The 69,691-nt window shown below is 50.4% G+C and overlaps 1 protein-coding gene across 6 annotated transcripts; it reads right to left on the bottom strand.

Moving 5' to 3' along the window:
- Positions 1 to 8,983: 8,983 nt before the first annotated feature.
- On the bottom strand, positions 8,984 to 60,616 carry LOC142905952 (fructosamine-3-kinase-like). 6 transcript variants are annotated; one of them, XR_012929978.1, is made up of 6 exons: positions 60,345 to 60,610; positions 26,277 to 26,399; positions 25,265 to 25,422; positions 22,607 to 22,795; positions 19,703 to 19,829; positions 8,984 to 10,033 (listed from the first exon to the last, which is right to left on the bottom strand). XR_012929978.1 is itself a non-coding variant. In XM_076053177.1 (4 exons), exons 1-4 carry the CDS (start codon positions 29,557 to 29,559, stop codon positions 22,777 to 22,779), a joined length of 375 nt encoding a protein of 124 aa, XP_075909292.1. In that variant the 5' UTR covers positions 29,560 to 29,622; the 3' UTR covers positions 21,648 to 22,776. The 6 variants fall into 6 exon arrangements, 1 of the variants encoding a protein (XP_075909292.1); XR_012929981.1 differs by lacking the exon at positions 8,984 to 10,033 and adding an exon at positions 11,915 to 14,201 and having other exon boundaries at positions 60,345 to 60,611; XR_012929979.1 differs by lacking the exons at positions 8,984 to 10,033; positions 19,703 to 19,829 and adding an exon at positions 23,009 to 23,099 and having other exon boundaries at positions 21,648 to 22,795; positions 60,345 to 60,616.
- Positions 60,617 to 69,691: the final 9,075 nt, after the last annotated feature.

Genomic DNA, 69,691 nt, shown 5'->3' with positions numbered 1-69,691 from the left:
TGTGTTTCCCCTCTCTCGTGAATTTACCTCTTCTGTGCCTGGTGGTGGCTGCTTGTGTTGCAACCGAAACGTACGCTATTGTTATTTTATTATTTCTTATTTATACGTGACTTTACCGAAAAAAAAACAAAGATTGAGGGGGGGGGTCAAAAATCGGCCAAAATCGCGTGACATCATTTATGGACGGCCCCTTTTCACAGATGTCTAGTTGGGGATTGGTCAAAAAGTTACAACAATACAAAAACACGATAGGAGTGCAGAGTACAGGAAAGGTAAGCAATTCACTTCAAAAATATATACAGTAGAACCTCGGAGATCGAACGCACCAGAACTCGAACAAATCGGTGTTCGAACGATATTTAGTATTTCCCAACATTTTTTGCCCCGGAAACCGAACGAAATTCGGAGGTCGAACGGCCAATCGCGACTTGAAAGAACCTGTACGGCTGAGAAGCGTATGGCCAGCAGCGTGCATGACGCTTGCCCAGACAAACAGGACTCCCCTTCCAAACAATGACACCTCCTCCTCACCACCTTCCACTCAAGCCATCAACTCTCCTTACTACAGGTAAAGTGAAGTTCAATGTTCATTTATTTAATTTATTCCATATACTCATTCATTTATTTATTGTTTCTTGTTTTTTTGGTATGATTTTATGCATGTAATTACTGTAAACTGCGTGTAAAAAACTGCTTTATAATGAGAGATTTCTTGTGTCTGGAACCAATTAATGTCATTTACATAAATTCTGATGGGGAAAATTAATTCGGTGTTCGAACAAATCGGTGTTGGAATGGCCTTCTGGAACGAATTAAGTTCGATCTCCGGGGTACCACTGTACAAATGAAACTCAACTAGGTTCATGCTACCAGCTAAAGCCTACTGAGCTATTAGATTGTTTTCAGAAGCAAGATAGCCACAAATGATAGAGGGGGCCGTCGGGATGAGAGGGGATGTCGGCAGGAGGTGTGAATGAAAGGGAGCAGGGGATGAGGAGGAGAGAGCAGCGGATGAGGAGGAGAGAGCAACGGATGAGGAGGAGAGAGCAACGGATGAGGAGACAGCAACGGATGAGGAGGAGAGAGCAACGGATGAGGAGGAGAGAGCAGCGGATGAGAGAACAGCGGATGAGGAGAGAGCAACGGATGAGGAGGAGAGAGCAACGGATGAGGAGAGAGCAACGGATGAGGAGAGAGCAACGGATGAGGAGAGAGCAGCGGATGTGGAGGAGAGAGCAACGGATGAGGAGGAGTGAGCAGCGGATGAGGAGGAGAGAGCAACGGATGAGGAGCAAAGAGCAGCGGATGATGAGGAGAGAGCAACGGATGAGGAGGAGAGTGTTGTGTGTGAAGGAGGGATTGCCTGTCTCCGTGTGTTGGTGTGGAGTGTTCGCTCCCAATAGAAAATCAACTTGTGTCTACCTTCTGTGTCTATGTTGTGTCCCCGTGTGCCTACATTGTGTCTATGTGTCCGTGTCTCCCTTCTGTCCAAGTGTCTCCCTCACGGTTTGTATAAATGTTTGTCCCTATGAAAGCAACGACCGATCTGACGAAGACTCGGCCACAAGTACAGTCGGCGTGTGTAGTGTACAGGGCCGTCTCACTCACCCGCTGCACAATGTCACAGCCGTCTTTATCTCTCCCCAGTGCCGTCTCACACTCACCTCGGAGATGTTTCCATGGTTCGACCGTCGCGGCAGCAACTCGGCGAGAAGGTTCTTCACTGAAGCTGGGAGAGCGAGTCGAGTGAGAGGGTCTCAGAGAGAGGTGAGTCTCGGGGTGAGTCTCGGAGCGCACCTACTGTACCGAGCGCCTCCACTGTAACATTACGATCTGGCGGCAGTTGGTCGTGACGTCACGCGACGGTGGGCGTGGCCTGTGTCTGTAGGGGGGAGGGGCGCGCGGGATAGGGGGAGGGGCGCGGGGGATTGGGGGGAGGGGCGTGAGGGGGATGGGGGGGCGTGCGGGGCGGGGCTCTCCAACGGGCGATGCACCAAGCGCCCCCAACAGCGAGTTTGTGTTGTTGTTCCATAACAATAACACGTGTTTGTGTTGTTGTTCCATAACAATAACACGTGTTTGTGTTGTTGTTGTTCCATAACAATAACACGTGTTTGTGTTGTTGTTGTTCCATAACAATAACACGTGTTTGTGTTGTTGTTCCAAAACAATAACACGTGTTTGTGTTGTTGTTGTTCCATAACAATGACACGTGTTTATGTTGTTGTTTCATAACATTGACACGTGTTTGTGTTGTTCCATAACAATAACACGTGTTTGTGTTGTTGTTCCATAACAATAACACGTGTTTGTGTTGTTGTTCCATAACAATAACACGTGTTTGTGTTATTGTTCCAGAACAATAACACGTGTTTGTGTTGTTGTTCCATAACAATAACAGCGTGTTTGTGTTGTTCCATAACAATAACACGTGTTTGTGTTGTTCCATAACAATAACACGTGTTTGTGTTGTTGTTGTTCCATAAAAATAACACGTGTTCGTGTTGTTGTTGTTGTTGTTCCATAACAATAACACGTGTTTGTGTTGTTGTTCCATAACAATAACACGTGTTTGTGTTGTTGTTGTTCCATAACAATGACACGTGTTTGTGTTGTTGTTCCATAACAATAACACGTGTTTGTGTTGTTGTTGTTCCATAACAATGACACGTGTTTGTGTTGTTGTTCCATAACAATAACACGTGTTTGTGTTGTTGTTCCATAACAATAACACGTGTTCGTGTTGTTGTTCCATAACAATAACACGTGTTCGTGTTGTTGTTCCATAACAATAACACGTGTTTGTGTTGTTGTTCCATAACAATAACACGTGTTTGTGTTGTTGTTCAGGCCACACGGGGTCATTGTTGACGAGTGGAGAGCCTCTTTGTTCATTGTTCTTATGCACGACAAATGCATCAATAATATAAACTTTAATTGCACCATTACTATAAATTCCATAACATCAGAATCATAATCTTCATTGAGGCTGGAGGAATCCGATGAGCTATGAAGCTCTTCTTTACAGATGTCCAGTACGGGCGGGTCACATTTAATTGCGGTACTGCTATCAATACGAGCAGGAACCCGCGAAACTTCGGCGAGGATTTGGGCAGTCCTCGATTTACGAAGGGAACCTGTTCTAAAGACATACAAAGACAAAGATCCCCCGTGTAGCCTTGATAGACTGTCGGGGCAAGTGCTGTTAGTGAGCACCTATGAATGCCGGCACGGCACACGAGTGGGTAGGTGGCCAGTACCACGCCTGGCCACCTTTGTCTCCCCAGTAGCGATATTTACACACCACACCAGGTACTCATTTCAGGCTGAGTCGACCTAGGGGAGGCCCAGAACGCATTCACATAATCCTCACTGGTCTTGGCCGTGAGCGAAAATCAAACTCGGGTCGCCGGGTTCGTAGTGCAGCGCGCTAACGACTACACTACCGCTCCCGACCCAACTTTCACTTACACAAAAAAAGACAAAGATCCCCCTATAGCCTTAACAGACTGTTGGGGCAAGTGCTGTTAGCGAGCAGCACATCTGAAGGACCGAATGGCACACGAGGGGTGGGTGGCCAGCACCACGGCCAGCCACTTTTGTCTCCCCAGTGGAGTTGTTTACACACCGCACCAGGTAGGCATTTCAGACTAAGTAGACCTAGGTGCTAGGGGATAATCGTGAGCAGCTGTTAAGGCACATTCACATGCACACAGACAAAGATCCCTCACATAGCTTTAAAAGACTATTGGGGTGAGTGCAGCTAGCGAGCAACTATGAAGGCCGACACGGCACACAAGAGGGTGGGTGGCCAGCACCACGGCGGACCGCCTTTGTCTCCCAAATGGCGATGTTTACTGGTACTCATTTTAGGCCGAGTCTTAAGTGCTAGTGTTCGTAAGTCAGGTGATCCTAAGTCGTGTTTGTAAGTGCAGGTGTTCATAAGTGCAGGTGTTCCTAAGGCGGGTGTTCCTAAGTCGAGGGCTTCCTGTAATTTTCATTTTACAGGTCCAGCTGATTTTAACCAGAAACCGATAACCTATGGCACTGGTAATGGCCTATAACAACTGCATATAGCCTCTAAACTAGATTAAAGAAACATCTGTGGTTCATGTGGTGGATGGAGCTGAACAGGGCCCACTGGTGGAGGGTTGAGGCCAAGGGAAGGAGTGGGGACAGCCTCTGGAGAGAGAGGCAACAAGGGAGACACGTGTGTGAGTTATGGCACAGATTATGAATCGGTTCACATAAGCCGGTGTGTTTTCGCAGCATTAATTTGAGTAGTTCTCAACGTACAGAGTCGAAAGATAACTCATTTTGACCGTATTAATCCAGCTGGCTATGGCATTAAATGTGAACTTTGTACGACGTATGAATTTTATCTCAGATTTAAAAAAATATAATCCAGTGCGTGACACAGGTAGGGTGTTTGATGACAATCTGAAACACCCACCATAATCATCCATGGGGGTCTTTGGAATTGCACATTGCCTATGTTATGACTCTTGACCTAGATAAATGAAAAAAGTCACGTGCTGCAGTGCAATGACTACTCAGCGAAAATTCGTAAATAACAAACTGTGGTCTTAAAAGTATTTATTTTTTAATACGCGACATTTGGCCAATTGCTCTTCTTCATAGCACGTGAAGCCAACACGTGCGTCAACAACATTGCCGCAGCACCCCCTGCTGGACTAAACACGCTACTGTGCCGCGGAGACTACGCATCAGACAGCCACAAGCGAGTGGTGTCAAGTGTGATCATGATGATACTGCTAGGAACCTCTGGTTACACCAGCCCACAGGGGATTATTGTGTCCGTCCATCCAAAAATGTGAGGGGTGGGGCTTGGTGGGGAGAGCTTGGGTGGGGAGGGGCTGGGTGGGGAGGGTGGGGCTGGGTGGGGGGTGGGTGGGTGGGGAGGGAGGGTGGGGAGGGGCTGGGTGTGGGGTGGGTGGGGAGGGAGGGGAGGGGCTGGGTGGGGCGGGACTGGTCACCCCGTGGTGCCCTTATAAAACTCAACATTTAACCTACTCACGCCGGCTTGTGCCCGCCCTCACAGTCGGGCATATTTGCGGAATACACCACGCCGCCGTTCACCCTGGCCACTGACCGAGCAACCCAACGTTCCTACCAGCTCCCTCCGCAGGAATGTGTTTATTATGAGGCTTGTTTATCCAGGAACGCGTCACTGCAGGCGCGACACGACCATGTAGGCTATCTAGGCGGTCGTCTAGGGCGCCAAGTTAAGTGGGGTGCCAACTTCGAGGAAAAAGTACAAAAAAATACAAATACCAAATTTTGTTAAATTAATTTCTCAACATTTCTGACAATTGATTGATTGGACATATGGACGGACAATCCGAATAATTATGCCTCTTTAAATAAATAAATAACATTGAACGGAAAATAGGGGCAAAATGTTTCCCAGTTTACCAAAAAACTCAGCCTCGATCTGCCCCTGGGGTTTGGGGGGCGCCGATTGCTGGCAGCAGCGGGTCCAGGGCCGCCGCTGCCTCACTGAGTGAGCCTCGTGGCTCTTTTTCAGGAGGGTCCTGCCAGTTTTCACAGTAGGGGGTGGCTATGTATAATCCCAATTGAGTAATGTGTACTTTATATCAGAATACATTACAGTACACTATACCATTTTGCGTGAAAACTCGGACCCATTATCTTGAAGTTATCGGGGGTGGGGCGTCTTCGCTTATTAACATCTTTAGTATCTTGCGATTCACCAACGATGGTTGGGGCAAGCCTGACTGCTGATGAGACGCTGAATGTCGAAGCGAGCCCATAGCTTGCTTTGTATTGAACTAATACTGCTTACATTATGCACTCCAAGAAGACCGTGGGGCTGATGGAATAAAAAAAAACATTGATTTTGTTGTTTTATGCGATGAGACAGATACAGGATTGTGAATGAGACGTGTTTTTTGTCAATGTTATGGACGAATAGGTGAGAATGGTGTGAGTTTGTGTGCGAGTAAATGGCAAATGCCTGGAGTGTGTGGTTCGGATCAGGTGAGTGGTGTGTGTTGGTTGATGAGTACAGTGAGGGAAAAAAGTATTTGATCCCCTGCTGATTTTGTACGTTTGCCCACTGACAAAGAAATGATCAGTCTATAATTTTAATGGTAGGTTTATTTGAACAGTGAGAGACAGAATAACAACAAAAATCCAGAAAAACGCATGTCAAAAATGTTATAAATTGAGTTGCATTTTAATGAGGGAAATAAGTATTTGACCCCACTGCAAAACATGACTTAGTACGTGGTGGCAAAACCCATGTTGGCAATCACAGAGGTCAGATGTTGTTGTAGTTGGCCACCAGGTTTGCACACATCTCAAGAGGGATTTTGTCCGACTCCTCTTTGCAGATCTTCTCCAAGTCATTAAGGTTTCGAGGCTGACGTTTGGCAAATCGAACCTTCAGCTCCCTCCACAGATTTTCTATGGGATTAAGGTCTGGAGACTGGCTAGGCCACTCGAGGACCTTAATGTGCGTCTCCTTGAGCGACTCCTTTGTTGACTTGGCCGTGTGTTTTGGTCATTGTCATGCTGGAATACCCATCCACGACCCATTTTTAATGCCCTGGCTGAGGGAAGGAGGTTCTCACCCAAGATTTGACGGAACAAGGCCCCGTCCATCGTCCCTTTGATGCGGTGAAGTTGTCCTGTCCCCTTAGCAGAAAAACACCCCCAAAGCATAATGTTTCCACCTCCATGTTTGACGGTGGGGATGGTGTTCTTGGGGTCATAGGCAGCATTCCTCCTCCTCCAAACACGGCGAGTTGAGTTGATGCCAAAGAGCTCCATTTTGGTCTCATCTGACCACAACACTTTCACCCAGTTGTCCTCTGAATCATTCAGATGTTCATTGGCAAACTTCAGACGGGCATGTATATGTGCTTTCTTGAGCAGGGGGACCTTGCGGGCGCTGCAGGATTTCAGTCCTTCATCGCATCGTATGTTACCAATTGTTTTCTTGTTAACTATGGTCCCAGCTGCCTTGAGATCATTGACAAGATCCTCCCGCGTAGTTCTGGGCTGATTCCTCACCGTTCTCATGATCATTGCAACTCCACGAGGTGAGATCTTGCATGGAGCCCCAGGCCGAGGGAGATTGACAGTTCTTTTATGTTTCTTCCATTTGCGAATAATCGCACCAACTGTTGTCACCTTCTCACCAAGCTGCTTGGCAATGGTCCTGTAGCCCATTCCAGCCTTGTGTAGGTCTACAATCTTGTCCCTGACATCCTTGGAGAGCTCTTTGGTCTTGGCCATGGTGGAAAGTTTGGAATCTGATTGATTTGTTGCTTCTGTGGACAGGTACCTGTTACACAAGCTGAGATTAGGAGCACTCCCTTTAAGAGTGTGCTCCTAAATCTCAGCTCGTTACCTGTATAAAAGACACCTGGGGGCCAGAAATCTTTCTGATTGAGAGGGGGTCAAATACTTATTTCCATCATTAAAATGCAAACCAATTTATAACATTTTTGACATGCGTCTTTCTGGATTTTTGTTGTCTCTCACTGTTCAAATAAACCTACCATTAAAATTATAGACTGATCATTTCTTTGTCAGTGGGCAAACGTACAAAATCAGCAGGGAATAAAATACTTTTTTCCCTCACTGTATATCATGTGTGTGCCAGGTGAATGATATCTGGTGAGTGGTGAGTGCCCGCATGGTGAGTGGTGTCTGGCGATGGGTCAGTTGTCATGCATGTGAGGTCACGCCACCTTATCCGTCCTCTAGTGTGTGTGTCAATAATAACAATGTCAACTTGCAACACGCCGCTACCGCACATCACTCGCTCGCTCTCGCAGAGAGGACAACGACTCGGAGGCGCGAGGAGGAACCACAGATGAGCGGGAAGGCAGCAGCCAGGTGACGAGTCGGCGCCAACGATTGCCCAAGCTCTGCGGTCCTCTACAGTTTGAGGTGGTGTGGGCCAATTAATGTGGGAGGAAATCGGAGCACCTGAACAATAACTAAATTAAAAAAATGTTTACCAGGTAAACATTTTTACCTGGTAACGTCGTGAGAATATTTTGTTATTTTATATTATCAATTTATTATTTTATTCTCATTTTACGTGACTTTACCGAAAGAATCAAAGAAGATGTATGCTTTAACTTTAACATAGCCATTTCTGTGACCAGTCACAAGCTAATCACTCAGCCATTTCAATGCTAAATGATATGCTAATTCCTTTGTCAAGGCGCTTTGTTTCTTCTCACACAGCTTAAAGGTCGTGATCTGAGCGTGGCTTTTTTCACTCCAGCGCTGCCTCCAGACAGTCTCGTCCCTTCACCTGATGAAGGCCGCTTGTGTTGTGGCCGAAACGTCGTGATTTTTGTTACTTTATTTTTTACCTACGTGACTTTACCCAATAGAACCAGAGTATAGCGTGTGTTGCTTTTACGTCCAACAGATGGCGCTGTTTTTCAAAAAAAGCATATTTTTACCGAAAAAGCCAATGAGTATATTTTTACCTGTCACAGGTGTGACATCTATATAATAGTAGGTATATAACAACATAGTATGTATATAAAAACATGCGTGTATTCGAATGCAACGTTGTGTCAAAATTGCAAAGCAATCGGTGAAGAACTTTCGGAGATTTAAGATTTTGAACAAACGAACATTTACATTTTTATTTATATAGATTGTTATTCTGTTTATTTGCTTCCCGTATGAATAGAGATTACTTAAATAAAGTTTTTTTTTTCAATCACTGCAACTTTATAGTCAAGACAATAATGCTCGTAGAGTAATACCCCGATGTATGTCTTCCCCCTTTTTACGTCGTTTAGCAAATACGTGGTAACGTGATGATTAACACCGCCGCTTGATTGATTTGCGTCGCATCAAGACACATCTACGTCGCTGACAGCATCACCGTGCGTCCTTTCTCGTTGTTGTCAGTGTGAATTCATGAATTAAGAAAATTACGACAGAGACAAGCAGACACAATGTCTCCATTTATCACCACAATTTATTTAGATTCACACTATCAGACTGGAGAGGTGACCGAGTGGTTCAGAGGTCCACAGTGGTGAGATGTTAACTTCCTCGCCTGGTAATGCAGGAGGTCGTGGGTTTGACCCCGATCCTGATGCATGTATTTTTTTGGAATTTTAGTGTCTCTCTCCCCGTGGTTGCATGGACTTTTCTCCAATTCCTCCGTTTTTTTTTCTCTCTCCACATTTACAAGCGCGTGTTTAGAGTATTTAGCCGCTCAAAATTTCCACGTGATAAGCCACTTTGTCGAATTATTGTTTGGGACCAGGTCACTTCTGAAAAAGAGCTACATAGCTCAGTGGGCCTTACCTGGTAAAATCAAACATCGTTTATAGGTTGAAAATAGTTGATGGGTCCCGAGAACTCAGCCAGTACTGCTGCGATCATGAGTGTGAATCAGGGCAGTGAGCAGGATGATCTCATCCCGCTCGAAAAAAGGATACAAACTAAGCCTCATTGTGTTACGTTCATGTTTTACACTTGGTACGGTTAAATCCCATCTCTGAGCATTATAAATATAATTTTTGACTGTTACATGACAAAAAAAAATTCTCCAGCAGGGTGCGTGTGAAGATGCTGCCTCCTCGTGTGCTGATTGAGACATTGCCAAAACCGGTCCAGAGTTTGCTTGTATTGAACCAAAGTTGCTGCAATTATTAAATTCCTAGATGGTCGTGATACTTAAGCGATGTGTAAAACTAAACGTTTAAATTGTTATGCAGAGGGACAGATATATGAAACGAAGCTTCTTAATTTTTTGACTTGTAATCTCCACAATAAAAACATAATTATTGTGTTATATGTATTACTGTATACAATTATGCGTTCAATTAGTACCCATATCGAACAGAGAGGGTCCTCGCCTCTACACATTTGGCAGTTTACCACCATTGCTTCAAGCGATGTTGGCTCTGCTGATGAGACACTGCATGTCGAAAACGCTCCAGAGGCTGCTTGTGTTGAACTTACAATGCTGTGGGTTGTGCAGTCGCAGAAGGTCACGTGTCTGATGGGATGCGTAAAAAAAACATTTAGACAAATGAAGCAACTGTTGTGTCAACCTATTTATGGTGTGGATAAAATGGCTACTTGATATATCAGATACATATTCTTAGCTCTTTCGGTAAAGTCACGTTGAAGGGAAACAATAAAATAATAAAATATATATAAAACAATAAAAATTCTCACGACGTTTCGACCATAACACAAACGGTCGTCATCAGGTGTGTCGGTTTGCATAAATTTATTTTTAAACGATGTATTTATTTATTTATTTTAAAAACGTCAGCGCCACGCGCAGCGATTTGGCAGTTTATTTAGAAGGACTAGTCCATCTATGTTCTGAAAAGAGGAGGGGGGAGACGAAAAATTAATGTATGCTGTCTGAAAGCCACTGTAAGCGTGAACAATCAATTAAGACCTGAAATGGTTTATCAAATCTTTCCAATGACATCAGATACAGTCGTGGTATCTCCTTCCGAGGGATATTTTGTAACACGAGGCGATGGTGATGACGTTATTCTGCTCTGTGAGCGTTCTGAATGGATTATTAATCTCATGATAGTTAAATATGTTTGGGGGAAGAAATAACAGAAAGATTAATCAGATTGGTCTGAGTAATGTCATATTAAAGTGTGTATTACAGATGCGATGCGTCCCATCCTCAAAGTAAGTGTAGTGATATTTATATTCATAATAACAATTATTCTTATTAATAGAGTGCCCTTTTCGCCCAGGCTTATCGGAGTGCTTCAGACAAGATAAGTGACGTACATCAACAACAACCGCCGTTCGCCACTAAGTGGCGGTGGCGGAACTCCAATGGCTCGTTGTGGAATAGGGGTTATGATGAGAGATGTATCTTAGGCGAATAGATTGGATGACCTATATCTAAATCACCCGGTATGTGCTCGATTTCGCTAGGCCTTAGAAGCTCGGCAGAGTTGAGCGTGGATATACTGTAGCCTGGATGTATGACTGATTAATTGCCAGCACGCACAAAGACGGTGCCGTAGCCAGCGTGAGCAGGAAAGGACAGTGCAGAAAAATCCATTGTTGTTCTGCAGTCCCCCCCCCCTCCATCTGCACCAACGCACTACTGACCAGCGTTGTGAAGTATGGTCATATATACCTCACGACCTGCAAGACTTTGGGAGGCCCTCATCCAGCAGTGGATTGATAAATTCTGGGCTGTTTATGTACATGCACATCTGGATTAGGGGTTGCAGTGTGGGGTAAGTATCTGCATTTGGGCTTAATGGTGGGGGTTATGACTGGAGATTATACAGGTAGGAACAACAGGTTCCACACACGAAAAAGATGGCAAGCTACCCTTTTTAGATGTCCTAATTAAAAGGAGACCTGATGGTTCAATGAGCCACTCTGTCTACAGGAAAGCTACCCATATGGATGCTCACTTAAAACCGGATTCCCACCACCATCCATCCCAGAAGAATTCCCTCATCAAGACTCTATACCATAGAGCCCAATGCATTTCCGACCAGGAACACATTGCCAGTGAACTCAAGCACGTACACCAAGCTCTCAAGGCTAAAAGTTACTCCGACTACACAATCCGCAAAACCATCACTCCAACCATGAAGTAGGATCCTCTTGACGAGCCATTCAAAACCATCACCTTACCCTACATTGCGGGGGTCACAAAAAATATCTCCAAAATCCTGAATAAACACAAGATCCAGGTCCGATTCAACACAGTACATAAAATCCGTGATCTGGTTCCGTCTGTAAAAGATGTGTTCCAGACATACAGTACCCGGGCGTCTACAAACTAAGTTGCCTCTGTGGTAGCAGCTACATTGGAGAAACCAAACGACATATCTCAGACCGCATCCGTGAACATAAAGCAGACTTGAAACACGGTAGGACGAACACCTCAGCCGTGGCAGATAACTTTTATTATTCAGTGGGCTCACATGACATTGACTTCTCCAAGACGGAGGTTCTCTGCAAGCCACCTGGCTACCATGAGAGATACGTTCATGAGGCTATCCACATATACAAACACAGAGACAATTTCAACCGAGAAGATGGATTCCGGCTTAGTAACCATTGGAAAGACGTTATAAACCATTTCGGTTTTTTATTGATTGTATTTTACGGTGACTTTCAGACTGCAATCCATTTGCTGGCATTGCCTCTTAGTACCTTTCACACGACGGTCAATAGTTTAGTTTATAGCATTTTGTATAATAATAAATAGTATAACAGTGTAATGTTAAATATAATTGATAAGGCAATATATAGTACCGTAATTGTATAGTGAATATACAGCAGTGTGGTATACAGTAGGGTTAGTAGAATAATACATAGTGTAATACTACAAGTCTAATATTTTATAGTCTAAAGTATAGGGTAGTGTATAGTAACGCATTGTATAATTCAAGGGTGGGGTTTGTCTATGTATACGATATCATACAATGTAGTTTAGATTGGAAGGTATAATATTGTAATGTATAGTAGTCTAGTTTGTAGCATAGTTATAACGCAACACAGGACAGAGCAGCGCACCGTGGCTGTTTCCCCCTCTTCCCCCCCCTCCTCCGTTCCGAACATAGATAGACTCGTCCGTCTGAACAAAGCTCGTCGCTCTCTGTGGTGTTAATCCCTCATACTAACATCATGCTAATCCCCCAGTTACATGCTAATTTACTGTTGATATGTAAACTCCTCTCCCCCCCTCCTCCGTTCCGTACATAGATGGACTCGTCCGTCTGAACAAAACTCGTCGCTCTCCGTGGTGCTCATCCATCACACCAACATCATGCTAATTCCCCAGTTACATGCTAATTCATATGTAAACTCCTTTGTCAAGACGCTCTGTTCCTCCCACACAGCTTAAAAGACGCTTCCAAGCTTGGCAGGGTTCACTCAAGCGCTGTCTTCCGGACAGTCCTGTTTCTTCACCTGAGGAAGGCTACTTGTGTTGTGGCCGAAACGTCGTGAGAATTTTATTCTGCTATTATTTGTATTATTTTATCTCCATTCTACGTGACTTTACCGAAAGAACCCATAAGAGATTCCACACTGCCCACCAGGGATTATTTGTCTGTCTATCTGTCGTGCATAGCCGGAATTACATCCGCATAATTTGACTGCCATCTAGCGGGTAATGACAGTTTTGTGCTCTATAACAGTCAAGTATGGCTAATGATTCTGAGCACATATGTACATCATCAAACACTTGCATCAGTGACTTCAAACTTTCTTTGACTGCAGGAATTCATATTATTTGGTTCTTTCGGTAAAGTCACGTAGATGGAAAATAAAAAAAATGTTTCATAAGAGCCAAAAACTTGGAGTGCATAATGTCAGCAGTATTAGTTCAATACAAAGCAAGCTATGGGCTCGCTTCGACATTCAGTGTCTCATCAGCAGTCAGGCTTGCCCCAACCATCGTTGGTGAATCGCAAGATACTAAAGATGCTAATAAGCAAAGACGCCCTACCCCCGATAACTTCAAGATAATGGGTCCGAGTTTTCACGCAAAATGGTATAGTGTACTGTAATGTATTCTGATATAAAGTACACATTACTCAATTGGGATTATACATAGCCACCCCCTACTGTGAAAACTGGCAGGACCCTCCTGAAAAAGAGCCACGAGGCTCACTCAGTGAGGCAGCGGCGGCCCTGGACCCGCTGCTGCCAGCAATCGGCGCCCCCCAAACCCCAGGGGCAGATCGAGGCTGAGTTTTTTAGTAAACTGGGAAACATTTTGCCCCTATTTTCCGTCCAATATTATTTATTTATTTAAAGAGGTATAATTGATCGGTTTGTCCGTCCGTCTGTCCAATTAATCAATTGTCAGAAATGTTGAGAAATTAATTACAGGTTTTTTTTCCTCGAATTTGGCACCCCACTTAACTTTACGCCCTAGACGACCGCCTAGATAGCCTACATGGACGTGTCGCGCCTGCAGTGAGGCTTTCCTGGGTAAACGAGCCTCATAATTCTAGATTTAAAGCTTTCGTGACTGCTAGGATCCATACTCTTTGGTTCTATTGGGTAAAGTCACGTAGGTGAAAATAAAATAACAAAAAATCACGACGTTTCGGCCACAACACAAGCGGCCTTCATCAGGTGAAGAGAAGAGACTGTCTGGAGGACAGCGCTGGAGTGGAAGAAGCCACGCTTAGAGCACGACCTTTAAGCTGTGTGAGAAGAAAAAGACCAAGCGCCTTGACAAAGGAATTAGCATATAATTTAGCATTGAAATGGCTCATTGAAATAGCTAAGTTAAAGTATACACATCCGCAGAGGTACCCCTTGACAAAGGAATTAGCATCGAATTTAGCATTGAAATAGCTGAGTGATTAGCTTGTAACTGGTCACAGAAATAGCTATGTTAAAGTTAGAGCATATACATTCACCGAGGCACCTAGTACTCATCAAACAGGAGAATTTAGCGAAACACAACCACGCTCAGACATCGGACCTGTGTGCGAGCAAACAAGGTGTTCTGATAAAGAAATTAGCATAAAAATTAGCATTTGATTGGCGGATTTTAGGAAAGAGGTGGTGTACGTGCCGGTGGACTTGCAGTTTGGCGCGGGGGGGGGGGGGGGGGGGGAAGGGGGGAGAGGGAGTTTACCTATTGATGGTGTGAAAAGGGGGAATTTCTAAGAGCTGCGAAAGTTTGGGGTACCACTACTTGAAAAAATATACTGTACCATTGAAATTAGTTTAATGTTTAGTTCGATTTAGAACATCTTTCCAATGGTTGCTTAATTTGAAACCATCCTCTCGGTTGAAATTGTGTCTGTGTTTGTAGATCTGAATTGCTTCATGAACAAATCTCTGATAAAAGCCCGTGGGTTTGCAAAAAACCTTGGTATCGGAGAAAATTATATCGTGATCCCCTACAGCGTTGTAACAGTGATCAGCCACGGCAGAAGAATTCGTTTTGCCGTGTTTCAAATCTGATTTGTGCTCGCGAATTCGGTCAGAGACATGTCGCTTTGTCTCACCGATGTAGCAATCACCGCAGGTACAACTCAATTTGTAAACCCCGGGGTACTGTAAATCAGGAATGACATCCTTCACGGATGGGATCAGATCACGAATTTTGTGTACTGTATTGAGCCGGACCTGGATCTTGTGTTTGTTTAGAATTTTGGAAATCTTTTTAGTAACGCCTGCTATATATGGAAGTGTGATGGTTTTGACCGGAGTATCAAGTGGTTCATATTCTTAGTTTTTTCGGTAAAGTCACGTTGAAGAGAAACAACAAAATAACAAAATATATATAAAACAATAAAAAATTCTCACGACGTTTCGACCATAACTCAAACGGTTATCATCAGGTGTGTCGGTTTGCATAAATTTATTTTGAAAACGGCATATTTATTTATTTATATATATATAAAAAAATAACGTTTGCGTCACGCGCAACGATTGGCAGTTTGCCCAGGACTAGTCCATCTATTTTTTGAAAAGAGGAGGGGGGAGACGAAATTTGTTTTTATGTATGCTGTCTGAAAGCCACTGTAAGCGTGAACAATCAATCAAGAAGTGAAATGATTTATCAAATCTTTCCAATGATTGCTAAGATAGAATCCATCTTCTCGGTTAAAATTGTCTCTGTGTTTGTATATGTGGATAGCCTCATGAACGAATCTCTCATGGAAGCCAGATGGCTTACAAAGAACCTCCGTCTTGGAAAAGTCAATGGCAATAGATGGCAAGATACCTTTTTTGGATGTCCTAATTAAAAAGAGACCTGATGGTTCAATGAGCCACTCTGTCTACAGGAAAGCTACCCATACGGATACTTATCTGAAACTGGATTCCCACCACCATCCATCACAGAAGAATTCTCTCATCAAGACTCTGTATCATAGAGCCCAATGCATATCCGACCAGGAACACATAAGCAGTGAACTCAAGCACGTACACCAAGCTCTTAGGGCTAATGGTTACTCCGACTATACAATCCGCAAAGCTATCACTCAAACCATGAAGAAGAACCCTCTTGAGGAGCCTTTCAAAACCATCACTTTACCCTACATTGCTGGGATCACAAAAAAGATCTCCAAAATCTTGAATAAACACAAGATCCAGGTCCGTTTCAACACATTACATAAAATCCGTGATCTGGTTCCGTCTGTAAAAGATGTGATTCCGGACATACAATACCCTGGTGTCTACAAACTAAGTTGCCTCTGTGGTAGTAGTTACATTGGAGAAACCAAACGCCATATCTCGGACCGCATTCGTGAACATAAAGCAGACCTTAAACACGGTAGGACCAACACCTCGGCCGTAGCAGATCATTGTTCTAATTCAGTAGGCTCACATGCCATTGACTTTTCCAAGACGGAGGTTCTTTGTAAGCCATCTGGCTTCCATGAGAGATTCGTTCATGAGGCTATCCACATATACAAACACAGAGACAATTTCAACCGAGAAGATGGATTCTATCTTAGCAATCATTGGAAAGATTTGATAAATCATTTCACTTCTTGATTGATTGTTCACGCTTACAGTGGCTTTCAGACAGCATACATAAAAACAAATTTCGTCTCCCCCCTCCTCTTTTCAAAAAATAGATGGACTAGTCCTGGGCAAACTGCCAATCGTTGCGCGTGACGCAAACGTTATTTTTTTATATATATAAATAAATATGCCGTTTTCAAAATAAATTTATGCAAACCGACACACCTGATGATGGCCGTTTGAGTTATGGTCGAAACGTCGTGAGAATTTTTTATTGTTTTATATATATTTTGTTATTTTGTTGTTTCTCTTCAACGTGACTTTACCGAAAAAACTAAGAATATGAATTACTGCAGTCACGAAAGCTTTAAATCAAAATTTTATCAAGTGGTTGTTTCTGTATGGAGGGAGAGACAGCTTGGCGGATGGTACGGTCAGAGTAACCATTCCTTTTGAGGGCCAGGTGTACATGTTTTAATTCACTGGTCAGGTTGTGTTGGTCCGAAATGCAATGAACCCAATGGTATAAAGTTTTGATGAGATAATTCTTTTGGGCTGGGTGGTGGTGGGAATCAGGTTTCAAGTAGGAATCTGTGTGGGTGGGTTTCCTGTAGACAGAATGCCCCAATGAGCCATCAGGTCTCCTCTCAAACAGAACATCTAAGAATGGAAGCTTGCCATCTTTCTCCACTTCCATGGTGAATTTGATGGCGGGATGTCTGGAATTGATGTGGTGTAGGAAAAGGTTCAAAGCTGGGAGGCTATGTGGCCAAATGACGAAAGTGTCATCCACATATCTCTTCCCCTGGGAAGGTCTGAGGGTGGAAGTCTGGATGGTGTCTGATTCAAATTTCTCCATGAAAATATTGGCTATCACTGGTGACAAGGGGGACCCCATGGGGGTACCCTCATTTTGTTTGTAGAAGGAGCCATTCCAAGTAAAGTAGGTATTGTTGAGGCAGTGCCTAACCAGTGCAGGTGTATCGGCGTCTAGTCCATGTTGGACCAAATTTTCAATTATTTCAATGGTATCAGGTACTGGGACCTTGGTGAACAAAGAGACCACATCGAAGCTGACAAGGATATCGTCAGGGGACAGTACAACGTCTTTGACCATAGAGACCAATTGGGCTGAGTTAAGTACTGCTGAGGTGGTCTTGTCAGTGAAAGGCAGCAATGAATATGACAGAAAACGGGCTAGTCTATAGGTAGGGGAGTTGATCGTGGATACGATGGGTCGTAGTAGGAGCCTTCTTTATGGATCTTGGGAAGACCATAGAATCTACGGAGTCTTGCAGCAGAAGGTTTTAGGGAGGGACGTTTAGTTGGGTCGATTAGGGAGGTCGAACTTGTGATGATCTTGTTGGTTTTTATCGCTAGGCTATTGGTAGGGTCATTTTTAATTTTTGAGTAACTTCCATCGTTGAGCAGATTCTGGATTTTGTTGTTGTATGAATCTTTATCCATAATTACAGTAGCATTGCCTTTATCGGCTGAGAGGATGACTATATCACTTCTGTTTTTTTTTTAAATTCGCGAGTTCAGAGCGTTCATTTTTGCTGATGTTACTAATGGGTTTCTTAGCAATCTTAAGAATAGGGGCTATTTCAGCTCTCGCAACGTCTGCTTGGATGTGTCCCACGCCTTTGAGGGCTACATCGACCTGAGAGATGATATCATCTACTGGTATGTTTTGGGGTGACAGCAAAATTCAGTCCCCTAGCCAGTACTGTTTTCAGATTGTACGAAATCGGCGTGCTACTCTGATTAATGACGATTTTGTTGACGTCGAGTTTTGTTATATGTGGAACTGGGTTCTTCTTTAATAGCTGGTTGAATTTAGAAATCAGGTTAGCTTTACATTTGACTGACAGTGAATCAGCAGAAGAAGCAGTCATGTTGTCTATGTGATTCCAATCCGCACCAACCGGCATGTGCACCCGCATGTACACCACCTCTACACCGTTCATCATGCTAAGTCGGCCAATCAAATGCTAATTTTTATGCTAATTCCTTTGTCAAGGCACCTTGTTTCCTCGCACACAGCTTAACGGTCGCGGTCTGAGCGTGGCTGTGTTTCACTCCAGCGCTGTCCTCGAGACAGCCTGGTTCCTTCACCTGATGAAGGCCGCTTGTGTTGTGGCTGAAACGTCGTGATTTTTGTTGTTTTATTATTTAACTACGTGACTTTACCGAATAGAACCAAAGAGTATGGATCCTTGCAGTCACGAAAGCTTTAAATCTAGAATTGATAACCTCTACGGGGAGGGCTTTCACCTATCTGTTAGAGCTTTAAACAGACAACGGGACAAGAAGTCACAGCTCATCGAGACTCTTACCTTCCTCAAAAGATGCCGCGATCACAAGGTAATACCCATCGCTTTCACACTCATTTCTTCTGCTGTATCTTCTCCAAATTCTAAACAGATTCTGTTTAAGGCCAGCCTATCTTAAATCTCAGAGGATAAGGCTACTCCGATTTGAACTCGATACTTTAGACAGGACTCTCCTACAAGCTCATTTAATGTTAACACAAAAAATGTCACCTTCTGATTGGAAACACATAGACAACATGACTGCTTCTTCTGCTGATTCACTGTCAGTCAAATGTAAAGCTAACCTAATTTCTTTCTGATTGAGAGGGGGTCAAATATATAACATTTTTGACATCCGTTTTTTCTGGATTTTGTTGTTGTTATTCTGTCTCTCACTGTTCAAATAAACCTACCATTAAAATTATAGACTGATAATTTCTTTACCAGTGGGCAAACGTACAAAATCAGCAGGGGATCAAATACTTTTTTCCCTCACTGTATATATAAATAAATAGTGCATATTTAGTGTATTATTGAGTGCATGTTTACGTGCTCTAACCCAAAAATCTCGATTATGGACTCAAAAAACCGCTGGGAGACTTCTCACTCAGACCCGTAGCAAGACAATATCGCCCCAATATTCAAATTGTTCAAATATCCCCCGACTGAGTCCAGGATCAATTTAAAGATCATACTCGGCATTCTGAAGGTCCTCCGTGGTCTGACAATGATCACGTTGCCATGTTTACGCTTGTTACAAATATTTTTGCCCCGTTGAATCGATCAGCAAACCCAAGTGACGGTAATGTTACGGTAAAAAAAATCTCAGTGGGTGACCTCTGGGCAGAGCATGACCTTGCAAACAGACGACCAATCGAGTGAAATAAACATGGGAAACGCACCTCGATGAACAGGCTGACTTCCCTGTGTTTGGACAAACTCATTCATCACAGGCAAAACGAACATGTCCCGAATGCCCACGTCCTTCAGGAACTGCATCTGGAGGTGTTGGCACACCAATTGCATCACCTAGCAAAAGAGGAAAACAGCAGGAACGACGTGAATACATCATCGCCATGCAGCAGTCTACGCCCGTCAATTTCTCACAGCGGTAGTAAGGTCCTTAGGTGTCTGGGAGCACAAGGCAGGTGCAGGTGGGTGAGTCATAATTTCCATCCCTGACGCCAAAACTTATTTCAGGCTGTGCAAGAGATAATGACATGGGTTAATTGTCACACAAGCCACTTAGAAAGCTGCCATGCTGTTAGTGGTTAGTAAACTGAACTCACAGACCAGAGGTCGCTAAATGGGTACACCACAGTTAGCTGATCGGCAAGTCACGTGTGATCCAGCAAAGTGTGGCTTTCAGCCGGCTCTTCCAACACATCTGGTCAACGTGGAAAAGTAGAATATGGGACCTTCCTGGTGTGGACTAATCAGTTTCAAAGACAATGCATATATTATCAGAGCATGTTTCCATGTTCACCACAAGTACGTGGTTAATCCAGACAGGATTCCTTGAATGAGGATTCTGTTTGGTGTTTTAACATCTTGACACCTGTTGTATTGCCAGAATGGGTAAAACCTATTGTTAAATGGAAAATTAGACCAATTACTCGTAAAGAGTTCGCTCTCATGAAGGTATTTTCACCAGCGGTGGTGTGACCAAGCAATTGCAGAGCTGCACTTTTATATAAGTCAGGTCAGAGCCAGATACACATTGGAGGATAAACATCCCACGGTGGCTGGGCAATTGTTGTGCAATAATGTCAGGTCAAACTTACTTAGGATATTTACAGGTGCGTTTTATTCATGCCGTATATATTAATGCACACATTGTGTAGTAGTGGTATTATTATTAAACTCACCTTTAATGACGATGACCATAAACATGATTAAGAGTGTGACTATTAATGAATGTGCGACTGTACGATGTGGACGTAGCGGAGGGGCCCCCCACGGTGAGCGGTGACGCAACGCGCGCAGTGGCCCGCGTCACGTGGTTGACACCTCACGTGCACAGAGCGAGGCAGGCAGAGCCAGAGAGGGGCGGCGTTGCCTAGGCGACGTTGGCGTCCTCGCAGTCTACTCCACGGTCAAGCTGCGTGTCACTTGGTGACCCCCCCACCGCCTCTTACTGGACACCTGTGAGTGAGAGCTTGATAGCGCTTCGGATTTCTCCAGGGTCAAAACAGATTTTGATTCCGAGTACAGTGCACAGCACCTGTACGGCGGGTCCTCGTTTAACGCAGTAGATGCGTTCCTGAAAAGTGCCGCGCTAAGCGAAAACTATTTCCCCCGTAATGAATGTCCACGCGCAGTCAGAATTGGGTTACAAATAACTTGGGGGGACGCCGCCGCGTTACCGTCTCGTCTCGCTCAACCGCGCAGCTCAAGAAAGTAGTTCGGCGTCGACCGCTCACAAGTCGCCTTATGGCGGTGCGCGTTCCCTAAATGAAGGCAACCGCGTTATAGCGTGAACACGCGGGACAGACCCAGTTGTCGTGTGCGGGTCAACTCCCTGAGATAAACTTGCTGCCGACTTCATGCGTTGTATACGCCCAGTGCTCAGCCAATTGTTGTGAGCGTCGCTCCTCTGCCCTCTGTTGTTAATGGAGGGAGACTGCACCCAACTGCCAAGTATCATCCTTCGTGAGCCTCTTCAAAACGCTGATCTTGACACCGCTGGAAGCAGCCATTGGCCTTGACCTCACCCCACAACAGTGCAAGTTTAACCGCTCAACATTAAAACACAACGATGGGTCGCTTGCACCAATCGCACAGCATCACAGCGTTGACTCTCAGCTGTTGCTTGTGTAGAGGGGGTCAGATTGTCCAGACATTCGGTTGATACTAATAGGGTTTATTTGCCAGTATTGCAGATTATTTGAATTCCATTTGTTTGGGCGTCAGGGTGGTGCAGTGGTCACGCCCGTGCATGGCATCTTCTGAAGGAGTGCCTGGCTTCGCTTTCCTAATTCTGGTCCCTTTCTCTGCAAGGGTTTACTCCCATAGCAAAACAACAACAAAAACATACACTGTAACTGGTACTAGTCAAACATCTGGGATTGTTTTTGTTATGCTGCCTTGCCCAAAATGGCATTTGGTGATAAAAAAATTTTGGCAGGAATTGATGCACTAATGCAATTTGAACTCTTATATATTTTTATTTCATGACTTGCTTAGCGTTCATATTCTTGGTTCTTTCCGTAAAGTCACGTAAATAGAAAACAAGAAATAAAATTCAAATTAAATAAAAAAATTCAATAAAAAAACAAATAAAAAATAAATTGAAAATAATAAAAGCAAAAAACCCAGGACGTTTCAATCGCAACACAAGCGGTCTTTATTTTATTGTTCTTGTTTGGTGTTTACGTGACTTTACCGAAAGAACCAAGAATATGAATTCCTGCAGTCACGAAAGTTAAGTCAAAATTTGCTTCGCGTTCCTTTACTTTGCCCTCCTATCTGTTTGTATTGTTGTTTGTTGTTGTAACTTTCTGACTCGCCCCGACTGGACATCTGTGAAAAAGAGCTTAATAGCTCATCAGATTCGTCCAGCCTAATTAAAGATTCTGATTCGGACATTAACTGACCCAGTTTTCGCGTGGAGATCACGGCCAGGATGTGGAACAAAGGGACCCCCGGTCACACTCACGTGGAATGCCTAGGGCATTGCACAGCATTTAAATGGACTAGTTTTGTGAGATTGAGTGGTGGCTTAGGGAAGGCCTTTATTCAACAATGTATATCATGGCCGATAAGAATTTTTATAGTCATACACCATAGCCCACGATTTCCTGCACCGTTCATTCACTTGAGGAGACTGCGCATGGTGGAGATGAATGACCCTCGGTATCCTGTCCCAAAGTGATTCCAGTGGTTCAGGTAGTGGAAGAGTTGCTAGAGCTTCTGGTTCTTGCCGAAGCCTTGTGACTTTGGGATGAGAGCGTGGTAGGATGAGTGAAGCGTAGAGCTAAAGCTCCTGGAACATCCTGTACCCAAACAACACCAAACATTCAAAATCTTACAATGCTGCTGTTCCAGCACGAACAACATAACAATGAACAACATATTCTTAGTTTTTTCGGTAAAGTCACGTTGAAGAGAAACAACAAAATAATAAAATATATATAAAACAATAAAAAATTCTCACGACGTTTCGACCATAACTCAAACGGTCGTCTTCAGAACAAAATTCTACTCACCTGGTATCGACAATCAAGGGTATTTCCCTGTCCCCAGACGACCTGCTTGTCAGTTTTGATGTAGTTTCCTTATTCACCAAGGTTCCTGTACCTGACACCATTGCAATCATTGAAGACTTAGTTCATCAAGGACTAAACACTGAGGTACCCCCCCTGGTGAGACATTGTTTAACCAATACATACTGCACTTGGAATGGAACTTTCTACAAACAAACTGAGGGCACCCCAATGGGCTCCCCCCTTTCTCCAGTTATAGCTAACATTTTCATGGAGAAATTTGAGACTGACGCCATCCAGACTGCCACTCTGCGCCCAACCTTATGGAAGAGGTGCGTGGATGACACTTTTGTCATGTGGCCACATGGCCGGCCTGCTCTAGACCAATTCTTCGACCACATCAATTCCATACACCCAGCCATCAGATTTACCATGGAAGTCGAAATAGATGGCAAGATACCTTTTTTGGATGTCCTAATTAAAAAGAGACCTGATGGTTCAATGAGCCACTCTGTCTACAGGAAAGCTACCCATACGGATGCTTATCTGTAACCGGATTCCCACCACCATCCATCACAGAAGAATTTTCTCATCAAGACTCTGTATCATAGAGCCCAATGCATATCTGACCAGGAACACACAAGCAGTGAACTCAAGCACGTACACCAAGCTCTTAGGGCTAATGGTTACTCCGACTATACAATCCGCAAAGCTATCACTCAAACCATGAAGAAGAACCCTCTTGAGGAGCCTTTCAAAACCATCACATTACCCTACATTGCTGGGATCACAAAAAAGATCTCCAAAATCTTGAATAAACACAAGATCCAGGTCCATTTCAACACATTACATAAAATCCGTGATCTGGTTCCGTCTGTAAAAGATGTGATTCCGGACATACAATACCCTGGTGTCTACAAACTAAGTTGCCTCTGTGGTAGTAGTTACATTGGAGAAACCAAACGCCATGTCTCGGACCGCATTCGTGAACACAAAGCAGACCTTAAACACGGTAGGACCAACACCTCGGCCGTGGCAGATCATTGTTATAATTCAGTAGGCTCACATGACATTGACTTTTCCAAGACAGAGGTTCTTTGTAAGCCATCTGGCTTCCATGAGAGATTCGTTCATGAGGCTATCCACATATACAAGCACAGAGACAATTTCAACCGAGAAGATGGATTCTATCTTAGCAATCATTGGAAAGATTTGATAAACCATTTCAGGTCTTAATTGATTGTTCACGCTTACAGTGGCTTTCAGACAGCATACATTATACAAAATTTCGTCTCCCCCCTCCTCTTTTCAGAATATAGATGGACTAGTCCTGGGTAAACTGCCAAATCGTTGCGTGTGGCGCTAACGGTTTTTATAAATAAATAAATGCGCCGTTTAAAAATTAATTTATGCGAACCAACACACCTGAAGACGACCGTTTGAGTTATGGTCGAAACGTCGTGAGAATTTTTTTTATTGTTTTATATATATTTTATTATTTTGTTGTTTCAGTTCAACGTGATTTTACCGAAAAAACTAAGAATATGAATTACTGCAGTCACGAAAGCTTTAAAATCAAAATGAACATTTTCACAAATTCAACGTAATGCAGGTAATTGAGTGGCTCGAGGTTAATTTCAATGTCAGAGCACCGAGCCAATGCCATTGAGGTCCTCCGTTCAAAATCCAGTAAGCCATCTATCAACAAACGTTCCTGCGAATTGAGGGCAGGAATGCTGTGGTCTCAACTTGGTCACCAATGGCTGCTCAGTAAACATAATGTCAAATGTGTTTTTGTTCACTGAAGCATATCCCAGCTCTGAGGGTTTGAATTCCATTTGACGTGTAATGAATTATCTTCAGCTTGGATTCCTGGTAAAGCACATCAGTGGCAACTTGTCTCTGAACCACGAGTTCCTTGTTCGACAAACTGAGTTTCTGGAACATTCAAGCATCCTCAAGCGCCGTGGATAAATAAGAGTTTTATCGGTCCACTATTGTTTTGTGCACCGTATCAGCTTTAACAGGATTTGCCCAAAAAGCCTTAGCAAGGAAGGATGAGTCTTTGTAAGTTAGCAAATATAGAGGGTGGAGACCTCAGCATGTAGAGATCTCAACCACAACTCTACCTGGTCTCTGTTATTTATTTAATGAGCCAGCCCTTGCCACAGAGGTTATACGAATGAACCTTGCATGCCACAGACAGGGCAGTGAACGGCAGTTGCTGCTATTGTTTTGGTTGTTTGTAGCTTTTTTTACCCAGCGATGGCAAGCTCGTACTCCGAGTGCCTATAGAAGGAGGCTGGGTCAAAGATCACGGGCCCTTCATGAATCTCTGCAGCGTTCCCAGTCCATAGGTCACCGTGGAGCAGTGCCGGAACCACCTCTACGTCCCTGAAAAAATCCCCCAACCGAAGCTGCACACCACGCAAAAAACAACACCACTTTATTCATAACGTTGTTTTCGAGTTAGATCGCATAAATTTACATGCGTCGTACACCCACCTCCAATTGCCATTAGGCAATTGCCAGAAGTCAGAACGCTTCTGGCAATTGCTTGATGATGCTGGGTGTAATCACCAGCGAAAGGTCGTACTCGTTTGAAAATGTTCTGCATTTCCTCTCTAACACACCAGAGTGCCGAAGCAATAACATAAATGGCACGTTCTGTTCATGTCAGAAACATTACTAATGGGCTGTGTTGGGTGGATGTGGGTGTACGACGCATTTACACTGACACGATCTAAGCCAAAAAAAACTTTATCATGAATAATATTGGTCGCGAAAGCCTGCGTGTGAAACACCACTTTACCTTTAAAGTCACCTCGAAAACCCACTGCGATCAAATGGGTTTCCCATATGGCTGTGCACATGATGAGCTACACTGCTGCATGTATTAACTCTTTCCTGCTCCGAGATGACTGCAAGTTGCGGGGTGCATCCCGTTCACCGCTGAATCTCGTGTACGTCATCGGAACGTAATAGGAAGTAAATATTAAAAAAACTTTATTAGTACCGAGGATCCCACAAGGCCGTGCGGGAAGGTGTGTAGCACAGTTTGGTACCAGCTATAACAGAGTGCTGTCCTGTCGCTACGGTGCTCTGTGGCGAGTACAATGTCTTTAAAAACAACGGCGCTATGCCTCTCTAAATAAAATTACCGCTGAACCGCTTGCGCGTCCCGAGATTCGGTGAACGAGACCCATCCTGAAATGAGCAGTCGTCTCGGAACAGGAAAGGGTTAAGGGCGAGAGTGAAACAGCTTACGAACCTGAAGCCGAGACCAGAGCTCGCGGGTTTCCCGTTCACCGTAGTCCTTCTCTATCATGTCCAGCTGAAGCTGCAGTCGCTGCCGTGAGAAGAACGTCACCCAGTCCTCCTGCCACTCATTCAGCTGGTGGCATAAATATAGTTTTATTACGGACATTTAGAAACATAAGCAAATAATACCTACTTTATTTGGCCAATCCTTGACCTAAAACAGTGATATTCACTCATTTTCAGAGGGGGGCCACTTTCGCGAATAAGACATTATCAGTGAAAGAGCCACCTCACATTTAAAACCATTGGGGGGTTTGACAGCATGATGGGGTGTTTTCACTTGTGTGTATTGTCGGGGACTGCACGTCAGGGGTCGCAGTAAAAAGGACACCAGGGACTGCCACCGGCCCGCGGGCCTTGCAATGAAGAACACGGACTTAAGATGTCACCCAGCAACGTTGAAATTTACGTACAAATGGCTGGGTAATTCTTAAGACATAATTCGACACTCATGTTATGTACCGATTATCATGGTGTAGTCTTTGAACATCTCATTTCAGCCACCAATTGATATCCTCATAAAAAATACAACAGCATTGATCCTAACGATAGGTTCTGCACTTAATTCCCACACCTCCGTTTAGCACGGTTGGCTATGTACGGTGGAAAGGAAGTTCAACATACATTCATACAAGTCTGTCAAACCCGGCTGAGTGTAATTGGTAATTAGCGAAAACATAACTGATTATGTGAACACTGGTTATGCAAGATCGATCTCTGAGGGAACTTGAGTGACATCTGGTGATGTCAGTTGTAACTGTGTGCCCTGTTATCAATGGTACAACTGTGTGCAATGGAAGAAAATATATGCATTTTTTTAATCAAATATATTGTTTTATAAATTTGTGTACTTATGCAAGATAAAATGTACGCCAATCTAGTTCTTCTTAAAATGTAACCTTAAACCAATGTTACCATCATCAGTGGTTAATAGACTATTACACAAAGGACTCTCATATTTCTACGATGTAATACTAATTAGACTGACATCTGAACAACAGCTGATTTCACCGCTCCATGATAAAACTAATTTAATCAAGTAAACATTATTGCCGTTCCTATAAAACTTTGGTCACCCAGGCTGTCCTTCAACAAAAGGGTACATTAAATCTATAATATAGTTTTTCTGGGTTAGATCGCATAAAAATAAATGAGCCGTTAAACCTACCACCACCTAACAGCCAATTAGTAAGGTTGTCACGTAAACGGAACATGCCAATCCGCTACTTGTACAGCAAACAGAAGTGTTGGAGAGAAAATCCACAACATTTACAATCTGAGTATGACGTTTCGCCAGTAATTACAACTATCATCATTAGGTGGACAGCCAAATTCGTAGAGAAATCCTCCTGTTTCATTCCTTGGAGGGATAGATGTGATTACGTCACTTGTGAGCCCTTCACGAATTGGAATGTTTTGTTTATGTGACAAACCTTACGAATTGGCTGTGTCGGTGGTGGCGGGTTTAACGACAAATTTATATTTCAACGATCTAACCCAAAAAAAAACGATATTATGGATGATATTGGCCGCGAAAGCCTACGTGTTAAACGGGTATATTAAAATTTAAATGGGCTACAACCAGTTTCATGACTTTAAAGCGGAGATCACATGTGGGATGTAACCACAGCATATAGCCGTATGAATCCCACATACTCTACATCCTCCTGCCCAGGGTCCATACCTGTTGGGAGAAATTCAAGACTGAAATTTTTATCAAAATCTGTAAAGCACATGAGAACCTTAATTTAGCAGTCTCAAACTGACTGGGACCCCTGTCGTGACGGAGCAGCTGAACATTGCACAAAATCATCAACCCATATACAGATATATACCAAGGGTGACCAACTTTCCTGACCCTACCAGCAGCATACCATAATCTTCAGATGGCCGCGGGAGCCACAAGAGATAAAGATTAGCCATACAGAAGTTGACTCGTGTCGACTGGCTGTGGAATTTTGAGTTTAGAAATCTCAGTGCCCTGGGAGTACTCATGGCCTGCCTCCGATACCAGATTGTTCTCACTTCATATAAAGTTTAATTGAAGAGTTACAAATTAGCAGCGCCTCTGCAGAGCCACACTTGAACTGCCCAGGAGCCACATGCAGATGCCGAGCGATGGTCTGGCCAACCATGGTATTTTCTGTACATTATAGACTTGTAAATCTAGCGTATATACAAAATTAGCTGAAAACATTAATTTGAGCATTTACTCTATTGCCCTTTAATGAATGAATAGCAAAACTACATGAACTCTCTCCTAAAGCCTTCTTTTGGCTAGCAGACCTTGACATTTATCTCCTGAACATATTGCGATTATATTCTTGGTTCTTTCGGCAAAGTCACGTAGAAGGGAAATAATACAAATAAAACATATTATAATAAAATTCTCACGACATTTCGGCCACAACGCAAGCAGCCGTCCTCAGGTGAAGAAACAGAGCTGTCGGAAAGACACCGTCTTAATGAACACTGCCCAGTGTTCACTGCCCAGTGTTCATTAAGACGCTGTCTTTCCGACAGCTCTGTTTCTTCATCTGAGGACGTCTGCTTGTGTTGTGGCCGAAACTTCGTGAAAATTTTATTATATAATGTTTTATTTGTACTATTTTATTATTTCCCTTCCACGTGACTTTACCGAAAGAACCAAGAATATGAATTCCTGCAGTCACGAAAGCTTTAAATCGAAAAATATTGCGATTAGCAAAAATATAAAGGGACGCAATGTTGAATTCTCTAAGTCTCCTTTGCAGAAGAGTTTGCCCTGATGGACTTTCATATATTACCCAACATAATTCATATAAAAGTACATTGCACACACATGAACAATACAGTTCCCTTCATCACAAAGATGGCTAAAACAAAGAGATGAATGTGATTAGGTGTGGAAAATCATGACCGCTGGCTCACTGGTTGTGTTCATGTATGAAATAATGACAGCATGTGTGTATCTCATTCACTAGCTCAATCGCTTGATTTTTACGATTAATAAACAGCTGTATGAAATGTGTGTTTGTTTACACACAAATCGCCTGTTAACACATATTCATTAGATCCCATTGGCATGCCTACTCTCAGTGCGAAGGAATGTCAACATAATACATAGTTGACATGATGCTAGGGTTGGATCGGTGGGCCTAGTTTTCCACATGTTTTACATTTTCATGATTCAATACTGATAGTTTTCTCTTCCTTGTGAAGCCTCTCTCCAATCTTCTGTTGTGAAGGTGCATTTCAGCCAGATGCTGCCCCAACAAGCCTGAGCCCCTGTCAGAGTGTACAACACAATAGACCTGTCAAAGAAAACATTAACTTTATCATGTCAACAAACCCCAAGTAATAATTCATATGCAAACTAAACTACATCATATTTGTCCAGGTGGTCTGTGGCTGAGAACCTCGCTTGAAAATACGAATATATCAGTTCACATTCTGGTTTGGGTGACTCAAAACAATATTCTTCTGGGGTTTATACAATGAGTGTTACTTCCTGGGAAGTCAATCCTATGTAGACTATAAATGAAACCATTTTTTATTTTACCAGAGCTATTTTTCAGAACCAACCTGGCCACAAATGATAGCCTAACGAAGTGGCTTATCACAGGGAAATTTATAGCAGCCAAATGCTCAAAATACTCATGTTTCTAAATGTGCAGGGAAAAACTGGAGAAACTGGAGAAAAACCTGCACGACCACGGGGAAAACATGCAAACTTCAAAAATACAGCAGGCGTCAAGGTCGGGATCGAACCTACGAAGTTCAATATACCAGGCGAGGTAGTTAACATCTCCTAGCCACCATGGCGCCCCATTCTCTGACTTATCCACCCACCCACCCACTCGTAAAGCCACCCACCCACTCACTCACCCTGCCACGTACCGAATCTCTAAACCAACAACTCAACCACCCACCCACTCATCCAACCTCTCACTTACTAAACCAGCTACTCACCAACCCACCGACCCACTCATCCACCTATTCACTTAAAATAGTTCAACTACAATTGAATTATTTTAAATTCACCAGGTAAGGCCCACTGAGCTATACAGATCCTTGTCGGAAATGACATGGCAAACAAATGATAGCTCAAAGAAGTGGCTTATCACGTGGACATTTATAGCAGCCAAAGCCTCTGAATGTATATTTCTAAATATACATGAAAAACTCTGAGGTCCCAGAGAAAAATCCATGCAACCACAGAGAGAACATGCAAACTCCAAATATACAGGCGTCACGATCGGGATCGAACCCACGATGTCCTATACAAATGGCGAGGGAGTTAACATTCTGATACCCTGGTGCTCCACTCTGACTCAGCCTCCCACCCAACCACTCAAACACCCAGCCAAAGCACTCATGAACCCAATCACCCTGGCACCCACTCAATCGCGAAACCCACTCACTCATCAACACACCCAGCCACTCACTTAACCACTTACCTACGAACCCACCTGCATACCCCCCACTCACTAACTCAACGACCCACTCACTCAACACTCCACTAACCCACCCACTCACCTATTCATGCCCCAAATCACACACTGACCCATCCACCCACTTAATCTATAACTCATGCACTCACCCACCCACCTGCTCACCAGCCACTTATCTACTCACCCACCCACTCATCCTGCCACCTACCCAACCTCTAACCCACCCACGCACCGAACTACCCACCTACCCAATCACCCATCCAATATGGGTGAGGAGGACAATGGGTGAGGAGGGTGAGGTGAGGGGTGAGTAGCACGAGTCGAGTGGTGAGGAGGATAAGGTGAGGGGTAAGAAGAACGAGGTGTGGGGTGAGGAGGACGAGGTGAAAGGTGAGGCGGACGAGGGGTGAGGATGGGTGAGGATGAGGCGAGGGGTGAGGAGGATGAGAGGTGAGGAGGACGAGGGGTGAGGAGGATGAGGGGTGAGAAGGACGAGTCGAGGGGTGAGTAAGTCGAGGGGTGAGGAAGTCGAGGGGTGAGGAAGACGAGGGGTGAGGAGGACGAGCTGAGGGGTGAGGAGGACGAGGGGTGAGAAGGACGAGCTGAGGAGTGAGGAGGATGAGCTGAGGGGTAAAGCGGATGAGGTGAGGGGTGAGGAAGATGAGGTGATGGGTGAGGATGAGGTGAGGGGTGTGGACAAGGTGAAAGGTCAAGCGGACGACGTGAGGGGTGAGGACGAGGTGAGGAAGACGAGCTGAGGAGGATGAGGTGAGGGGTGAGGAGGACGAGGTGAGGGTGAGGAGGATGAGCTGAGGGGTAAAGATGACGAGGCAAGGGGTGAGGAGGATGAGGCGAGGACGAGGTGAGGGGTGAGGACGAGGTGAGGGGTGAGGAGGACGAAGTGAGAAGTGAGTACGAGGCGAGGGGTGAGGAGAACGAGGGGTGAGGAGGACGAGGCGAGGGGTGAGGAGGAGGCGAGGGGTGAGGAGGGTGAGGGGTGAGGAGGGTGAGGTGAGATGAGGGGTGAGAAGGATGAGTCGAGTGGTGAGGAGGACAAGATGAGGGGTAAGAAGAACGAGGTGTGGGTTGAGGAGGACGAGGCAAATGGTGAGGACAGCGAGGGGAGGACGAGGAGTGAGGACGAGCTAAGGGTGAGGAGGAGGAGGCGAGGGCGAGGTGAGCGGTGAGGAGGACGAGGTGAGCGGTGAGGATGACGACGGGTGAGGAGGACGAGCTGAGGTGAGGAGGAGTCAAGGGGTGAGGAGGACGAGGGGTGAGGACGACGAGGGGTGACGACGACGAGAGTGAGGAGGACGAGGGGTGAGGAGTAAGAAGAACGAGCTGTGAGGGTGAGGAGGACGAGGTGAGGGGTGAGAACGAGGTGAGGGTTGAGGACAAGTGAGGTGGACGAGGTGAGGGGTGAGAACGAGGTGAGGGGTCAAGCGGCCGACGTGAGGGGTAAGGAGGACGAGGTGAGGGGTGAGGAGGATGAGGAGCAGGGTGCGGTGGACGAGCGAGGGGTGAGGACGGGGGGTGAGAAGAAAAACGAGGTGTGGGGGTGAGGACAAGGGTTGAGTAGAGCGAGGCGTGAAGAGAGCGAGGGGTGAGGAGAGCGAGGGGTGAGGAGGACGAGGGGTGAGGAGGAAGAGGTGAGGGGTAAGAAGAACGCGGTGTGGGTGAGAAGGACGAGGTGAGGGGTGAGGCGGGCGAGGCGTGAGGATGACGAGGCGCGGGGTGCGGTGGACGAGGTGAGGTGAGGGGTGAGGATGACGAGCTGAGGGGTGAGGAGAACGAGGAGTGAGGAGAACGAGGGGTGAGGAGAACGAGCGGCGAGGAGGACAATGGGTGAGGAGGACAATGGGTGAGGAGGACGAGGGGTGAGGAGGGTGAGGTGAGGGGTGAGTAGAACGAGTCGAGTGGTGAGGAGGACAAGATGAGGGGTAAGAAGAAGGAGGTGTGGGGTGAGGAGGACGAGGCAAATGGTGAGGACAGCGAGGGGAGGGGAGGACGAGCTAAGGGTGAGGAGGACGAGGCGAGGGAGAGGTGAGGGGTGAGGAGGACGAGTTGAGCGGTGAGGACGACGACGGGTGAGGAGGACGAGCTGAGGTGAGAGGTGAGGACGAGTCGAGGGGTAAGGAGGACGAGAGGTGACGATGACGAGAGTGAGGAGGACGAGGGGTGAGGAGAGTGAGAGGTGAGGAGTAAGAAGAACGAGCTGTGGAGGTGAGTAGGACGAGGTGAGGGTTGAGGACAAGTGAGGTGGACGAGGTGAGGGGTGAGAAAGGGGTCAGGGGTCAAGAGGACGAGGTGAGGGGTCAAGGGGACGACGTGAGGGGTAAGGAGGACGAGGTGAGGGGTGAGGAGGATGAGGAGCAGGGTGCGGTGGACGAGCGAGGGGTGAGGAGGACGAGAAGTGAGGAGGACGGGGGGTGAGAAGTAAGAAGAACGAGGTGTGGGGGTGAGGAGGACGAGGGATGAGGAGGACGAGGCGAGGGCTGAGGAGAGCGAGGGGTGAGGAGAGCGAGGGGTGAGGAGGACGAGGGATGAGGAGGACGAGAGGTAAGGAGGTGAGGGGTGCGAAGGACGAGTCGAGGGGTGAGGAGGTGAGGAGCAGGGTGCGGTGGACGAGCGAGGGGTGAGGACGGGGGGTGAGAAGGAAAACGAGGTGAGGACGAGGGTTGAGGAGAGCGAGGGGTGAGGAGAGCGAGGGGTGAGGAAGACGAGGGGTGAGGAGGACGAGAGGTAAGGAGGTGAGGGGTGCGAAGGACGAGTCGAGGGGTGAGGAGGAAGAGGTGAGGGGTAAGAAGAACGCGGTGTGGGTGAGAAGGACGAGGCGCGGGGTGCGGTGGACGAGGTGAGGGGTGAGAACGAGGGGTGAGGAGAATGAGCGGTGAGGAGGACAATGTGTGAGGAGGACGAGGGGTGAGGAGGACGAGGGGTGAGGAGGACGAGGGGTGAGGAGGGTGAGGTGAGGGGTGAGTAGAACGAGTCGAGTGGTGAGGAGGACAAGATGAGGGGTAAGAAGACCGAGGTGAGGGGTGAGGAGGACGAGGTGAGCGGTGAGGACGACGACGGGTGAGGACGAGCTGAGGTGAGAGGACGAGTCGAGGGGTCAGGAGGACGAGGTAAAAGGTGAGGCGGACGAGGGGTGAGGAGGACGATGGGTGAGGATGTTGAGGCGAGGGATGAGGAGGACGAGGGGTGAGGGGTGAGGAGGACGAGGGGTGAGGAGGATGAGGTGTGAGGAGGACGAGGTGAGGGGTGAGGAGGACGAGGGGTGAGGAGGACGAGCTGAGGGGTAAAGCGGATGAGGTGAGGGGTGAGGGAGACGAGGTGATGGGTGAGGACGAGGTGAGGGGTGTGGACGAGGTGAAAGGTCAAGCAGACGACGTGAGGGGTGAGGACGAGGTGAGGAAGACGAGCTGAGGGGTGAGGAGGACGAGGTGAGGAGGACGAGGGGTGAAGAGGACGAGCTGAGGAGGACGAGATGAGGTGTGAGGAGGACGAGGAGAGGGGTGAGGAGAACGAGGAGTGAAGAGAACGAGGGGTGAGGAGGACGAGGGGTGAGGAGGACGAGGGGTGAGGAGGACGAGGGGTGAGGGGGACGAGGGGTGAGGGGGACGAGGGGTGAGGAGGACGAGGGGGGCCGAAGACGAGGGGTGAGGAGGACGAGGGGTGAGGAGGACGAGGGGTGAGGAGGACGAGGGGTGAGGAGGACGAGGGGTGAGGAGGACGAGGGGGGCCGAAGACGAGGGGTGAGGAGGACGAGGGGTGAGGAGGACGAGGGGTGAGGAGGACGAGGGGTGAGGAGGACGAGGGGTGAGGAGGACGACGGGTGAGGAGAGTGAAGGGTGAGGAGTAAGAATAACGAGCTGTGGGGGTGAGGACGAGGTGAGGGGTGAGAACGAGGTGAGGGTTGAGGACAAGTGAGGTGGACGAGGTGAGGGGTGAGAATGAGGTGAGGGGTCAAGAGGGCGAGGTGAGGGGTCAAGCGGACGACGTGAGGGGTAAGGAGGACGAGGTGAGGGGTGAGGAGGATGAGGAGCGGGGTGCGGTGGACGAGCGAGGGGTGAGGAGGACGAGGGGCGAGGAGGACGGGGGGTGAGAAGTAAGAAGAACGAGGTGTGGGGGTGAGGAGGACAAGGGGTGAGGAGGACGAGGTGAGGGCTGAGGAGAGCGAGGCGTGAGGAAAGCGAGGGGTGAGGAGAGCGAGGGGTGAGGACAGCGAGGGGTGAGGAGGACGAGGGGTGAGGAGGTGAGGAGCAGGGTACGGTGGACGAGCGAGGGGTGAAAACGGGGGGTGAGAATAAAAACGAGGTGTGGGGGTGAGGACGAGGGTTGAGGAGAGCGAGGGGTGAGGAGGACGAGGGGTGAGGAGAGCGAGGGGTAAAGAGAGCGAGGGGTGAGGAGAGCGAGGGGTGAGGAGGACGAGGGGTGAGGAGGACGAGGGGTGAGGAGGACGAGGGGTGAGGAGGACGAGGGGTGAGGAGGACGAGGGGTGAGGAGGACGAGGGGTGAGGAGGACGAGGGGTGAGGAGGACGAGGGGTGAGGAGGACGAGGGGTGAGGAGAGTGAGGGGTGAGGAGTAAGAAGAACGAGCTGTGGGGGTGAGGACGAGGTGAGGGGTGAGAACGAGGTGAGGGTTGAGGACAAGTGAGGTGGACGAGGTGAGGGGTGAGAATGAGGTGAGGGGTCAAGAGGGCGAGGTGAGGGGTCAAGCGGACGACGTGAGGGGTAAGGAGGACGAGGTGAGGGGTGAGGAGGATGAGGAGCGGGGTGCGGTGGACGAGCGAGGGGTGAGGAGGACGAGGGGCGAGGAGGACGAGATGAGGGCTGAGGAGAGCGAGGCGTGAGGAGAGCGAGGGGTGAGGAGAGCGAGGGGTGAGGAGAGCGAGGGGTGAGGACAGCGAGGGGTGAGGAGGACGAGGGGTGAGGAGGTGAGGAGCAGGGTGCGGTGGACGAGCGAGGGGTGAGGACGGGGGGTGAGAAGAAAAACGAGGTGTGGGGGTGAGGACGAGGGTTGAGGAGAGCGAGGGGTGAGGAGGACGAGGGGTGAGGAGGACGAGGGGTGAGGAGAGCGAGGGGTGAGGAGAGTGAGGAGTGAGGAGAGCGAGGGGTGAGGAGGACGAGTCGAGGGGTGAGGAGGAAGAGGTGAGGGGTATGAAGAACGCGGTGTGGGTGAGAAGGACGAGGTGAGGGGTGAGGCGGGCGAGGCGTGAGGATGACGAGGCACGGGGTGCGGTGGACGAGGTGAGGGGTGAGGAAGACGAGCTGAGGGGTGAGGAGAACGAGCGGTGAGGAGGACAATGGGTGAGGACGAGGGGTGAGGAGGGTGAGGTGAGGTGAGGGGTGAGTAGGATGAGTCGAGTGGTGAGGAGGACAAGATGAGGGGTAAGAAGAACGAGGTGAAGGGTGAGGAGGACGAGGTGAGCGGTGAGGACAACGACGGGTGAGGAGAACGAGCTGAGGTGAGAGGTGAGGACGAGGTGAAAGGTGAGGCGGACGAGGGGTGAGGAGGACGATGGGTGAGAAAGATGAGGCGTGGGGTGAGGACGAGGAGTGAGGAGGACGAGGGGTGAAGAGGACGAGGGGTGAAGAGGACGAGGGGTGAGGACGACGAGGGGTGAGGACGACGAGGGGTGAGGAGGACGAGGGGTGAGGAGGACGAGGGGTGAGGAGAGTGAGAGGTGAGGAGTAAGAAGAATGAGCTGTGGGGGTGAGGAGGACGAGGTGAGGGGTGAGAACGAGGTGAGGGTTGAGGACAAGTGAGGTGGACGAGGTGAGGGGTGAGAAAGGGGTGAGGGGTCAAGAGGACGAGGTGAGGGGTCAAGCGGACGACGTGAGGGGTAAAGAGGACGAGGTGAGGGGTGAGGAGGATGAGGAGCAGGGTGCGGTTGACGAGCGAGGGGTGAGGAGGACGAGAAGTGAGGAGGACGGGGGATGAGGAGGACGAGGGGTGAGGAGGACGAGGGGTGAGGAGGACGAGGGGTGAGGAGTACGAGGGGTGAGGAGGACGAGGGGTGAGGAGGACGAGGGGTGAGGAGGACGAGGGGTGAGGAGGACGAGGGGTGAGGAGGACGAGGGGTGAGGAGAGTGAGGGGTGAGGAGTAAGAAGAACGAGCTGTGGGGGTGAGGACGAGGTGAGGGGTGAGAACGAGGTGAGGGTTGAGGACAAGTGAGGTGGACGAGGTGAGGGGTGAGAATGAGGTGAGGGGTCAAGAGGGCGAGGTGAGGGGTCAAGCGGACGACGTGAGGGGTAAGGAGGACGAGGTGAGGGGTGAGGAGGATGAGGAGCGGAGTGCGGTGGACGAGCGAGGGGTGAGGAAGACGAGGGGCGAGGAGGACGAGATGAGGGCTGAGAGCGAGGCGTGAGGAGAGCGAGGGGTGAGGAGAGCGAGGGGTGAGGAGAGCGAGGGGTGAGGACAGCGAGGGGTGAGGAGGACGAGGGGTGAGGAGGTGAGGAGCAGGGTGCGGTGGACGAGCGAGGGGTGAGGACGGGGGGTGAGAAGAAAAACGAGGTGTGGGGGTGAGGACGAGGGTTGAGGAGAGCGAGGGGTGAGGAGGACGAGGGGTGAGGAGGACGAGGGGTGAGGAGAGCGAGGGGTGAGGAGAGCGAGGGGTGAGGAGAGTGAGGAGTGAGGAGAGCGAGGGGTGAGGAGGACGAGTCGAGGGGTGAGGAGGAAGAGGTGAGGGGTATGAAGAACGCGGTGTGGGTGAGAAGGACGAGGTGAGGGGTGAGGCGGGCGAGGCGTGAGGATGACGAGGCGCGGGGTGCGGTGGACGAGGTGAGGGGTGAGGAAGACGAGCTGAGGGGTGAGGAGAACGAGCGGTGAGGAGGACAATGGGTGAGGACGAGGGGTGAGGAGGGTGAGGTGAGGTGAGGGGTGAGTAGGATGAGTCGAGTGGTGAGGAGGACAAGATGAGGGGTAAGAGGAACGAGGTGAAGGGTGAGGAGGACGAGGTGAGCGGTGAGGACAACGACGGGTGAGGAGAACGAGCTGACGTGAGAGGTGAGGACGAGGTGAAAGGTGAGGCGGACGAGGGGTGAGGAGGACGATGGGTGAGAAAGATGAGGCGTGGGGTGAGGACGAGGGGTGAGGAGGACGAGGGGTGAAGAGGACGAGGGGTGAGGACGACGAGGGGTGAGGACGACGAGGGGTGAGGAGGACGAGGGGTGAGGAGGACGAGGGGTGAGGAGGACGAGGGGTGAGGAGAGTGAGAGGTGAGGAGTAAGAAGAATGAGCTGTGGGGGTGAGGAGGACGAGGTGAGGGGTGAGAACGAGGTGAGGGTTGAGGACAAGTGAGGTGGACGAGGTGAGGGGTGAGAAAGGGGTGAGGGGTCAAGAGGATGAGGTGAGGGGTCAAGCGGACGACGTGAGGGGTAAAGAGGACGAGGTGAGGGGTGAGGAGGATGAGGAGCAGGGTGCGGTTGACGAGCGAGGGGTGAGGAGGACGAGAAGTGAGGAGGACGGGGGGTGAGAAGTAAGAAGAACGAGGTGTGGGGGTGAGGAGGACGAGGAGTGAGGAGGACGAGGCGAGGGGTGAGGAGAGCGAGGGGTGAGGAGAGCGAGGGGTGATGAGGACGAGGGGTGAGGAGGACGAGGGGTGAGGAGGACGAGGGGTGAGGAGAGCGAGGGGTGAGGAGGACGAGGGGTGAGGAGGTGAGGGGTGCGGAGGACGAGTCGAGGGGTGAGGAGGAAGAGGTGAGGGGTAAGAAGAACGCGGTGTGGGTGAGAAGGACGAGGTGAGGGGTGAGGCGGGCGAGGCGTGAGGATGACGAGGCGCGGGGTGCGGTGGACAAGGTGAGGTGAGGGGTGAGAATGACGAGCTGAGGGGTGAGGAGAACGAGGGGTGAGGAGAACGAGCGGTGAGGAGGACAATGGGTGAGAAGGACAATGGGTGAGGACAATGGGTGAGGAGGGTGAGGTGAGGTGAGGGGTGAGTAGGACAAGTCGAGTGGTGAGGACAAGATGAGGGGTAAGAAGAACGAGGTGTGGGGTGAGGAGGACGAGGCAAATGGTGAGGAGGACGAGGCGAGGACGAGGTGAGCGGTGAGGACGACGACGGGTGAGGAGGACGAACTGAGGTGAGGACGAGTCGAGGGGTGAGGAGGACGAGGTAAAAGGTGAGGCGGACGAGGGGTGAGGAGGACGATGGGTGAGGAAGATCAGGCGAGGGGTGAGGAGGACGAGGGGTGACGATGACGAGAGTGAGGAGGAAGAGGGGTGAGGAGGACAGGAGTGAGGAGAGTGAGGGGTGAGGAGTAAGAAGAACGAGCTGTGGGGGTGAGGACGAGGTGAGGGGTGAGAACGAGGTGAGGGTTGAGGACAAGTGAGGTGGACGAGGTGAGGGGTGAGAATGAGGTGAGGGGTCAAGCGGACGACGTGAGGGGTAAGGAGGACGAGGTGAGGGGTGAGGAGGATGAGGAGCCGGGTGCGGTGGATGAGCGAGGGGTGAGGAGGACGAGGGGCGAGGAGGACGAGGTGAGGGCTGAGGAGAGCGAGGCGTGAGGAGAGCGAGGGGTGAGGACAGCGAGGGGTGAGGAGGATGAGGGGTGAGGAGGACGAGGGGTGAGGAGGTGAGGAGCAGGGTGCGGTGGACGAGCGAGGGGTGAGGACGGGGGGTGAGAATAAAAACGAGGTGTGGGGGTGAGGACGAGGGTTGAGGAGAGCGAGGGGTGAAGAGAGCGAGGGGTGAGTAGGTGAGGGGTGTGGAGGACGAGTCGAGCGGTGAGGAGGAAGAGGTGAGGGGTAAGAAGAACGCGGTGTGGGTGAGAAGGACGAGGTGAGGGGTGAGGCGGGCGAGGCGCGAGGATGACGAGGCGCGGGGTGGGGTGGACGAGGTGAGGGGTGAGGAAGACGAGCTGAGGGGTGAGGAGAACGAGGGGTGAGGAGAACGAGCGGTGAGGAGGACAATGGGTGAGGAGGACAATGGGTGAGGAGGACGAAGGGTGAGGAGGGTAAGGTGAGGGGTGAGTAGGACGAGTCGAGTGGTGAGGAGGACAAGATGAGGGGTAAGAAGAACGAGGTGTGGGGTGAGGAGGACGAGGCAAATGGTGAGGACAGCGAGGGGAGGGGAGGACGAGGAGGACGAGCTAAGGGTGAGGAGGACGAGGTGAGGGAGAGGTGAGGGGTGAGGAGGGGTGAGGGGTGAGGAGGACGAGAAGTGAGGAGGACGGGGGGTGAGAAGTAAGAAGAAGGAGGTGTGGGGGTGAGGAGGACGAGGCGAGGGCTGAGGAGAGCGAGGGGTGAGGAGGACGAGAGGTGAGGAGGACGAGGGGTGAGGAGGACGAAGGATGAGGAGGTGAGGAGCAGGGTGCGGTGGACGAGCGAGGGGTGAGGACGGGGGGTGAGAAGAAAAACGAGGTGAGGACGAGGGTTGAGGAGAGCGAGGGGTGAAGAGAGCGAGGGGTGAGGAAGACGAGGGGTGAGGAGAGCGAGGGGTGAGGAAGACGAGGGGTGAGGAAGACGAGGGGTGAGGAGAGCGAGGGGTGAGGAGGACGAGGGGTGAGGAGAATGAGGGGTGAGGAGAACGAGCGGTGAGGAGGACAATGTGTGAGGAGGACAATTGTTGAGGAGGACGAGGGGTGAGGAGGACGAGGGGTGAGGAGGACGAGGGGTGAGGAGGGTGAGGTGAGGGGTGAGTAGGACGAGTCGAGTGGTGAGGAGGACAAGATGAGGGGTAAGAAGAACGAGGTGTCGGGTGAGGAGGACGAGGCAAATGGTGAGGACAGCGAGGGGAGGGGAGGACGAGGAGTGAGGACGAGCTAAGGGTGAGGAGGACGAGGCGAGGGAGAGGTGAGGGGTGAGTAGGACGAGGTGAGCGGTGAGGACGACGACGGGTGAGGAGGACGAGCTGAGGTGAGAGGACGAGTCGAGGGGTGAGGAGGACGAGGTAAAAGGTGAGGCAGACGAGGGGTGAGGAGGACGATAGGTGAGAAAGATGAGGCGAGGGGTGAGGAGGACGAGGGGTGAGGAGGATGAGGGGTGAGAAGGAAGAGTCGAGGGGTGAGGAGGACGAGGTGAGGGGTGAGGAAGACGAGCTAAGGGGTGAGGAGGACGAGGGGTGAGGAGGACGAGCTGAGGGGTAAAGCGGATGAGGTGAGGGGTGAGGAAGACGAGGTGATGGGTGAGGATGAGGTGAGGGGTGTGGACGAGGTGAAAGGTCAAACGGACGACGTGAGGGGTGAGGACGAGGTGAGGAAGACGAGCTGAGGGGTGAGGAGGACGAGGTGAGGAGGACGAGGGGTGAAGAGGACGAGCTGAGGAGGACGAGCTGAGGAGGACGAGGTGAGGGGTGAGGAGGACGAGGTGAGGGTGAGGAGGATGAGCTGAGGGGTAAAGATGACGAGGCAAGGGGTGAGGAGGACGAGGCGAGGACGAGGTGAGGGGTGACGAGGACGAAGTGAGGGGTGAGTACGAGGCGAGGGGTGAGGAGAACGAGGGGTGAGGAGGACGAGGCGAGGCGTGAGGAGGAGGCGAGGGGTGAGAACGAGGGTTGAGGAGGACGAGGCGATGGGTGAGGAAGACGAGGCGATGGGTGAGGAGGACGAGGTGATGGGTGAGGACGAGGTGAGGAGAGCGAGGGGTTAGAGAAGGACGAGGTGAGGGTGAGGAGGATGAGCTAAGGGGTAAAGATGACGAGGCGAGGACGAGGTGAGGGGTGAGGAGGACGAAGTGAGGGCGAGGTGAGGGGTGAAAAATACGAGCTGAGGGATGAGAAGGACGAGGTGAGGGGTGAGGACGAGGCGAGGACGAGGTGAGGGGTGAGGAGGACGAAGTGAGGGCGAGGTGAGGGGTGAGGAATACGAGCTGAGGGATGAGAAGGACGAGGTGAGGGGTGAGGAGGACGAGGCGACCCGAGCTCGATTCCCGCTTACAGCCACCATCACCACTGCGTCCTGGATCTCGAGAGGTCGGTTCAGCCTTAAATTAGTATCTGGTACGATGTGTACACATCGCAACTCGGGAGAAAAAGGCAGCAGAGGGTGGTCCCGGCCACCCACACAGAACATGTGTGAAACCCAGAGATTATGCGTGAAACACGTGCAGATCATTAGAAAAACAGGCAAATATCTTGTGTGATATCAAATATGGATCATGCGTAAAACACATACCGATCATACGCAAGAAACACACACTCAGGCAATGTATGAAAACACACTCATATGCTGCTGTAGGATACGTTGGTTCAGCAGATGTACAGGGTGATGGATTACAATTTAAAGTTTTTTTAAAATGGCGATGAAGAATATTGTCCATTCCTTTGCAGTCCAGCCGTACACTCATTCATTCACGTGCTATCTTTTCGTCTATGCATCGGTCAATCCGCAAGTCAATTATGCAAGAGGACTCAGTCCCCCCCTGCCCCGCCCCCCTCTGCAAGTAGTAGCAGCTCCCTGCACCACCCAGCTAACCCCACACTGCATGCCGCGTTCTGCGCGATGCCTCAAGTTCAAGGTCGTGTGGGTAACACATTACCGTGGTGATTATTTGAAATGTAACTTTTTATTTTACCAGGTAAGTGAGCCATATAGCTCTTTTTAAGAAGCGATCTGGTCACAAATGTTAGTTTTAACGGAGTGGCTCATCTTGTGGAAATTTATAGCAGTAAAATACAGGCCAATTGTGGCCCGCGGAACGATATTTTGTGGCCCACTATTTGACATCAATTATTTTTTTATTTTTTTATTATTATGTTTTTTTTACCATAGCTCAGGCTCGTGACAGCTTCCGGTGTTTGTTGACAAGTTAGCCAACGCGAATTAGCAACGTTAGTCACTTGGTTGAAACGTGATTCCGGAGTGACACCAAGTGGAAGGAAAATATATCCTGTCACCCTGTGCAAGGTACAGAGGACTTAGGAAGTGGGCGGACTCAACAAGTGTAATCAGTCACCTAATAAAGACAACAGAGTGTTGCAATAGGAAAGGGAAAATAATTACATGGATAGCAAATAGCATGAGATGGGTGGCAAGAACAAAAGAACCTGAATATTATAAAGAAGTTATAGATTATTATTACAAGAGAAACAAAGAAAAGGAAAAAGGACAGATATGTGCAATCGCAAAAGAAAATAATTTACCAAGAACAATTTAATCAAAAAGAGCAAGAAATTAAAAGATATAAAACATGAGACAATGCACTTGATGTTAAGAATTAAGACAGGTGGAGTAACATGGACACCAGAGTTAGCTCAATGGCATCCAGAGAGATTCGGTAGAGCAGAAGGATATGTAGAATGTGAACAAAAAGAAGAAAATCTAGATCACTTTATTTATGAATGTGAAAGGTATAAACACCTGAGAGAGAACACGATTGATGAATTTAATAATGATAAGAAAAACGAAGTGCTCAAAAAAGCATGAACAATGATAAAGTTTTCAAATACCTCTCAGAATATATAGAAAGGGCATACTAAATAAGATCCCAAATACTCAGGTATTGGGATAAAAACATGTAAATATATCACCCCCACCTTTCCTGAGCTTTCCAGGATGTTCAAGCGGACCATGTGCCTTTTTGGGAGCACATATCTGTGTGAAAAGCTCTTTTGCACCATGAACTTTAATAAGTCAAAGTACAGGTCCAAACTTACTGATGAGCATTTCAAGCCATACTGAGGGTCTCAATTGCTTCCTCCCTCAAGCCAAATGTGGCTCAGCTGTGTAAGAAGAGGAAGCGCTGCCAGGTCTCTGGAAGCATGGAGTAGGTAAGAGAAGCCTATGTTCTGAAGAACCGTTCATGTTCTGAACTGTTATTAATAAAGATTGAGAAGATTGGATCAGTTGCACTTTTTTTTGGAATACTTGATACGGCCCAGCCTCACCCAGACTCTACCTCCAGCGGCCCCCAGGTAAGTTGAGTTTGAGACTCCTGCTCTGAACGCATGTTTCTAAATATGGAGGGAAAAACTGGAAGACCTGGAGAACAATCCACGCGACCACGGGAGAGAGAGAGACATGCAAACTCCAAATATACAGGCGTCAGGGTCCGGATCGAACCCACAACCTCTTGCATACCAGGTGAAGGAGTTAACATCCCACCACCGCGGCACCCTTATGTACCAGGTTACACAGTCACGGACTCAAATGAAGACACAGTCCCTTCATTTAACAGTCTGTTCGATAAATAAGTTCTGTTAGCGAGCACCTATTAAGGCTAGCATGCCACACGAGGGGGTGGGTGGTCAGTTTTACCCAGGATAGCCCTACTGGCTCTTTTCAGGAGGGTTCTACCACATTTCCCAGCAATGATTACTAGGCACAGTATATTCCAACTGGGTAATTTGCGGGCAATTGTATTTAATTCGGTTAATCTGGTCCATGACGCTGGGATTTTCAACGTCCACTGAAGCAGACGGCACATGGTGTCTTTGCAGTGAACACGCCTGTAGAATTAAACAGGGCGGCCGCTGGATTCAAACCGCGAACATCTACGACAAGCGGCACACGTACAACTGCTACAGACACACGCCGAGTGTGTAATCACTCAATATGTGAGTGATTACACGCAACATTGTTGCGTGATTAAACACAACGTTGTTGTGTGTGTAATCACACACAAAAATATTGATGAGACGCAACGACGTTGTGTTGAGTGTAATCACAAACAACAACGTTGTGTTGAGTGTAATCACTCAAAACGACATTGTGTTGAGTGTAATCACTCACAACGACGTTGTGTTGAGTGTAATTACACACAACGACGTTGTGTTGAGTGTAATCACTTACAACAACAACAACAACGATGTGTTGAGTGTAATCACAGGCAACAATGTTGATGACACACAGCGTCCAACAGAGGGCGTCGTAGTCGTGCCATGGGGAGGCGGCGAGTGATGAACGCCACTGCGGCGCCGCAAAGAGATCAGAGCCGTGATATTTATTTATTTGTACACTGGAGGAGGAATCCGATGAGCTACGAAGTTCTTTATCACAAACGTCCAGCGTCTTGGCCGTCACGATAGAACGAGGCCGATAAACGTGGAGGTATAAATGAGGGTGATGCTAAGTCGGTGTGCCGTGCCCTAAGTGAGGTTGCCATGGGCGTGTGTGTTGGCCGTGTCAGGAGCGGGTGAGGAGGACGAGGCAAGGGGTGAGGAGGACGAGGTGAAGGGTAAGAAGAACGAGGTCAGGAGGTGAGGGGTGAGGACGAGATGAGGTGTGAGGAGGACGAGATGAGGTGTGAGGAGGACGAGGAGAGGGGTGAGGAGAACGAGTGAAGAGAACGAGGGGTGAGGAGGACGAGGGGTGAGGAGGACGAGGGGTGAGGAGGACGAGGGGTGAGGAGGACGAGGGGTGAGGAGGACGAGGGGTGGCGAAGTCGAGGGGTGAGGAGGACGATGGGTGAGAAAGATGAGGCGAGGGGTGAGGAGGACGAGGGGTGAGGAGGACGAGGGGTGAGGAGGACGAGGGGTGAGGAGGATGAGGGGTGAGAAGGACGAGTCGAGGGGTGAGGAGGACGAGGTGAGGGGTGAGGAAGACGAGCTGAGGGGTGAGGAGGACGAGGGGTGAGGAGGACGAGCTGAGGAGTAAAGCGGATGAGGTGAGGGGTGAGGAAGACGAGGTGATGGGTGAGGATGAGGTGAGGGGTGTGGACGAGGTGAAAGGTCAAGCGGACGACGTGAGGGGTGAGGACGAGGTGAGGAAGACGAGCTGAGGGGTGAGGAGGACGAGGTGAGGGTGAGGAGGATGAGCTAAGGGGTAAAGATGACGAGGGCGAGGACGAGGTGACGGGTGAGGAGGACGAAGTGAGGGCGAGGTGAGGGGTGAGGAATACGAGCTGAGGGATGAGAAGGACGAGGTGAGGGGTGAGGAGGACGAGGGGTGAGGAGGACGAGGCGAGGGGTGAGGAGGAGGCGAGGGGTGAGAACGAGGGTTGAGGAGGACGAGGCAATGGGTGAGGAGGACGAGGTGATGGGTGAGGACGAGGTGAGGAGAGCGAGGGGTTAGAGAAGGACGAGGTGAGGGTGAGGAGGATAAGCTAAGGGGTAAAGATGACGAGGCAAGGGGTAAAGATGACGAGGCGAGGACGAGGTGAGGGGTGAGGAGGACGAGGCGACCCGAGCTCGATTCCCGCTTACAGCCACCATCACCACTGCGTCCTGGATCTCGAGAGGTCGGTTCAGCCTTAAATTAGTATCTGGTACGATGTGTACACATCGCAACTCGGGAGAAAAAGGCAGCTGAGGGTGGTCCCGGCCACCCACACAGAACATTTGTGAAACCCAGAGATTATTGCGTGAAACACGTGCAGATCATTAGAAAAACAGGCAAATATCTTGTGTGATATCAAATATGGATCATGCGTAAAACACATACCGATCATACGCAAGAAACACACACTCAGGCAATGTATGAAAACACACTCATATGCTGCTGTAGGATACGTTGGTTCAGCAGATGTACAGGGTGATGGATTACAATGTTAAGTTTTTTTAAAATGGCGATGAAGAATATTGTCCATTCATTTGCAGTCCAGCCGTACACTCATTCATTCACGTGCTATCTTTTCGTCTATGCATCGGTCAATCCGCAAGTCAATTATGCAAGAGGACTCAGTCCCCCCCTGCCCCGCCCCCCTCTGCAAGTAGTAGCAGCTCCCTGCACCACCCAGCTAATCCCACACTGCATGCCGCGTTCTGCGCGATGCCTCGAGTTCAAGGTCGTGTGGGTGACACATTACCGTGGTGATTATTTGAAATGTAACTTTTTATTTTACCAGGTAAGTGAACCATATAGCTCTTTTTAAGAAGCGATCTGGTCACAAATTTTAGTTTTAACGGAGTGGCTCATCTTGTGGAAATTTATAGCAGTAAAATACTCTAAACCAGGGGTCTCAAACTCGCGGCCCGCAGGCCAATTGTGGCCCGCGGAACGATATTTTGTGGCCCACTATTTGACATCAATTTTTTATTTTTTAATTATTTTTTTTACCATAGCTCAGGCTCGTGACAGCTTCCGGTGTTTGTTGACAAGTTAGCCAACGCGAATTAGCAACGTTAGTCACTTGGTTGAAACGTGATTCCGGAGTGACACCAAGTGGAAGGAAAATATATCCTGTCACTCAGTGCAAGGTACAGAGGACTTAGGAAGTGGGCGGACTCAACAAGTGTAATCAGTGACCTAATAAAGACAACAGAGTGTTGCAATAGGAAAGGGAAAATAATTACATGGATAGCAAATAGCATGAGATGGGTGGCAAGAACAAAAGCCAAATGGTGGTTAGAACCTGAATATTATAAAGAAGTTATAGATTATTATTACAAGAGAAACAAAGAAAAGGAAAAAGGACAGATATGTGCAATTGCAAAAGAAAATAATTTACCAAGAACAATTTAATGAAAAAGAGCAAGAAATTAAAAGATAAAAAACATGAGACAATGCACTTGATGTTAAGAATTAAGACAGGTGGAGTAACATGGACACCAGAGTTAGCTCAATGGCATCCAGAGAGATTCATTAGAGCAGAAGGATATGTAGGATGTGAACAAAAAGAAGAAAATCTAGATCACTTTATTTATGAATGTGAAAGGTATAAACACCTGAGAGAGAACACGATTTATGAATTTAATAATGATAAAAAAAAACGAAGTGCTCAAAAAAAGCATGAACAATGATAAAGTTTTCAAATACCTCTCAGAATATATAGAAAGGGCATACTAAATAAGATCCCAAATACTCAGGTATTGGGATAAAAACATGTAAATATATCACCCCCACCTTCCCTGAGCTTTCCAGGATGTTCAAGCAGACCATGTGCCTTTTTGGGAGCACATATCTGTGTGAAAAGCTCTTTTGCACCATGAACTTTAATAAGTCAAAGTACAGGTCCAAACTTACTGATGAGCATTTCAAGCCATACTGAGGGTCTCAATTGCTTCCTCCCTCAAGCCAAATGTGGCTCAGCTGTGTAAGAAGAGGAAGCGCTGCCAGGTCTCTGGAAGCATGGAGTAGGTAAGAGAAGCCTATGTTCTGAAGAACCGTTCATGTTCTGAACTGTTATTAATAAAGATTGAGAAGATTGGATCAGTTGCACTTTTTTTTGGAATACTTGATGCGGCCCAGCCTCACCCAGACTCTACCTCCAGCGGCCCCCAGGTAAGTTGAGTTTGAGACTCCTGCTCTGAACGCATGTTTCTAAATATGGAGGGGAAAACTGGAAGACCTGGAGAACAATCCACGCGACCACGGGAGAGAGATACATGCAAACTCCAAATATACAGGCGTCAGGGTCCAGATCGACCACACGACCTCTTGCATACCTGGTGAAGGAGTTAACATCCCACCACACGTGGCACCCTTATGTACCAGGTTACACAGTCAGGGACTCAAATGAAGACACAGTCCCTTCATTTAACAGTCTGTTCGATAAATAAGTGCTGTTAGCGAGCACCTATTAAGGCTAGCATGCCACACGAGGGGGTGGGTGGTCAGTTTTAGCCAGGATAGCCCTACTGGCTCTTTTCAGGAGGGTTCTACCACATTTCCCAGCAATGATTACTAGGCACAGTATATTCCAACTGGGTAATTTGCGGGCAATTGTATTTAATTCGGTTAATCTGGTCCATGACGCTGGGATCTTCAACGTCCACTGAAGCAGACGGCACATGGTGTCTTTGCGGTGAACACGCCTGTAGCATTAAACAGGGCGGCCGCTGGATTCAAACCGCGAACATCTACGACAAGCGGTACACGTACAACTGCTACAGACACACGCCGAGTGTGTAATCACTCAATATGTGAGTGATTACACGCAACATTGTTGCGTGATTAAACACAACGTTGTTGTGTGTGTAATCACACACAAAAATATTGATGAGACGCAACGACGTTGTGTTGAGTGTAATCACAAACAACAACGTTGTGTTTAGTGTAATCACTCACAACGACGTTGTGTTGAGTGTAATTACACACAACGACGTTGTGTTGAGTGTAATCACTTACAACAACAACAACGATGTGTTGAGTGTAATCACAGACAACAATGTTGATGACACACAGCGTCCAACAGAGGGCGTCGTAGTCGTGCCATGGGGTGGCGGCGAGTGATGAACGCCACTGCGGCGCCGCAAAGAGATCAGAGCCGTGATATTTATTTATTTGTACACTGGAGGAGGAATCCGATGAGCTACGAAGTTCTTTATCACAAACGTCCAGCGTCTTGGCCGTCACGATAGAACGAGGCCGATAAACGTGGAGGTATAAATGAGGGTGATGCTAAGTCGGTGTGCCGTGCCCTAAGTGAGGTTGCCATCGGCGTGTGCGTTGGCCGTGTCAGGAGCGGGTGAGGAGGATGAGGCAAGGGGTGAGGAGGACGAGGTGAAGGGTAAGAAGAACGAGGTCAGGAGGTGAGGGGTGAGGAGGACGAGGTGAGGGGTGAGGAGGACGAGCTGAGGGGTGAGGAGGACGAGGGGTGAGGAAGACGAGCTGAGGTGTGAGGAGGACGAGGGGTGAGGAGGACGAGGGGTGAGGAGGACGAGGGGTGCCGAAGACGAGGGGTGAGGAGAACGAGGGGTGAGGAGAACGAGGGGTGAGGAGGACGGGGGGTGAGGAGGACGAGGGGTGAGGAGGACGAGGGGTGAGGAGGACGAGGGGTGAGGAGGACGAGGGGTGAGGAGAGTGAGGGGTGAGGAGTAAGAAGAACGAGCTGTGGGGGTGAGGACGAGGTGAGGGGTGAGAACGAGGTGAGGGTTGAGGACAAGTGAGGTGGACGAGGTGAGGGGGTGAGAATGAGGTGAGGGGTCAAGAGGGCGAGGTGAGGGGTCAAGCGGACGACGTGAGGGGTAAGGAGGACGAGGTGAGGGGTGAGGAGGATGAGGAGCGGGGTGCGGTGGACGAGCGAGGGGTGAGGAGGACGAGGGGCGAGGAGGACGGGGGGTGAGAAGAAGAACGAGGTGTGGGGGTGAGGAGGACGGGGGGTGAGGAGGACGAGGGGTGAGGAGGACGAGTCGAGGGGTGAGGAGGAAGAGGTGAGGGGTATGAAGAACGCGGTGTGGGTGAGAAAGACGAGGTGAGGGGTGAGGCGGGCGAGGCGTGAGGATGACGAGGCGCGGGGTGCGGTGGACGAGGTGAGGGGTGAGGAAGACGAGCTGAGGGGTGAGGAGAACGAGCGGTGAGGAGGACAATGGGTGAGGACGAGGGGTGAGGAGGGTGAGGTGAGGTGAGGGGTGAGTAGGATGAGTCGAGTGGTGAGGAGGACAAGATGAGGGGTAAGAAGAACGAGGTGAGGGGTGAGGAGGACGAGGTGAGCGGTGAGGACGACGACGGGTGAGGACGAGCTGAGGTGAGAGGTGAGGACGAGTCGAGGGGTGAGGAGGACGAGGTGAAAGGTGAGGTGGACAAGGGGTGAAGAGGACGATGGGTGAGAAAGATGAGGTGAGGACGAGTCGAGGGGTGAGGAGGATGAGGTGAAAGGTGAGGAGGACGAGGGGTGAGGAGGACGAGGGGTGAGGACGACGAGGGGTGAGGAGGACGAGGGGTGAGGAGGACGAGGGGTGAGGAGAGTGAGAGGTGAGGAGTAAGAAGAATGAGCCGTGGGGGTGAGGAGGACGAGGTGAGGGGTGAGAACGAGGTGAGGGTTGAGGACAAGTGAGGTGGACGAGGTGAGGGGTGAGAAAGGGGTGAGGGGTCAAGAGGACGAGGTGAGGGGTCAAGCGGACGACGTGAGGGGTAAGGAGGACGAGGTGAGGGGTGAGGAGGATGAGGAGCAGGGTGCGGTTGACGAGCGAGGGGTGAGGAGGACGAGAAGTGAGGAGGACGGGGGGTGAGAAGTAAGAAGAACGAGGTGTGGGGGTGAGGAGGACGAGGGGTGAGCAGGACGAGGCGAGGGGTGAGGAGAGCGAGGGGTGAGGAGGACGAGGGGTGAGGAGAGCGAGGGGTGAGAAGGAAGAGGGGTGAGGAGGTGAGGGGTGCGGAGGACGAGTCGAGGGGTGAGGAGGAAGAGGTGAGGGGTAAGAAGAACGCGGTGTGGGTGAGAAGGACGAGGTGAGGGGTGAGGTGGGCGAGGCGTGAGGATGACGAGGCGCGGGGTGCGGTGGACAAGGTGAGGTGAGGGGTGAGAATGACGAGCTGAGGGGTGAGGAGAACGAGGGGTGAGGAGAACGAGCGGTGAGGAGGACAATGGGTGAGGAGGACAATGGGTGAGGACAATGGGTGAGGAGGGTGAGGTGAGGTGAGGGGTGAGTAGGACGAGTCGAGTGGTGAGGAGGACAAGATGAGGGGTAAGTGGAACGAGGTGTGGGGTGAGGAGGACGAGGCAAATGGTGAGGACAGCGAGGGGAGGACGAGGAGTGAGGACCAGCTAAGGGTGAGGAGGACAAGGCGAGGACGAGGTGAGCGGTGAGGACGACGACGGGTGAGGACGACGAGCTGAGGTGAGGACGAGTCGAGGGGTGAGGAGGACGAGGTAAAAGGTGAGGCGGAAGAGGGGTGAGGAGGACGATGGGTGAGGAAGATGAGGCGAAGGGTGAGGAGGACGAGGGGTGAGGAGGATGAGGTGTCAGGAGTAAGAAGAACGGGCTGTGGGGGTGAGGAGGACGAGGTGAGGGGTGAGAACGAGGTGAGGGTTGAGGACAAGTGAGGTGGACGAGGTGAGAACGAGGTGAGGGATCAAGAGGACGAGGTGAGGGGTCAAGCGGACGACGTGAGGGGTAAGGAGGACGAGGTGAGGGGTGAGGAGGATGAGGAGCAGGGTGCGGTGGACGAGCGAGGGGTGAGGAGAATGAGAAGTGAGGAGGACGGGGGGTGAGAAGTAAGAAGAACGAGGTTTGGGGGTGAGGAGGACGAGGGGTGAGGAGGACGAGGCGAGGGCTGAGGAGAGCGAGGCGTGAGGAGAGCGAGGGGTAAGGAGAGCGAGGGGTGAGGAGGACGAGTAGTGAGGAGGACGAGGGGTGAGGAGGACGAGGGGTGAGGAGGTGAGGAGCAGGGTGCAGTGGACGAGCGAGGGGTGAGGACGGGGGGTGAGAAGAAAAACGAGGTGCGGGGGTGAGGACGAGGGTTGAGGAGAGCGAGGGGTGAAGAGAGCGAGGGGTGAGGACAGCGAGGGGTGCGGAGGAAGAGGTGAGGGGTAAGAAGAACGCGGTGTGGGTGAGAAGGACGAGGTGAGGGGTGAGGCGGGCGAGGCGTGAGGATGACGAGGCGCGGGGTGCGGTGGACGAGGTGAGGGGTGAGGAAGACGAGCTGAGGGGTGAGGAGAACGAGGGGTGAGGAGAACGAGCGGTGAGGAGGACAATGGGTGAGGAGGACAATGGGTGAGGAGGACGAGGGGTGAGGAGGGTGAGGTGAGGGGTGAGTAGGACGAGTCGAGTGGTGAGGAGGACAAGATGAGGGGTAAGAAGAACGAGGTGTGGGGTGAGGAGGACGAGGCAAATGGTGAGGACAGCGAGGGGAGGGGAGGACGAGGAGGACGAGCTAAGGGTGAGGAGGACGAGGCGAGGGAGAGGTGAGGGGTGAGGAGGACGAGGTGAGCGGTGAGGACGACGACGGGTGAGGAGGACGAGCTGAGGTGAGAGGTGAGGACGAGTCGAGGGGTGAGGAGGACGAGGTGAAAGGTGAGGCGGACGAGGGGTGAGGAGGACGATGGGTGAGGAAGATGAGGCGTGAGGGGTGAGGAGGACGAGGGGTGAGGGGTGAGTAGGACGAGAAGTGAGGAGGACGGGGGGTGAGAAGTAAGAAGAACGAGGTGTGGGGGTGAGGAGGACGAGGCGAGGGCTGAGGAGAGCGAGGGGTGAGGAGGAGGAGGGGTGAGGAGGACGAGGGATAAGTTGGTGAGGAGCAGGTTGCGGTGGACGAGCGAGGGGTGAGGACGGGGGGTGAGAAGAAAAACGAGGTGAGGACGAGGGTTGAGGAGAGCGAGGGGTGAAGAGAGCGAGGGGTGAGGAGAGCGAGGGGTGAGGAGAGCGAGGGGTGAGGAAGACGAGGGGTGAGGAGAGCGAGGGGTGAGGAGGACGAGTCGAGGGGTGAGGAGGAAGAGGTGAGGGGTAAAAAGAACGCGGTGTGGGTGAGAAGGACGAGGTGAGGGGTGAGGTGGGCGAGGCGTGAGGATGACGAGGCGCGGGGTGCGGTGGACGAGGTGAGGTGAGGGGTGAGGAAGACGAGCTGAGGGGTGAGGAGAACGAGGGGTGAGGAGAACGAGCGGTGAGGAGGACGATGTGTGAGGAGGACGATGGGTGAGGAGGACGAGGGGTGACGAGGGGTGAGGAGGGTGAGGTGAGGAGTGAGTAGGACGAGTCGAGTGGTGAGGAGGACAAGATGAGGGGTAAGAAGAACGAGGTGTGGGGTGAGGAGGACGAGGCAAATGGTGAGGACAGCGAGGGGAGGGGAGGACGAGGAGTGAGGACGAGCTAAGGGTGAGGAGGACGAGGCGAGGGAGAGGTGAGGGGTGAGAAGGACGAGGTGAGCGGTGAGGACGACGACGGGTGAGGAGGACGAGCTGAGGTGAGAGGACGAGTCGAGGGGTGAGGAGGACGAGGTAAAAGGTGAGGCGGACGAGGGGTGAGGAGAGCGATGGGTTAGGAAGATGAGGCGAGGGGTGAGGAGGACGAGGGGTGAGGAGGACGAGGTGAGGGGTGAGGAAGACGAGCTGAGGGGTGAGGAGGACGAGGGGTGAGGAGGACGAGCTGAGGGGTAAAGCGGATGAGGTGAGGGGTGAGGAAGACGAGGTGATGGGTGAGGATGAGGTGAGGGGTGTGGACGAGGTGAAAGGTCAAGCGGACGACCTGAGGGGTGAGGACGAGGTGAGGAAGACGAGCTGAGGGGTGAGGAGGACGAGGTGAGGAGGACGAGGGGTGAAGAGGACGAGCTGAGGAGGACGAGGTGACGGGTGAGGAGGACGAGGTGAGGGTGAGGAGGATGAGCTGAGGGGTAAAGATGACGAGGCAAGGGGTGAGGACGAGGCGAGGACGAGGTGAGGGGTGAGGAGGACGAAGTGAGGGGTGAGGAGGATGAAGTGAGGGGTGAGTACGAGGCGAGGGGTGAGGAGAACGAGGGGTGAGGAGGACGAGGCGAGGGGTGAGGTGAAGAGGACGAGCTGAGGAAGACGAGGTGAGGGGTGAAGAGGACGAGGTGAGGGGTGAGGAGGACGAGGTGAGGGGTGAGGAGGACGAGGTGAGGGGTGAGGAGGACGAAGTGAGGGGTGAGGAGAACGAGGGGTGAGGAGAACGAGGGGTGAGGAGAACGAGGGGTGAGGAGGACGAGGCGAGCGGTGAGGAGGCGAGGGGTGAGAACGAGGGTTGAGGAGGACGAGGCGATGGGTGAGGAGGACGAGGTGATGGGTGAGGACGAGGTGAGGAGAGCGAGGGGTTAGAGAAGGACGAGGTGAGGGTGAGGAGGATGAGCTAAGGGGTAAAGATGACGAGGCAAGGGGTGAGGACGAGGCGAGGACGAGGCGAGGACGAGGTGAGGGGTGAGGAGGACGAAGTGAGGGCGAGGTGAGGGGTGAGGAATACGAGCTGAGGGATGAGAAGGACGAGGTGAGGGGTGAGGAGGACGAGGTGAGGGGTGAGAACGAGGGGTGAAGGAGAACGGGGTGAGGAGGACGAGGCGAGATGCGAGGACGGGCTGAGGACGAGGTGAAGGGTGAGGAGGAGGTGATGTTTGATTCGTGACAAAACATGTAATAAAGTTATTAATAACAATCTGAATTATAGTCAATTATTCACGTCTACTACAGAGAGTGCAGGTAGCCGTGTGAGGATGAGGTGAGAACGAGGTGAGGGGTAACGACGAGGTGAGTAGAACGAGAGGCGAGGGGTGAGAACGGGGTGAGGGTTGAGGACGACGGGTGAGGTGGACGAGGTGAGGGGTGAGGATGAGTCGAGAGGTGAGGGGTGAGGATGAGTCGAGGGGTGAGGAGGACGAGGTAAAACGTGAGGCAGACGAGGAGTGAGGAGGACGATGGGTGAGAAAGATGAGGCGAGGGGTGAGGAGGACGAGGGGTGAGGAGGACGAGGGGTGAGGAGGACGAGGGGTGAGGAGGACGAGGGGTGCCGAAGACGAGGGGTGAGGAAGACGAGGGGTGAGGAAGACGAGGGGTGAGGAGGACGAGGGGTGAGGAGGACGAGGGGTGAGGAGGACGAGGGGTGAGGAGAGTGAGGGGTGAGGAGGACGAGGGGTGAGGAGGACGAGGGGTGAGGAGGACGAGAGTGAGGAGGACGAGAGTGAGGAGGACGAGAGTGAGGAGGACGAGAGTGAGGAGGACGAGGGCTGAGGAGAGTGAGGGGTGAGGAGTAAGAAGAACGAGCTGTGGGGGTGAGGACGAGGTGAGGGGTGAGAACGAGGTGAGGGTTGAGGACAAGTGAGGTGGACGAGGTGAGGGGTGAGAATGAGGTGAGGGGTGAGAATGAGGTGAGGGGTCAAGAGGACGAGGTGAGGGGTCAAGCGGACGACGTGAGGGGTAAGGAGGACGAGGTGAGGGGTGAGGAGGATGAGGAGCAGGGTGCGGTGGACGAGCGAGGGGTGAGGAGGATGAGAAGTGAGGAGGACGGGGGGTGAGACGTAAGAAGAACGAGGTGTGTGGGTGAGGAGGACGAGGCGAGGGCTGAGGAGAGCGAGGGGTGAGGACGGGGGGTGAGAAGAAAAACGAGGTGAGGACGAGGGTTGAGGAGAGCGAGGGGTGAGGACAGCGACGGGTGAGGAGGACGAGGGGTGAGGAGAACGAGGGGTGAGGAGGACGAGAGGTAAGGAGGTGAGGGGTGCGAAGGACGAGTCGAGGGGTGAGGAGGAAGAGGTGAGGGGTAAGAAGAACGCGGTGTGGGTGAGAAGGACGAGGTGAGGGGTGAGGTGGGCGAGGCGTGAGGATGACGAGGCGCGGGGTGCGGTGGACGAGGTGAGGTGAGGGGTGAGGAGAACGAGCGGTGAGGAGGACGATGTGTGAGGAGGACGATGGGTGAGGAGGACGAGGGGTGACGAGGGGTGAGGAGGGTGAGGTGAGGGGTGAGTAGGACGAGTCGAGTGGTGAGGAGGACAAGATGAGGGGTAAGAAGAACGAGGTGTGGGGTGAGGAGGACGAGGCAAATGGTGAGGACAGCGAGGGGAGGGGAGGACGAGGAGTGAGGACGAGCTAAGGGTGAGGAGGACGAGGCGAGGGAGAGGTGAGAAGGACGAGGTGAGCGGTGAGGACGACGACGGGTGAGGAGGACGAGCTGAGGTGAGAGGACGAGTCGAGGGGTGAGGAGGACGAGGGGTGAGGAGGACGATGGGTGAGGAAGATGAGGTGAGGGGTGAGGAAGATGAGGCGAGGGGTGAGGAGGACGAGGGGTGAGGAGGATGAGGGGTGAGAAGGACGAGTCGAGGGGTGAGGAGGACGAGGTGAGGGGGGAGGAAGACGAAGTGATGGGTGAGGATGAGGTGAGGGGTGTGGACGAGGTGAAAGGTCAAGCGGACGACGTGAGGGTTGAGAGGACGAGCTGAGGAGGACGAGGTGAGGGGTGAGGAGGACGAGGTGAGGAGGATAAGCTGAGGGGTAAAGATGACGAGGCAAGGGGTGAGGAGGACGAGGCGAGGACGAGGTGAGGGGTGAGGAGGACGAAGTGAGGGGTGAGGAGAACGAGGGGTGAGAACGAGGATTGAGGAGAACGAGGCGATGGGTGAGGAGGACGAGGTGATGGGTGAGGACGAGGTGAGGAGAGCGAGGGGTTAGAGAAGGACGAGGTGAGGGTGAGGAGGATGAGCTAAGGGGTAAAGATGACGAGGCAAGGGGTGAGGACGAGGCGAGGACGAGGTGAGGGGTGAGGAGGACGAAGTGAGGGGTGAGGAGAACGAGGGGTGAGAACGAGGGTTGAGGAGAACGAGGCGATGGGTGAGGAGGACGAGGTGATGGGTGAGGACGAGGTGAGGAGAGCGAGGGGTTAGAGAAGGACGAGGTGAGGGTGAGGAGGATGAGCTAAGGGGTAAAGATGACGAGGCAAGGGGTGAGGACGAGGCGAGGACGAGGTGAGGGGTGAGGAGGACGAAGTGAGGGCGAGGTGAGGGGTGAGGAATACGAGCTGAGGGATGAGAAGGACGAGGTGAAGGGTGAGGAGGACGAGGCGAGGAGGACGAGGCGAGGGGTGAGAACGAGGGGTGAAGGTGAACGGGGTGAGGAGGACGAGGCGAGATGCGAGGACGGGGTGAGGACGAGGTGAAGGGTGAGGAGGAGGTGATGTTTGATTCGTGACAAAACATGTAATAAAGTTATTAATAACAATCTGAATTATAGTCAATTATTCACGTCTACTACATAGAGTGCAGGTAGCCGTGTGAGGATGAGGTGAGAACGAGGTGAGGGGTAAGGACGAGGTGAGTAGAACGAGAGGCGAGGGGTGAGAACGAGGTGAGGGTTGAGGACGACGGGTGAGGTGGACGAGGTGAGGGGTGAGGATGAGGCGAGGGGTGAGGATGAGGCGAGCGGTGAGGACGAGGTGAGTAGAACGGGGGTGAGGACGAGGCGAGGGGTGAGGAGAACGAGGTGAGAAGATGAGGGGTGAGGAGGGCGAGGGGTGAGGAGGGCGAGGGGTGAGGAGGGCGAGGGGTGAGGAGGGCGAGGGGTGAGGAGGGCGAGGGGTGAGGAGGGCGAGGGGTGAGGAGGGCGAGGGGTGAGGAGGGCGAGGGGTGAGGAGGGCGAGGGGTGAGGAGGGCGAGGGGTGAGGAGGACGAGAGTGAGGAGGACGAGGGCCGAGGAGAGTGAGGGGTGAGGAGTAAGAAGAACGAGTTGTGGGGGTGAGGACGAGGTGAGGGGTGAGAACGAGGTGAGGGTTGAGGACAAGTGAGGTGGACGAGGTGAGGGGTGAGAATGAGGTGAGGGGTGAGAATGAGGTGAGGGGTCAAGAGGACGAGGTGAGGGGTCAAGCGGACGACGTGAGGGGTAAGGAGGACGAGGTGAGGGGTGAGGAGGATGAGGAGCAGGGTGCGGTGGACGAGCGAGGGGTGAGGAGGATGAGAAGTGAGGAGGACGGGGGGTGAGACGTAAGAAGAACGAGGTGTGTGGGTGAGGAGGACGAGGCGAGGGCTGAGGAGAGCGAGGGGTGAGGACGGGGGGTGAGAAGAAAAACGAGGTGAGGACGAGGGTTGAGGAGAGCGAGGGGTGAGGAAGACGAGGGGTGAGGAGAGCGAGGGGTGAGGAGGACGAGGGGTGAGGAGGACGAGGGGTGAGGAGAACGAGGGGTGAGGAGGACGAGAGGTAAGGAGGTGAGGGGTGCGAAGGACGAGTCGAGGGGTGAGGAGGAAGAGGTGAGGGGTAAGAAGAACGCGGTGTGGGTGAGAAGGACGAGGTGAGGGGTGAGGTGGGCGAGGCGTGAGGATGACGAGGCGCGGGGTGCGGTGGACGAGGTGAGGTGAGGGGTGAGGAAGACGAGCTGAGGGGTGAGGAGAACGAGGGGTGAGGAGAACGAGCGGTGAGGAGGACGATGTGTGAGGAGGACGATGGGTGAGGAGGACGAGGGGTGACGAGGGGTGAGGAGGGTGAGGGGTGAGTAGGACGAGTCGAGTATTGAGGAGGACAAGATGAGGGGTAAGAAGAACGAGGTGTGGGGTGAGGAGGACGAGGCAAATGGTGAGGACAGCGAGGGGAGGGGAGGACGAGGAGTGAGGACGAGCTAAGGGTGAGGAGGACGAGGCGAGGGAGAGGTGAGGGGTGAGAAGGACGAGGTGAGCGGTGAGGACGACGACGGGTGAGGAGGACGACGACGGGTGAGGAGGACGAGCTGAGGTGAGAGGACGAGCTGAGGTGAGAGGACGAGTCGAGGGGTGAGGAGGACGAGGGGTGAGGAGGACGAGGGGTGAGGAGGATGAGGGGTGAGAAGGACGAGTCGAGGGGTGAGGAGGACGAGGTGAGGGGGGAGGAAGACGAAGTGATGGGTGAGGATGAGGTGAGGGGTGTGGACGAGGTGAAAGGTCAAGCGGACGACGTGAGGGTTGAGAGGACGAGCTGAGGAGGACGAGGTGAGGGGTGAGGAGGACGAGGTGAGGAGGATGAGCTGAGGGGTAAAGATGACGAGGCAAGGGGTGAGGAGGACGAGGCGAGGACGAGGTGAGGGGTGAGGAGGACGAAGTGAGGGGTGAGGAGAACGAGGGGTGAGAACGAGGGTTGAGGAGAACGAGGCGATGGGTGAGGAGGACGAGGTGATGGGTGAGGACGAGGTGAGGAGAGCGAGGGGTTAGAGAAGGACGAGGTGAGGGTGAGGAGGATGAGCTAAGGGGTAAAGATGACGAGGCAAGGGGTGAGGACGAGGCGAGGACGAGGTGAGGGGTGAGGAGGACGAAGTGAGGGGTGAGGAGAACGAGGGGTGAGAACGAGGGTTGAGGAGAACGAGGCGATGGGTGAGGAGGACGAGGTGATGGGTGAGGACGAGGTGAGGAGAGCGAGGGGTTAGAGAAGGACGAGGTGAGGGTGAGGAGGATGAGCTAAGGGGTAAAGATGACGAGGCAAGGGGTGAGGACGAGGCGAGGACGAGGTGAGGGGTGAGGAGGACGAAGTGAGGGCGAGGTGAGGGGTGAGGAATACGAGCTGAGGGATGAGAAGGACGAGGTGAAGGGTGAGGAGGACGAGGCGAGGGGTGAGAACGAGGGGTGAAGGTGAACGGGGTGAGGAGGACGAGGCGAGATGCGAGGACGGGGTGAGGACGAGGTGAAGGGTGAGGAGGAGGTGATGTTTGATTCGTGACAAAACATGTAATGAAGTTATTAATAACAATCTGAATTATAGTCAATTATTCACGTCTACTACATAGAGTGCAGGTAGCCGTGTGAGGATGAGGTGAGAACGAGGTGAGGGGTAAGGACGAGGTGAGTAGAACGAGAGGCGAGGGGTGAGAACGAGGTGAGGGTTGAGGACGACGGGTGAGGTGGACGAGGTGAGGGGTGAGGATGAGGCGAGGCGAGCGGTGAGGACGAGGCGAGAAGATGAGGGGTGAGGAGAACGAGGGGTGAGGAGAACGAGGGGTGAGGAGGGCGAGGGGTGAGGAGGGCGAGGGGTGAGGAGGGCGAGGGGTGAGGAGGGCGAGGGGTGAGGAGGGCGAGGGGTGAGGAGGGCGAGGGGTGAGGAGGGCGAGGGGTGAGGAGGACGAGGGGTGAGGAGGACGAGGGGTGAGGAGGACGAGGCTAGGGGTGAGGAGGACGAGGCTAGAGGTGAGGAGGACGAGGCTAGGGGTGAGGAGGACGAGGCTAGGGGTGAGGAGGACGAGGCTAGGGGTGAGGACGAGGCTAGGGGTGAGGAGGACGAGGCTAGGGGTGAGGAGGACGAGGTGAGGTCGGTAAGGGAGGTGTCCGTCTCCGGAGTGTTGCATGATATTTGTTGCTATGCTCGATGTTTGGTTGGTGACATAACATTCAATAAAGTTCTAAATAACATCCTGAAAGATAATAAATTACTCGTGTCTGCTGCATAGAGGCCAGGTACCCGCGTTTGCCTTCTGCGTGTGCGTGTAGATAAATCAGAATCTGTATTTTACATGAGTTTTGACGTTCTCATTCACACACGTCCAGAAGGGTCGGGTTAGCCAGTTGCATCAACAACAAAATGCAATTAAAGATACTCGAGTAAGGATTGAGAAAATGTAGTCAAGTCACGAATAAATGTCATGTAAAATCAAACTGTGCAAGCTCATACCTTCTTGTAGATTTGTCAACATCAAATCCAAGCTTGGGCAAGATGGCAAAACACCAACAGTCAAAGTACCATACCAAGACAGTGGCCTCGATTAAATTGCATTCAAACATTGAACTCTCGACACGTGGGTGAAGAGGTTCCGAGTTTCAAATCGCAGACGCAAAAGCCGCGTCGAGAACTTTGAGCACTGGCTGATACGGAGGCAGCTTCCTCTGCCCCCATAGGGTGCCTGGGGGCACGTGATCTGGCTCCGCCCATGGTAGGCGGGGCCAATTGCGTCACTTCCTGCGCTCTCACCTCCGACCCCAATGGCGTTACGTCACTCCGGCAGGGCGAGCGAGCTGAGCGGCTGCGTTTGTCTCTTGCGCCCCCAACAGGAGCCATGAAGTTCTTCAAGAGACGGCAGCAGATGCAAGCGACGCTGGAGACTCCAAATTCGTCAACAGTGGAGGTGAGTGGCGCCACCTCTTGCGTTGGAGTTATACGAAGTAACAAATAGAGTACTGTGATCACATCGAGAAAAAATATTATTTTTTAAAATATTTAAATTTTACTTTAAATTGAGCACTTGATGCGTGGGTAACGAGGTTCATAGTTTAAGATCACAGATTGAGAGTTTCATCAAGGATTTTAGTCGGAGAAAGCTTTCTCTGGGCAGTTGGTCCTTGTTTGCGTTGCCAAGGTGATAGCATCTCGTGTCAACTGCCATTTCCCAGCAGCTGTGCCTGGGGGTCACGTGACGTTTGGTGACGCAATAAGGCCCGAGCCATTGGCTCCGCCCTTTTTGGGTAAAGCCAGCGACGTAATCACTGCCATATATGACGTCATCACTGTATTCGATGCCTTCTTCACTGAAATTGACGTCGTCACTGTAATTGATGACGTCATCACTAATCGATGTCATCGCTGTAGTCGATGGCGTAATCGCTGCATCTGATGACGGCATCGCTGCATTTGATTACGTCAGCGCTGCGGGCTCCTTATCGCTGCGTGGTGGCCTGTAATTCGGGCAAAGCCAGCGATCTGAGCACCTGTGTTTCTTTATCTGCGTCGGCAAGAATATACATGATATTCTTCAACAGACCACAGTTGAGAAAGCAACACATGAGACAATGAATGTGTCAACAGAGTAGGTGCGTAGTGCCACCTCTTGGGGGCCGTCCATAAATGACGTCACGCACTTGGGGGGTTGGCAGACATTTGTGACGATGTGTGACGGGGGGGGGGGGTTTGAGAAATGTGATGTCACATCAAAATGCGCAATTTTAAATAAAAATAGACAACACGTTCCACTTAATTAAATACTTTTTAATAAATGTTCTACAACATCAGAGTGCAGCACCACATTAATACGCACTACAATGGCAATAGTTTAATATGTTTTCTTGTTCATGTTTTTTGTTTGTTGCGGGTGCACCCGATTCAAGGGCTGAATGGCTCACAGGGCTATACCAAATAAATGGAACTGTGAACTAAAGCGATTTGAAGCATGTTTTTTTTTTGGGGGGGGGGTCTGACTTTTTGTGACACCGTGTGACAAAGGGGGAGGGGTCCAAAATCGCATGACGTCATTTATGGACGGCCCCTTGTGTTTTGATGTCAGAGGAGTTGTACTCGGTAAGAGAGGTAGGGGACAGACAAATCTAGGCTGGAGTGGAGGCCACCACTCTGCCACTTACCAGCTAAAATGCAAACGTGTATGGAATGATAAAAAAAAGCTTTGCCCCAACACCAGATTGACACCTTTTACAAGGCAGCAAGTCCGCATGAACCACAAATACCTGCTAACACCAGTGGCGAGGGATATCTGAGCCAGTGTTGGGACTCCCCTATGTCGACTTAGGCTGAAATGAATACAGGCAGTCTCGCTTAGCGCTCAAGATGCCTATGTGGAGAAGTGAGCATTCAGGAAATCAGCGCGAAAAGGGTTATACCATTATATATGGGGATGACTTCTCGACAGCGTTATCTCTTATGAACAATAAATGAGGGCTTCATTGGAGTATCAGCGCTATTTTATAAGAGTAATAAAACAGATGGTAAACATTCCATCAAACGAATTTTTTTTTTAATAATAGCATCAGGAAGTATTATGTACTGTACTCACCAGTGTAACCGCCATATGCTCACTCACCTCGACCGGCCTTATCACTGGCATGTTGACATTCCCAGACATTTTGGGGCTAAGGCAGAGAGACCAAGGAGGAGCAAACACGTCGGCGGACGAGTTTGTCTTTTAAAAATTGGCGAGCGCTGTGTGGCTCAGAGCGTACTGTGATAAAACTGAATATCAAATTAACCTTATGGCGGGACCCCGAGGTCCCGAATAAACGTAAGTCATTGGCTGAGCGAATGTAAATGAAGATGATGTGGGTGCGTTTCCTAGGCCAGCGCTGCTGCGCATTCTACCACTCTGTTTAGGCTGTGCGGGGAATCGTGGTGTTGCCTTTGCTTGGGTGTGTGGGTGTCAGCCCATCTGTCCTATGTGTGTATACCTGTGTATTAGGCACCTCACTTGCCATGTGCCATGGTGTTGTCTCCACCATCCGATGGCGAATGGCATGTCACGATGCGATTGAAGGCAGGATTTACGCTGGGAGGAGCTAACGTGCCCGTGCCATGTGCCCTTGCTCCCGTCGCAGTTGGAAATGCCGGAAAAGGAAATGCACCACCTGTCCCGGGAGGTGTCGACCCTGCGGGACAATCTGAGCAGGGCAAGAGCGCAGTTCGCCACCCTGCGTGGCTCACTGAGCCAGACAGAGAAGAGTCTCCTCGAGATGCTGCACCAACTCAAGAAAAACCATGCTGAGGAGGTACTGTGGCCACCACCAACCCCCCTGTCCCCTTGTTACACGGAGCACGGCTAAAGTGAAACTTCGTTTGTCAAGATTTCGCCGATCTTACATTTACATGCAAATTTCATCAAGCCCTGCCCACTGACCCTTGAGCTACACCCATCTCAAACCTTTTTAACTCCCTACCTTAGCAGCGTTCCCGCCATATATTTTTTCCTGCCTCGGCAGCTCTCCTGCCATATCCTTCACTTGATGACGATTGCTTGTGTTGCGATCGAAACGTCGTGATATTGTTATTATTATTTTATTATTTTTGTGTCTACATGGCCTTACCGAAAGACCCAAATAATGTGTTCACGTTGTGAAGCTGCGTGGCACACAAGCAGAGATAACAAAACCTCAACATATTCGTCAATAACGCTGCAATGGATATTGCTTTGACTTCTCTGATGTGATGAAGGCCCATTGCCTGAAACATCACCTTTTAGAAGCTCTGCCCTATTAAGTGCATCATTATTGATTCATGCGTTGAGTTTTTATTCAGAGTTACGATCTGAACGTCAAGGAAATGGCACATTAAATGAGTGCATTCTGGGAGGTAGCTAGGTGCCCCAGGGGTCAGACATGCTGTGCCAGCATGGCTGAGATGCCAGGATTGAATGTGGATTACAGCTGCCCAACCACAGTGATTAAACCGGATTCTCAAGCATAGTGGTCTCAGCCTAGTTGCAAATGAGTGCACAAAAAACCCATCGAATTATATTTTGGTTCCGTAATAAATTTTGCTAAATTCACTGTAGCGAGTGGTCCATGGTTTTATTCCCAATAATGTTGAAAACGAAAGATAAAAGCAGATCAAACTAAATTTTTGTATCATAGCATCTCCCCACATAATGTGCATGTATTATGTTTTATTGATTAATACATCTGTACGGTGCTGACCAGCATGGGGAAGTATAGTCAAACACATTCCCATGACCGACATGGTGTGAGGAGGCGTTGTGAGTTATTTGTTTTGAATATTGACTCAATTTGAAGATGAACATTTGGGTGCAACGAGTTTCTTCATTATCTTATGATGAAGAACGTTGCCATGTTGTATGCACGCTTACCAATCGTTGATTGATGTATACAATGTATCATGGTTCTATTTTTTGACTTTCTATTATCATTCTAAATATTTTAAACGTGATTGTGGTATGTTCAATAAGACCACAGGTGTTTACCTTGCATATTTTTGTAGTTCTTGATTTGTTTACAATAGAATCTCAATTTCTTATTTTCATCTTGAAAAGCATTCACTGCACGTGTGCGTCCGTCTGCATGCGAGGCGCCTGTATGTGCGTCTCTGTACTCAATGCCCGTGTCTCCGCATTCGTATCTTGTCTCCCTCTGCATGTTCTGCCTTTGGCTATGTACATCTCTCTCCACATGCACTGTCTTTCCATAATGTGTCCAAATTTGTATGACTTGCTTGTGTCTTTGTGTGTATGTCTCTGCATCTGTAATTTATTTTCTTGTGCCTCCTGCCCATGTCTATAGTCTCTTATCTCTCTGTACAACTACATGCTCCGTGTGTCTGTATGTCTGTACCTGTCCTCATCTGCACGCTGCATGTGTCTGTGATGAAGGGCTGCCCACCTATGCATGCACGTGCCTGTGACACTGTGCCCTTCTGCCCGTGAGCAGCTAATGGCACACTCGCAGGCCATCAACAGCCTGCAGGTGGAGTTGGAGGCAGTGCGGTGGGGCGAGCGCGAGGAGCAGCTGAGGCGTGAGCACGATGCGACTCTGCATCTGGCATACATAGAGCTGGCCGAATATCGTGCATCACATATGCACGACGATTCAGAGTACGACGCTCACGTTGTGCACATCACGGTCCTCCAGAAGGTGAGGCCTCCACTCTCGCAACAGCCACCCCCCTTCTTGCAACAGCAATGTGTCCTGCCCAAGCCCACTTATTTTCTCAATATTTTGGATGAATGCTAAACAATTTATTAATATATTCAAATTACATGTTGTAATTACGTGTAATTTAGATGCTGCTCGTCTCCGCCCGCAGGCGCTGAAGGAGCGTGACGAGCTGCTGCGGCGCTCAGAGGCAGACCTGGTGGCGGCGCGGGAAGAGGCGCGAGAGCGCGGGACTGAAACCGAGCGGCTGGGCACCGAGGCCGCGGAGCTGAGAGCGAACATGCGCGACCTCTTTACCAACCAAGAGGTGCAGCAGACCGAGGTGGACAACCTGCGGCATGAAGTACTGGAGCTGCAGCAACGACTGCAGGAGGCTAACGCTTGCTGCGAGGAGACCGGTGGGTAGGGGCCTGTGCTCCAAAATCTTTCTGAATCCACGGACCCATTGAACACTAATTTTTGTCGAGCACTGTGCACCAATAACTTCTTTTTACGAGTTAAAACGAGTAATTCCTCGTTTTTACTTCATTTCCCACGTGGACCACTTCCGCTGTCTAACATAGGACTGCACTGGGTTTACTAACTGCTCTCTCACTAGGCCCTTCCTGTGCATATATTATTATTCTGGACCCTGTGTTTGCATGCAAGCTGGTGAATAGGTCTGAGGGACCTCAGACCTATTCTGTCTGCTACTACTCCCGCTGCTGGTACTCTTCCTCCTGAGCTGCTGCTCCTTCTCTGTCTGCTGCCACTGGTGGCTGTACTGTCTTCATCGCCATGGTTTTGTGTCCCTTCCGACAGGCAATTCTCTGGAGCAACAGACGGACTTTCTCAAGGCCGAGCTGGGAGTCTCCAGGGCAGAGGAGGCCGCGAGGGCACAGGAGGTGGTGCAGCTGCAGCACACACTTCAGCACACGGATGCTGAGATGGAGTGCATGCACGGCCAGATCGCCGGGCTGCAGCACCAGGTAACCAGAGCCTTATGCGGCAGCCCCCGCACCTCCATGTGTGTGCATGAGGCCTGTCCTCATCGCCTGAGCAGTGCACCATCGCATGTTAGAGAATGTTTTTTTAGGTAAAGTCACGTAGAAATAAGAAATAATAAAATTAATAATAAAACACCAAAGAATAATTCCTGCAGTCACGAAAGCTCCAAATTCAAGTTTCATTTCGATTTAAAGCTTTCGTGACTGCAATGATTCATCTTCTTTGGTTCTTTCGGTAAAGTCACGTAGAATGAGAATAAAATAATAAATTGATAAAATAAAATAACACAATAATATTCTCACGACGTTTCGGCCACAACAACCTGATGAAGGCCGCTTGTGTTGTGGCCGAAACGTCGTGAGAATATTATTGTGTTATTTTATTTTATCAATTTATTATTTTATTCTCATTCTACGTGACTTTACCGAAAGAACCAAAGAAGATGGTTCAAGTTTCATGTTAGAGAATGGTTTGCAGAAGCATAAATCACATAACTACTTCTGAGAAATATTTAAGTGCCCTCTGGTACCCACACAATAGGAGGAAATACTTTGATATCTGCCCTGCTATGGAGAGTAATGAGTAATGTTCATCACAAAACAGTCTGATCTTTGGTTTTCAGAGCTGGAACTTAGCTCGATTTAGTGTAAAGCCGACATTGTTTTCATGGGCTTTTCTGTGAAGTCATTGATGATCAGGCTGACATCATTAACTCACTGCACATGTGAACCTGGCTTAATCACAGGTGGCTGAAACCTGAAGTGGTTATATAAGTAATATGGATGCAGCCAGGAAGGCAGACAGCCAGAATGGTTTTTTTTTCGAATGTAGTATGATAATGCATTTCTATATGGCAAAAGGTATAATTGTGACCACAGGATCGGTCCTCCCCTCATGGCTCTTAATTTTGTCTGCAGATAGGTGAATGTTGGATGAGGTAATTACACTAGACAAGGCAATCCCTGACTAGGCCTTTAACTAATTCACTCCCTCTCATAATTTGTCAAGATTCAGAGTTGCGAATGTATTTTCTCACATTTTAATACTTTCAGTTAGAATGAATACAATTTAATTATGAAGTCAGCTGCAGTTTACAGGACTTTTTCTAAAATGTGATTGGCTTGCATTTGTTAGAGAAACAATATAGGCTTGCAGACACACAGCTATATGCACACCACAGAGTTTAAATGACTTAAGTGGTAATTATTTATCTGTTTGCAAGCCGGGCTTAATTACAGCTGGGTCTTTTCCAACCCAGAAAATATTTCCACATTCTGCACCCCATATTCAGTATACTTCCCCAGACATGAATCCAGCATTGTGGAACGTGTGCGTGCCTGTAGCTGAAGGAGTCGGAGGGGCACGTCCAGGCACTTAGGATGGAGAAGGCGCAGCAGCAGGACGCGCATCAGAAAGAGGCCTGCGAGCTGGCGACAGGGCTGGAGGAGGTCCGGCTCACCCTTACCGATGCTTTTAAGCAGTTCGAGCGCAACTCCAAGAAGGTATCGGCTCGCAAGGGCACGCGTGGTGAAGCCGCGATTGGCACTGAAGAGGGGCGCCACGGTGGCGAGATGTTAACTACCTCGCCTGTATGCAGGAGGTTGTGGGTTTGATCCCAACCCCGACACCTGTATATTTGGAGTTTGCATGTTCTCCCTGTGGTCACGTGGATCTTTTCCGGGTCCTCCGGTTCTTCCTCCACATTTAGAAACGTGCGTTTAGATTCTATAGCTGCAATACATTTCCACATGATAAGCCACTTCGTTGAACTTTCATTTGTGGGCAGGTCGCTTCTGAAAAAGAGCTATATAGTTCAGTAGGCCTTAGCTGGTAAAATAAAGATAATTAAAGTTTGAGTTTTAAGACATTTGTGGCAGCGTTCACAAGAGGAGGAGACCCTTGTGCGGCGAAATATTTATGATGATATACAACGTATTAATTTACTGTGATGAGCCTTCTGCACTCTGAACCAAGCTGTCCGAGTTTGATTACCAACCATGGCTAGCATTGGTGGCCAGTGAAATCTGACCCAGTCTTGGGTGTACCACTTCGTGCTGACCAGTGTGATGAAGTATGATCAATTAATTCCCATGACCGGTATGGCTCAGGGAAACTTTCATCCAGCAGTATCACAAAAACACATTCAGCGGTGGACGGATCATGGCTGTTCATGATGATGATGGTGATGATTACGATGGTAAAACGAACGTTGCCTATATTAAGGCTCAGGAGGACGAGGACACAATCACTCGGCTGAGGGAGGAGCTCAAGGCGAGCAAGGAGGAGCTCGCAGCGAGTGAGGCGGAGCGCGCCAGTGCCCAGCCGGAGCTCTCCACCCCCCAACAGGGACTGTCGGCGCTGCAGGATCAGCTGACCACGTCCCAAGCTGAGAATGAGGACACTCTGCGTCAGGTAATGCTCCCAGCCTCGTTCCCACGGCCGCTGAGAACCCAGGCTCTCCTGGCCCCGGAACGGCCCAGGTCTGACCGTGACACAGCACTTGAGTCGTCAGGCTGTGTAGGGTCTGACCATCTGCTCCCCTCTGCTACGTGCATGTCCATGCCCTCCCTGTCCTGGTTTGGGAAGCGATTTTAATCTGACCTTTTACTGCAGATTTTGGGTTACTTAATCCATATATGTGGGCTTTTATAGGCGTAATCATGGGTTGTGTGCATGATGGTCTGACAAGATTGGGTGCATCCTGGGTGATTTGGTCAAACATGGGGTATGGACATCTGTGAAAAATATTTTCACAGCTCATCAGACTCCTCCAATATGAATAAAGATTCTGGTTCTAAATGTGTCTGTTGTTGCATCTGTATGTTCTACAATAACCGCACACAGTCGTTAAAATGCTTTTCTCTGTCCCTCTGCCTGTGGCCCAAGCAGCTGTTCGAGAGGAGCCAGGAGCTGGGATCCCTGCATGCGGGGATTCTTTGGTATCAGCGTATGCTGGCCGAGCTGCACACAGAGCTGGAGCAGTACCGCGTAAACGCACAGATCGGACGCTCACAGCTGCAGCATTTGGACATGCTGCGCCAGCAGAGCGAGGCGGAGGTGAGTACACTGCATTCGCACGTCGCAGACAAAGACTCCCCGTATAGCCTTAATAGACTGTTGGGGAAAGTACTGTTAGTGAGCAGCACCTATGAAGGCCGGCATGGCACACAAGGGGGTGATTGGCCAGCACCATGCCTCGCTGCCTTTGTCTCTCCAGTGGTGGTGTTTACACATCGCACCAGGTACTCATTTGAGGCTGGGTCGATCTAGGGGACGCCCAGGACCGGTTCACATAATCGTCACTGGTGTTGGCCATGAACGGGAATCGAACTCGGGTCGCCGCTTTCGAAGGCTAATCGCTACACTACCGCTCCCCACACATTCACTTTCATACACATAGACACGTGCGCGTGCACACACACACTTATAGGCAAACACTTGCTCCAAGCGCCATCCTGAATTATTACATGTCGCGGAGGATTGCTCCACTGAACAAAATAGTGACGCGGTTCAATTTTCAAGTGCAAGTTCGCGTTTAAAGTCAATGTTATAAAATATATATTTGATGGAAGCAGGTTCGTAAGTGCAGGTGTTTGTAAGTTGAGGACTGCCTATATATACACTTATTTTTCACACAGATGTGTATATGCG

This window comes from Petromyzon marinus, chromosome 59 (genome assembly GCF_048934315.1).
Source record: "Petromyzon marinus isolate PM22_M1 ecotype Great Lakes invasive population chromosome 59, UKy_Petmar_22M1.pri1.0, whole genome shotgun sequence".
NCBI lineage: Eukaryota > Metazoa > Chordata > Hyperoartia > Petromyzontiformes > Petromyzontidae > Petromyzon > Petromyzon marinus.
This window is presented reverse-complemented; position numbering and strand designations above follow the sequence as displayed.

What these genes read in the sequence shown, in the direction of transcription:
- LOC142905952 (XM_076053177.1), bottom strand. Translation starts at nt 29,559, where the DNA reads ATGCACCTTCACAACAGAAGATTGGAGAGAGGCTTCACAAGGAAGAGA. An exon ending in CAGTATTGAATCATGAAAAT is followed by an intron (nt 26,400 to 29,484) that starts GTAAAACATGTG and finishes TTATGCCACCAG; the next exon opens with CTGAATGAGTGGCAGGAGGA. An exon ending in AGCTCTGGTCTCGGCTTCAG is followed by an intron (nt 25,423 to 26,276) that starts GTTCGTAAGCTG and finishes CGTGGTGTGCAG; the next exon opens with CTTCGGTTGGGGGATTTTTT.